Below are 72089 nucleotides of genomic sequence, written 5' to 3' on the forward strand. Positions count from 1 at the left end.
CTTTCAATCTTTCTTTTATTCATTATTTCAGTCTTTCAATCTTTCAGTTTTTCCTTCATTCTTTCTTTCAATCTTCATAACTTTCAATCTTTCTTTCAATCTTTTATTTTTTCAATCTCTCTTTCTTACAATATTTCTTTCAATCTGTCAATTTTTCTTTCATTCTTTCATTTTTTCTTTCAATCGTTCTTTCATTCTTTCTTTCAATCTTTCTTTAAATATTTCAATCTTTCAATCTTTCTTTCAAGCTTTCTTTCAATCTTTCAATCTTTCTTTCATTATTTCTTTCAATATTTCAATCTTTCAATCTTTATTTCATTCCTTCTTTCAATCTTTCTGTCTTTCAATATTTCTTTCAAACTTTCAATCTTTCTTTCAATCTTTCAATCTTTCAATCTTTCTTTCAATTTTTCTTTCAATCTTTCAATCTTTCTTTCATTCTTTCTTTCAATCTTTCAATCTTTCTTTCAATATTTCTTTCAACCTTTCTTTCTTTCAATCTTTCTTTCTTTCAATCTTTCTATCAATCTTTCAATCTTTCAATCTTTCTTTAAATCTTTTATTCATTCTTTCTTTCAGTCTTTCAATCTTTCTTTAAATCTTTCTTTCAATCTTTCTTTCAATCTTTCAATTTTTCTTTTTTCAATCTTTTTTTCAATCTTTCTTTCATTCTTTCTTTCAATCTTTCTTTCAATTTTTCAATCTTTCAATATTTCTTTCAATCTTTCAATCTGTCTTTCATTCTTTCTTTCAATGTTTCAATCTTTCAATCTTTGTTTCATTCTTTCTTTCAATCTTTCTTACTTTCAATTTTTCTATCTTTCAATATTTCTTCCAATCGTTCAATCTTTCTTTCATTATTTCTTTCAATCTTTCTTTTGTTATTTCTTTCAATCTTTCTTTCTTTCAATCTTTCTTTCCATCTTTCTTTCAATCTTTCGTTCATTCTTTCTTTCAATCTTTCTTTTTTCAATCTTTCTTGCAATCTTTCTTTCAATTGTTTAATCTTTCAATCTTTCTTTCATTCTTTCTTTCAATATTTCTTTCAATCTTTCTTTAATTCTTTCATTCTTTCTTTCAAACTTTCAATCTTTCTTTCATTCTTACTTTCATTCTTTCTTACTTTCAATTTTTCTATCTTTCAATATTGGTTCCAATCGTTCAATCTTTCTTTCATTATTTCTTTCAATCTTTCTTTCTTTCAATCTTTCTTTCCAACTTTCTTTCAATCTTTCTTTCATTCTTTCTTTCAATATTTCTTTTTTCAATCTTTCTTCCAATCTTTCTTTCAATTGTTTAATCTTTCATTCCTTCTTTCATTCATTCATTCTTTCTTTCAATCGTTCTTTCATTCTTTCTTTCAATCTTTCAATCTTTCTTTAAATATTTCTTTCGATCTTTAATACTTTCAATCTTTTTTCAAACATTCAATCTTTCTTTCAATATTTCAATCTTTCAATCTTTCTTTCATTCTTTCATTCTTTCTTTCAACCTTTCAATCTTTCTTTCATTCTTTTTTTTAGTCTTTCAATCTTTCTTTAAATCTTTCGTTCATTCTTTCTTTCAATCTTTCTTTTTTCAATCTTTCTTGCAATCTTTCTTTCAATTGTTTAATCTTTCAATCTTTCTTTCATTCTTTCTTTCAATATTTCTTTCAATCTTTCTTTAATTCTTTCATTCTTTCTTTCAAACTTTCAATCTTTCTTTCATTCTTACTTTCATTCTTTCTTACTTTCAATTTTTCTATCTTTCAATATTGGTTCCAATCGTTCAATCTTTCTTTCATTATTTCTTTCAATCTTTCTTTCTTTCAATCTTTCTTTCCAACTTTCTTTCAATCTTTCTTTCATTCTTTCTTTCAATATTTCTTTTTTCAATCTTTCTTCCAATCTTTCTTTCAATTGTTTAATCTTTCATTCCTTCTTTCATTCATTCATTCTTTCTTTCAATCGTTCTTTCATTCTTTCTTTCAATATTTCTTTCAATCTTTCTTTAATTCTTTCATTCTTTCTTTCGCACTTTCAATCTTTCTTTCATTCTTTCTTTCAGTCTTTCAATCTTTCTTTCATTCTTTCTTTCAATCTTTCAATCTTTCAATCTAGCTTTCATTCTATCTTTCAATCTTTCAATCTTTCTTTCAATATTTTTTTCAGTCTTTCAATCTTTCTTTAATTCTTTCTTTCAATCTTTCAATCTTTCAATCTTTCTTTCATTCTATCTTTCAATCTTTCAATCTTTCTTTCAATTGTTTAATCTTTCAATCTTTCTTTCATTCTTTCTTTCAATATTTCTTTCAATCTTTCTTTCATTCTTTCTTTCAATATTTCTTTCAATCTTTCTTTAATTCTTTCATTCTTTCTTTCGCACTTTCAATCTTTCTTTCATTCTTTCTTTCAGTCTTTCAATCTTTATTTCATTCTTTCTTTCAATCTTTCAATCTTTCAATCTTTCTTTCATTCTGTCTTTCAATCTTTCAATCTTTCTTTCAATATTTTTTTCAGTCTTTCAATCTTTCTTTCATTCTTTCTTTCAATCTTTCAATCTTTCAATCTTTCTTTCATTCTATCTTTCAATCTTTCAATCTTTCTTTCAATATTTTTTTCAGTCTTTAATACTTTCAATCTTTTTTTCTTTTAATCTTTCTTTCAATCTTTCACTCATTCTTTCCTTCAGTCTTTCAGTCTTTCTTTCAATTTTTCTTTCAATCTTTCTTTCAAACTTTCAATCTTACTTTCAATCTTTCTTTCAATCGTTCTTATATTCTTACTTTCAATCTTTCATTCTTTCTTTCAATCTTTCAATCATTCTTTCTTTCATTCTTTCTTTCATTCTTTCAACCTTTCTTAAAATCTTTCTTTCAATCTTTCTTTCAAGCTTTCTTTCATTCATTCTTTCAGTCTTTCAAACATTCAATTTTTCCTTCATTCCTTCTTTTAATCTTTATTACTTTCATTCTTTCTTTCAATCTTTCATTCTTTCTTTCAATATTTCTTTCAATCTTTCTTTAATTCTTTCATTCTTTCTTTCGCACTTTCAATCTTTCTTTCATTCTTTCTTTCAGTCTTTCAATCTTTCTTTCATTCTTTCTTTCAATCTTTCAATCTTTCAATCTAGCTTTCATTCTATCTTTCAATCTTTCAATCTTTCTTTCAATATTTTTTTCAGTCTTTTAATCTTTCTTTAATTCTTTCTTTCAATCTTTCAATCTTTCAATCTTTCTTTCATTCTATCTTTCAATCTTTCAATCTTTCTTTCAATATTTTTTTCAGTCTTTAATACTTTCAATCTTTTTTTCTTTTAATCTTTCTTTCAATCTTTCACTCATTCTTTCCTTCAGTCTTTCAATCTTTCTTTCAATTTTTCTTTCAATCTTTCTTTCAAACTTTCAATCTTACTTTCAATCTTTCTTTCAATCGTTCTTATATTCTTTCTTTCAATCTTTCATTCTTTCTTTCAATCTTTCAATCATTCTTTCTTTCATTCTTTCTTTCAGTCTTTCAACCTTTCTTAAAATCTTTCTTTCAATATTTCTTTCAAGCTTTCTTTCATTCATTCTTTCAGTCTTTCAAACATTCAATTTTTCCTTCATTCCTTCTTTCAATCTTTATTACTTTCAATCTTTCTTTCAATCTTTCAATCTTTCTTTCATTCTTTCATTCTTTCTTTCAATCGTTCTTTCAATCTTTCCTTCGATCTTTCAATCTTTTTTTCATACTTTCATTCTTTCTTCCAATCTTTCTTTCAATCTTTCAATCTTTCTTTCATTCTTTCATTCTTTCTTTCAACCTTTCAATCTTTCTTTCATTCTTTTTATTAGTCTTTCAATCTTTCTTTAAATCTTTCTTTCAATCTTTCTTTACAACTTTCAATCTTTCAATCTTTCTTTCATTCTATCTTTCAACCTTTCTTTCAATCTTTCTTTCTTTAAATATTTTGATCTCTCAAACATTCTTTCTTTTTATCAGTCTTTTTTTGTTTCTTTCATTCATTCTTTCAATTTTTCTTACTTTCAATCTTTCTTTTTTTCATTATTTCTTTCAATCTTTTAATCTGACATTCATTCTTTCATTCTTTCTTTCAATCTTTCATTCTTTCTTTCAATCTTTCAATCTTTCAATCTCTCTTTTAATCTTTCTTTCATTTTTTCTTTCAGTCTTTCAATCTTTCTTTCAATCTTTCTTTCAATCTTTCTTTTTTTCAATCTTTTTTTCAATCTTTCTTTCAATCTTTCTTTCAATCTTTCTTTTTTTCAATCTTTTTTTCAATCTTTCTTTCATTCTTTCTTTCAATCTTTCAATCTTTCTTTCAATATTTCTTTCAATCTTTCTTTCTTTCAATCTGTCTTTCAATCTTTCTTTCAATCTTTCTTTTTCTCAATCTTTCTTTCATTCTTTTTTTTCATTCTTACTTTTAGTCTTTCAATCTTTCTTTAAATCTTTCATTCTTTATATCTTTCTTTCTTTCAATCTTTCTTTCAATCTTTCTTTCAATCTTTCAATCTTTCAATCTTTCTTTAAATCTTTCTTTCAATCTTTCTTTCAATCTTTCAATCTTTCAATTTTTCTTTCATTCTTTCTTTCAATCTTTCTTACTTTCATTCTCTCTTTCTTTCAATATTTCTTTCAAGCTTTCAATCTTTCTTTCATTCTTTCATTCTTTCTTTCAATCGTTCTTTCATTCTTTCTTTCAATCTTTCATTCTTTCTTTCAGTCTTTCAACCTTTCTTAAAATCTTTCTTTCAATCTTTCTTTCAAGCTTTCAATCTTTCTTTCCATCTTTCTTTCAATCGTTCTTACAATCGTTCTTACTTTCAATCTTTCTTTCTTTCAATATATCTTTCAATCTTTCTTTCTTACTTTCATTCTTTCTTACAATCTTTCTTTCATTCAATCTTTCAATCTATCTTTCAATATTTCTTTCTTCTAAGTTTTTCATTTTTTCTTTCAATCTTTCAATCTTTCTTTTATTCATTATTTCAGTCTTTCAATCTTTCAGTTTTTCCTTCATTCTTTCTTTCAATCTTCATAACTTTCAATCTTTCTTTCAATCTTTTATTTTTTCAATCTCTCTTTCTTACAATATTTCTTTCAATCTGTCAATTTTTCTTTCATTCTTTCATTTTTTCTTTCAATCGTTCTTTCATTCTTTCTTTCAATCTTTCTTTAAATATTTCAATCTTTCAATCTTTCTTTCAAGCTTTCTTTCAATCTTTCAATCTTTCTTTCATTATTTCTTTCAATATTTCAATCTTTCAATCTTTATTTCATTCCTTCTTTCAATCTTTCTGTCTTTCAATATTTCTTTCAAACTTTCAATCTTTCTTTCAATCTTTCAATCTTTCAATCTTTCTTTCAATTTTTCTTTCAATCTTTCAATCTTTCTTTCATTCTTTCTTTCAATCTTTCAATCTTTCTTTCAATATTTCTTTCAACCTTTCTTTCTTTCAATCTTTCTTTCTTTCAATCTTTCTATCAATCTTTCAATCTTTCAATCTTTCTTTAAATCTTTTATTCATTCTTTCTTTCAGTCTTTCAATCTTTCTTTAAATCTTTCTTTCAATCTTTCTTTCAATCTTTCAATTTTTCTTTTTTCAATCTTTTTTTCAATCTTTCTTTCATTCTTTCTTTCAATCTTTCTTTCAATATTTCAATCTTTCAATCTTTCTTTCAATCTTTCAATCTGTCTTTCATTCTTTCTTTCAATGTTTCAATCTTTCAATCTTTCTTTCATTCTTTCTTTCAATCTTTCAATCTTTGTTTCATTCTTTCTTTCAATCTTTCTTACTTTCAATTTTTCTATCCTTCAATATTTCTTCCAATCGTTCAATCTTTCTTTCATTATTTCTTTCAATCTTTCTTTTGTTATTTCTTTCAATCTTTCTTTCTTTCAATCTTTCTTTCCATCTTTCTTTCAATCTTTCGTTCATTCTTTCTTTCAATCTTTCTTTTTTCAATCTTTCTTGCAATCTTTCTTTCAATTGTTTAATCTTTCAATCTTTCTTTCATTCTTTCTTTCAATATTTCTTTCAATCTGTCTTTAATTCTTTCATTCTTTCTTTCAAACTTTCATTCTTTCTTTCAATCTTTCAATCTTTCAATCTCTCTTTTAATCTTTCTTTCATTTTTTCTTTCAGTCTTTCAATCTTTCTTTCAATCTTTCTTTCAATCTTTCTTTTTTTCAATCTTTTTTTCAATCTTTCTTTCATTCTTTCTTTCAATCTTTCAATCTTTCTTTCAATATTTCTTTCAATCTTTCTTTCTTTCAATCTGTCTTTCAATCTTTCTTTCAATCTTTCTTTTTCTCAATCTTTCTTTCATTCTTTTTTTTCATTCTTACTTTTAGTCTTTCAATCTTTCTTTAAATCTTTCATTCTTTATATCTTTCTTTCTTTCAATCTTTCTTTCAATCTTTCTTTCAATCTTTCAATCTTTCAATCTTTCTTTAAATCTTTCTTTCAATCTTTCTTTCAATCTTTCAATCTTTCAATTTTTCTTTCATTCTTTCTTTCAATCTTTCTTACTTTCATTCTCTCTTTCTTTCAATATTTCTTTCAAGCTTTCAATCTTTCTTTCATTCTTTCATTCTTTCTTTCAATCGTTCTTTCATTCTTTCTTTCAATCTTTCATTCTTTCTTTCAGTCTTTCAACCTTTCTTAAAATCTTTCTTTCAATCTTTCTTTCAAGCTTTCAATCTTTCTTTCCATCTTTCTTTCAATCGTTCTTACAATCGTTCTTACTTTCAATCTTTCTTTCTTTCAATATATCTTTCAATCTTTCTTTCTTACTTTCATTCTTTCTTACAATCTTTCTTTCATTCAATCTTTCAATCTATCTTTCAATATTTCTTTCTTCTAAGTTTTTCATTTTTTCTTTCAATCTTTCAATCTTTCTTTTATTCATTATTTCAGTCTTTCAATCTTTCAGTTTTTCCTTCATTCTTTCTTTCAATCTTCATAACTTTCAATCTTTCTTTCAATCTTTTATTTTTTCAATCTCTCTTTCTTACAATATTTCTTTCAATCTGTCAATTTTTCTTTCATTCTTTCATTTTTTCTTTCAATCGTTCTTTCATTCTTTCTTTCAATCTTTCTTTAAATATTTCAATCTTTCAATCTTTCTTTCAAGCTTTCTTTCAATCTTTCAATCTTTCTTTCATTATTTCTTTCAATATTTCAATCTTTCAATCTTTATTTCATTCCTTCTTTCAATCTTTCTGTCTTTCAATATTTCTTTCAAACTTTCAATCTTTCTTTCAATCTTTCAATCTTTCAATCTTTCTTTCAATTTTTCTTTCAATCTTTCAATCTTTCTTTCATTCTTTCTTTCAATCTTTCAATCTTTCTTTCAATATTTCTTTCAACCTTTCTTTCTTTCAATCTTTCTTTCTTTCAATCTTTCTATCAATCTTTCAATCTTTCAATCTTTCTTTAAATCTTTTATTCATTCTTTCTTTCAGTCTTTCAATCTTTCTTTAAATCTTTCTTTCAATCTTTCTTTCAATCTTTCAATTTTTCTTTTTTCAATCTTTTTTTCAATCTTTCTTTCATTCTTTCTTTCAATCTTTCTTTCAATATTTCAATCTTTCAATCTTTCTTTCAATCTTTCAATCTGTCTTTCATTATTTCTTTCAATGTTTCAATCTTTCAATCTTTCTTTCATTCTTTCTTTCAATCTTTCAATCTTTGTTTCATTCTTTCTTTCAATCTTTCTTACTTTCAATTTTTCTATCCTTCAATATTTCTTCCAATCGTTCAATCTTTCTTTCATTATTTCTTTCAATCTTTCTTTTGTTATTTCTTTCAATCTTTCTTTCTTTCAATCTTTCTTTCCATCTTTCTTTCAATCTTTCGTTCATTCTTTCTTTCAATCTTTCTTTTTTCAATCTTTCTTGCAATCTTTCTTTCAATTGTTTAATCTTTCAATCTTTCTTTCATTCTTTCTTTCAATATTTCTTTCAATCTGTCTTTAATTCTTTCATTCTTTCTTTCAAACTTTCAATCTTTCTTTCATTCTTACTTTCATTCTTTCTTACTTTCAATTTTTCTATCTTTCAATATTGGTTCCAATCGTTCAATCTTTCTTTCATTATTTCTTTCAATCTTTCTTTCTTTCAATCTTTCTTTCCAACTTTCTTTCAATCTTTCTTTCATTCTTTCTTTCAATATTTCTTTTTTCAATCTTTCTTCCAATCTTTCTTTCAATTGTTTAATCTTTCATTCCTTCTTTCATTCATTCATTCTTTCTTTCAATCGTTCTTTCATTCTTTCTTTCAATCTTTCAATCTTTCTTTAAATATTTCTTTCGATCTTTAATACTTTCAATCTTTTTTCAAACATTCAATCTTTCTTTCAATATTTCAATCTTTCAATCTTTCTTTCATTCTTTCATTCTTTCTTTCAACCTTTCAATCTTTCTTTCATTCTTTTTTTTAGTCTTTCAATCTTTCTTTAAATCTTTCTTTCAATCTTTCTTTACAACTTTCAATCTTTCAATCTTTCTTTCATTCTATCTTTCAACCTTTCTTTCAATCTTTCTTTAATTCTTTAATTCAGTCTTAAAATCTTTCTTTCAATCTTTCTTTCTTTAAATATTTTGATCTCTCAAACATTCTTTCTTTTTATCAGTCTTTTTTTGTTTCTTTCATTCATTCTTTCAATTTTTCTTACTTTCAATCTTTATTTTTTTCAATATTTCTTTCAATCTTTCAATCTTTCATTCATTCTTTCATTCTTTCTTTCAATCTTTCATTCAATCTTTCTTTCAATCTTTCTTTCTTTTTTCAATCTTTCTTTCAATCTTTTTTTCATTCTTACTTTTAGTCTTTCAATCTTTCTTTAAATCTTTTTTTCTTTAAATCTTTCTTTCTTCAATCTTTCTTTCAATCTTTCTTTCAATCTTTCAATCATTCAATCTTTCTTTAATTCTTTCTTTCAATCTTTCAATCTTTCAATTTTTCTTTCCATCTTTCTTACTTTCATTCTCTCTTTCTTTCAATATTTCTTTCAATCTTTCAATCTTTCTTTCATTCTTTCATTCTTTCTTTCAATCGTTCTTTCATTCTTTTGTTTCAATCTTTCATTCTTTCTTTCAATCTTTCAATCTTTCAATCTTTCTTTCATTCTTTTTTTTCATTCTTACTTTTAGTCTTTCAATCTTTCTTTAAATCTTTCATTCTTTAAATCTTTCTTTCTTTCAATCATTCTTTTTTCAATCTTTCTTTCAATCTTTCAATCTTTCGATCTTTCAATCTTTCTTTAATTATTTTATTCATTCTTTCTTTCAGTCTTTCAATCTTTCTTTAAATCTTTCTTTAAATCTTTCTTTCAATCTTTCAATCTTTCAATTTTTCTTTCATTCTTTCTTTCAATCTTTTTTACTTTCAATCTTTCTTTCAATCTTTCTTACTTTCATTCTCTCTTTCTTTCAATATTCTTTCAATCTTTCAATCTTTCTTTAATTCTTTCATTCTTTCTTTCGCACTTTCAATCTTTCTTTCATTCTTTCTTTCAGTCTTTCAATCTTTCTTTCATTCTTTCTTTCAATCTTTCAATCTTTCAATCTTTCTTTCATTCTATCTTTCAATCTTTCAATCTTTCTTTCAATATTTTTTTCAGTCTTTCAATCTTTCTTTCATTCTATCTTTCAATCTTTCAATCTTTCTTTCCATCTTTCTTTCAATCTTTCTTTCATTCTTTCTTTCAATCTTTCTTTTTTCAATCTTTCTTGCAATCTTTCTTTCAATTGTTTAATCTTTCAATCTTTCTTTCATTCTTTCTTTTAATCTTTCAATCTTTCTTTCATTATTTCTTTCAATCTTTCTGTCTTTCAATATTTCTTTCAATCTTTCTTTTTTCAATCTTTCTTTCTTCTTTCAATCTTTCTTTCAATCTTTTTTTCAATCTTTCTTTCATTCTTTCTTTCAATCTTTCAATCTTTCTTTCATTCTTTCTTTCAATCTTTCAATCTTTCTTTCAATCTTTCTTTCAATCTTTCTTTTTTTCAATCTTTTTTTCAATCTTTCTTTCATTCTTTCTTTCAATCTTTCAATCTTTCTTTCAATATTTCTTTCAATCTTTCTTTCTTTCAATCTGTCTTTCAATCTCTCTTTCAATCTTTCTTTTTCTCAATCTTTCTTTCATTCTTTTTTTTCATTCTTACTTTTAGTCTTTCAGTCTTTCTTTAAATCTTTCATTCTTTATATCTTTCTTTCTTTCAATCTTTCTTTCAATCTTTCTTTCAATCTTTCAATCTTTCAATCTTTCTTTAAATCTTTCTTTCAATCTTTCTTTCAATCTTTCAATCTTTCAATTTTTCTTTCATTCTTTCTTTCAATCTTTCTTACTTTCATTCTCTCTTTCTTTCAATATTTCTTTCAAGCTTTCAATCTTTCTTTCATTCTTTCATTCTTTCTTTCAATCGTTCTTTCATTCTTTCTTTCAATCTTTCATTCTTTCTTTCAGTCTTTCAACCTTTCTTAAAATCTTTCTTTCAATCTTTCTTTCAAGCTTTCAATCTTTCTTTCCATCTTTCTTTCAATCGTTCTTACAATCGTTCTTACTTTCAATCTTTCTTTCTTTCAATATATCTTTCAATCTTTCTTTCTTACTTTCATTCTTTCTTACAATCTTTCTTTCATTCTTTCTTTCAATCTTTCTTTCATTCAATCTTTCAATCTATCTTTCAATATTTCTTTCTTCTAAGTTTTTCATTTTTTCTTTCAATCTTTCAATCTTTCTTTTATTCATTATTTCAGTCTTTCAATCTTTCAGTTTTTCCTTCATTCTTTCTTTCAATCTTCATAACTTTCAATCTTTCTTTCAATCTTTTATTTTTTCAATCTCTCTTTCTTACAATATTTTTTTCAATCTGTCAATTTTTCTTTCATTCTTTCATTTTTTCTTTCAATCGTTCTTTCATTCTTTCTTTCAATCTTTCTTTAAATATTTCAATCTTTCAATCTTTCTTTCAAGCTTTCTTTCAATCTTTCAATCTTTCTTTCATTATTTCTTTCAATATTTCAATCTTTCAATCTTTATTTCATTCCTTCTTTCAATCTTTCTGTCTTTCAATATTTCTTTCAAACTTTCAATCTTTCTTTCAATCTTTCAATCTTTCAATCTTTCTTTCAATTTTTCTTTCAATCTTTCAATCTTTCTTTCATTCTTTCTTTCAATCTTTCAATCTTTCTTTCAATATTTCTTTCAACCTTTCTTTCTTTCAATCTTTCTTTCTTTCAATCTTTCTATCAATCTTTCAATCTTTCAATCTTTCTTTAAATCTTTTATTCATTCTTTCTTTCAGTCTTTCAATCTTTCTTTAAATCTTTCTTTCAATCTTTCTTTCAATCTTTCAATTTTTCTTTTTTCAATCTTTTTTTCAATCTTTCTTTCATTCTTTCTTTCAATCTTTCTTTCAATTTTTCAATCTTTCAATCTTTCTTTCAATCTTTCAATCTGTCTTTCATTCTTTCTTTCAATGTTTCAATCTTTCAATCTTTGTTTCATTCTTTCTTTCAATCTTTCTTACTTTCAATTTTTCTATCTTTCAATATTTCTTCCAATCGTTCAATCTTTCTTTCATTATTTCTTTCAATCTTTCTTTTGTTATTTCTTTCAATCTTTCTTTCTTTCAATCTTTCTTTCCATCTTTCTTTCAATCTTTCGTTCATTCTTTCTTTCAATCTTTCTTTTTTCAATCTTTCTTGCAATCTTTCTTTCAATTGTTTAATCTTTCAATCTTTCTTTCATTCTTTCTTTCAATATTTCTTTCAATCTTTCTTTAATTCTTTCATTCTTTCTTTCAAACTTTCAATCTTTCTTTCATTCTTACTTTCATTCTTTCTTACTTTCAATTTTTCTATCTTTCAATATTGGTTCCAATCGTTCAATCTTTCTTTCATTATTTCTTTCAATCTTTCTTTCTTTCAATCTTTCTTTCCAACTTTCTTTCAATCTTTCTTTCATTCTTTCTTTCAATATTTCTTTTTTCAATCTTTCTTGCAATCTTTCTTTCAATTGTTTAATCTTTCATTCCTTCTTTCATTCATTCATTCTTTCTTTCAATCGTTCTTTCATTCTTTCTTTCAATCTTTCAATCTTTCTTTAAATATTTCTTTCGATCTTTAATACTTTCAATCTTTTTTCAAACATTCAATCTTTCTTTCAATATTTCAATCTTTCAATCTTTCTTTCATTCTTTCATTCTTTCTTTCAACCTTTCAATCTTTCTTTCATTCTTTTTTTTAGTCTTTCAATCTTTCTTTAAATCTTTCGTTCATTCTTTCTTTCAATCTTTCTTTTTTCAATCTTTCTTGCAATCTTTCTTTCAATTGTTTAATCTTTCAATCTTTCTTTCATTCTTTCTTTCAATATTTCTTTCAATCTTTCTTTAATTCTTTCATTCTTTCTTTCAAACTTTCAATCTTTCTTTCATTCTTACTTTCATTCTTTCTTACTTTCAATTTTTCTATCTTTCAATATTGGTTCCAATCGTTCAATCTTTCTTTCATTATTTCTTTCAATCTTTCTTTCTTTCAATCTTTCTTTCCAACTTTCTTTCAATCTTTCTTTCATTCTTTCTTTCAATATTTCTTTTTTCAATCTTTCTTCCAATCTTTCTTTCAATTGTTTAATCTTTCATTCCTTCTTTCATTCATTCATTCTTTCTTTCAATCGTTCTTTCATTCTTTCTTTCAATATTTCTTTCAATCTTTCTTTAATTCTTTCATTCTTTCTTTCGCACTTTCAATCTTTCTTTCATTCTTTCTTTCAGTCTTTCAATCTTTCTTTCATTCTTTCTTTCAATCTTTCAATCTTTCAATCTAGCTTTCATTCTATCTTTCAATCTTTCAATCTTTCTTTCAATATTTTTTTCAGTCTTTCAATCTTTCTTTAATTCTTTCTTTCAATCTTTCAATCTTTCAATCTTTCTTTCATTCTATCTTTCAATCTTTCAATCTTTCTTTCAATTGTTTAATCTTTCAATCTTTCTTTCATTCTTTCTTTCAATATTTCTTTCAATCTTTCTTTCATTCTTTCTTTCAATATTTCTTTCAATCTTTCTTTAATTCTTTCATTCTTTCTTTCGCACTTTCAATCTTTCTTTCATTCTTTCTTTCAGTCTTTCAATCTTTATTTCATTCTTTCTTTCAATCTTTCAATCTTTCAATCTTTCTTTCATTCTGTCTTTCAATCTTTCAATCTTTCTTTCAATATTTTTTTCAGTCTTTCAATCTTTCTTTCATTCTTTCTTTCAATCTTTCAATCTTTCAATCTTTCTTTCATTCTATCTTTCAATCTTTCAATCTTTCTTTCAATATTTTTTTCAGTCTTTAATACTTTCAATCTTTTTTTCTTTTAATCTTTCTTTCAATCTTTCACTCATTCTTTCCTTCAGTCTTTCAGTCTTTCTTTCAATTTTTCTTTCAATCTTTCTTTCAAACTTTCAATCTTACTTTCAATCTTTCTTTCAATCGTTCTTATATTCTTACTTTCAATCTTTCATTCTTTCTTTCAATCTTTCAATCATTCTTTCTTTCATTCTTTCTTTCATTCTTTCAACCTTTCTTAAAATCTTTCTTTCAATCTTTCTTTCAAGCTTTCTTTCATTCATTCTTTCAGTCTTTCAAACATTCAATTTTTCCTTCATTCCTTCTTTTAATCTTTATTACTTTCATTCTTTCTTTCAATCTTTCATTCTTTCTTTCAATATTTCTTTCAATCTTTCTTTAATTCTTTCATTCTTTCTTTCGCACTTTCAATCTTTCTTTCATTCTTTCTTTCAGTCTTTCAATCTTTCTTTCATTCTTTCTTTCAATCTTTCAATCTTTCAATCTAGCTTTCATTCTATCTTTCAATCTTTCAATCTTTCTTTCAATATTTTTTTCAGTCTTTCAATCTTTCTTTAATTCTTTCTTTCAATCTTTCAATCTTTCAATCTTTCTTTCATTCTATCTTTCAATCTTTCAATCTTTCTTTCAATATTTTTTTCAGTCTTTAATACTTTCAATCTTTTTTTCTTTTAATCTTTCTTTCAATCTTTCACTCATTCTTTCCTTCAGTCTTTCAATCTTTCTTTCAATTTTTCTTTCAATCTTTCTTTCAAACTTTCAATCTTACTTTCAATCTTTCTTTCAATCGTTCTTATATTCTTTCTTTCAATCTTTCATTCTTTCTTTCAATCTTTCAATCATTCTTTCTTTCATTCTTTCTTTCAGTCTTTCAACCTTTCTTAAAATCTTTCTTTCAATATTTCTTTCAAGCTTTCTTTCATTCATTCTTTCAGTCTTTCAAACATTCAATTTTTCCTTCATTCCTTCTTTCAATCTTTATTACTTTCAATCTTTCTTTCAATCTTTCAATCTTTCTTTCATTCTTTCATTCTTTCTTTCAATCGTTCTTTCAATCTTTCCTTCGATCTTTCAATCTTTTTTTCATACTTTCATTCTTTCTTCCAATCTTTCTTTCAATCTTTTAATCTTTCTTTTATTCTTTCATTCTTTCTTTCAACCTTTCAATCTTTCTTTCATTCTTTTTATTAGTCTTTCAATCTTTCTTTAAATCTTTCTTTCAATCTTTCTTTCAAGCTTTCAATCTTTCTTTCCATCTTTCTTTCAATCGTTCTTACAATCGTTCTTACTTTCAATCTTTCTTTCTTTCAATATATCTTTCAATCTTTCTTTCTTACTTTCATTCTTTCTTACAATCTTTCTTTCATTCTTTCTTTCAATCTTTCTTTCATTCAATCTTTCAATCTATCTTTCAATATTTCTTTCTTCTAAGTTTTTCATTTTTTCTTTCAATCTTTCAATCTTTCTTTTATTCATTATTTCAGTCTTTCAATCTTTCAGTTTTTCCTTCATTCTTTCTTTCAATCTTCATAACTTTCAATCTTTCTTTCAATCTTTTATTTTTTCAATCTCTCTTTCTTACAATATTTCTTTCAATCTGTCAATTTTTCTTTCATTCTTTCATTTTTTCTTTCAATCGTTCTTTCATTCTTTCTTTCAATCTTTCTTTAAATATTTCAATCTTTCAATCTTTCTTTCAAGCTTTCTTTCAATCTTTCAATCTTTCTTTCATTATTTCTTTCAATATTTCAATCTTTCAATCTTTATTTCATTCCTTCTTTCAATCTTTCTGTCTTTCAATATTTCTTTCAAACTTTCAATCTTTCTTTCAATCTTTCAATCTTTCAATCTTTCTTTCAATTTTTCTTTCAATCTTTCAATCTTTCTTTCATTCTTTCTTTCAATCTTTCAATCTTTCTTTCAATATTTCTTTCAACCTTTCTTTCTTTCAATCTTTCTTTCTTTCAATCTTTCTATCAATCTTTCAATCTTTCAATCTTTCTTTAAATCTTTTATTCATTCTTTCTTTCAGTCTTTCAATCTTTCTTTAAATCTTTCTTTCAATCTTTCTTTCAATCTTTCAATTTTTCTTTTTTCAATCTTTTTTTCAATCTTTCTTTCATTCTTTCTTTCAATCTTTCTTTCAATTTTTCAATCTTTCAATCTTTCTTTCAATCTTTCAATCTGTCTTTCATTCTTTCTTTCAATGTTTCAATCTTTCAATCTTTGTTTCATTCTTTCTTTCAATCTTTCTTACTTTCAATTTTTCTATCTTTCAATATTTCTTCCAATCGTTCAATCTTTCTTTCATTATTTCTTTCAATCTTTCTTTTGTTATTTCTTTCAATCTTTCTTTCTTTCAATCTTTCTTTCCATCTTTCTTTCAATCTTTCGTTCATTCTTTCTTTCAATCTTTCTTTTTTCAATCTTTCTTGCAATCTTTCTTTCAATTGTTTAATCTTTCAATCTTTCTTTCATTCTTTCTTTCAATATTTCTTTCAATCTTTCTTTAATTCTTTCATTCTTTCTTTCAAACTTTCAATCTTTCTTTCATTCTTACTTTCATTCTTTCTTACTTTCAATTTTTCTATCTTTCAATATTGGTTCCAATCGTTCAATCTTTCTTTCATTATTTCTTTCAATCTTTCTTTCTTTCAATCTTTCTTTCCAACTTTCTTTCAATCTTTCTTTCATTCTTTCTTTCAATATTTCTTTTTTCAATCTTTCTTCCAATCTTTCTTTCAATTGTTTAATCTTTCATTCCTTCTTTCATTCATTCATTCTTTCTTTCAATCGTTCTTTCATTCTTTCTTTCAATCTTTCAATCTTTCTTTAAATATTTCTTTCGATCTTTAATACTTTCAATCTTTTTTCAAACATTCAATCTTTCTTTCAATATTTCAATCTTTCAATCTTTCTTTCATTCTTTCATTCTTTCTTTCAACCTTTCAATCTTTCTTTCATTCTTTTTTTTAGTCTTTCAATCTTTCTTTAAATCTTTCGTTCATTCTTTCTTTCAATCTTTCTTTTTTCAATCTTTCTTGCAATCTTTCTTTCAATTGTTTAATCTTTCAATCTTTCTTTCATTCTTTCTTTCAATATTTCTTTCAATCTTTCTTTAATTCTTTCATTCTTTCTTTCAAACTTTCAATCTTTCTTTCATTCTTACTTTCATTCTTTCTTACTTTCAATTTTTCTATCTTTCAATATTGGTTCCAATCGTTCAATCTTTCTTTCATTATTTCTTTCAATCTTTCTTTCTTTCAATCTTTCTTTCCAACTTTCTTTCAATCTTTCTTTCATTCTTTCTTTCAATATTTCTTTTTTCAATCTTTCTTCCAATCTTTCTTTCAATTGTTTAATCTTTCATTCCTTCTTTCATTCATTCATTCTTTCTTTCAATCGTTCTTTCATTCTTTCTTTCAATATTTCTTTCAATCTTTCTTTAATTCTTTCATTCTTTCTTTCGCACTTTCAATCTTTCTTTCATTCTTTCTTTCAGTCTTTCAATCTTTCTTTCATTCTTTCTTTCAATCTTTCAATCTTTCAATCTAGCTTTCATTCTATCTTTCAATCTTTCAATCTTTCTTTCAATATTTTTTTCAGTCTTTCAATCTTTCTTTAATTCTTTCTTTCAATCTTTCAATCTTTCAATCTTTCTTTCATTCTATCTTTCAATCTTTCAATCTTTCTTTCAATTGTTTAATCTTTCAATCTTTCTTTCATTCTTTCTTTCAATATTTCTTTCAATCTTTCTTTCATTCTTTCTTTCAATATTTCTTTCAATCTTTCTTTAATTCTTTCATTCTTTCTTTCGCACTTTCAATCTTTCTTTCATTCTTTCTTTCAGTCTTTCAATCTTTATTTCATTCTTTCTTTCAATCTTTCAATCTTTCAATCTTTCTTTCATTCTGTCTTTCAATCTTTCAATCTTTCTTTCAATATTTTTTTCAGTCTTTCAATCTTTCTTTCATTCTTTCTTTCAATCTTTCAATCTTTCAATCTTTCTTTCATTCTATCTTTCAATCTTTCAATCTTTCTTTCAATATTTTTTTCAGTCTTTAATACTTTCAATCTTTTTTTCTTTTAATCTTTCTTTCAATCTTTCACTCATTCTTTCCTTCAGTCTTTCAGTCTTTCTTTCAATTTTTCTTTCAATCTTTCTTTCAAACTTTCAATCTTACTTTCAATCTTTCTTTCAATCGTTCTTATATTCTTACTTTCAATCTTTCATTCTTTCTTTCAATCTTTCAATCATTCTTTCTTTCATTCTTTCTTTCATTCTTTCAACCTTTCTTAAAATCTTTCTTTCAATCTTTCTTTCAAGCTTTCTTTCATTCATTCTTTCAGTCTTTCAAACATTCAATTTTTCCTTCATTCCTTCTTTTAATCTTTATTACTTTCATTCTTTCTTTCAATCTTTCATTCTTTCTTTCAATATTTCTTTCAATCTTTCTTTAATTCTTTCATTCTTTCTTTCGCACTTTCAATCTTTCTTTCATTCTTTCTTTCAGTCTTTCAATCTTTCTTTCATTCTTTCTTTCAATCTTTCAATCTTTCAATCTAGCTTTCATTCTATCTTTCAATCTTTCAATCTTTCTTTCAATATTTTTTTCAGTCTTTTAATCTTTCTTTAATTCTTTCTTTCAATCTTTCAATCTTTCAATCTTTCTTTCATTCTATCTTTCAATCTTTCAATCTTTCTTTCAATATTTTTTTCAGTCTTTAATACTTTCAATCTTTTTTTCTTTTAATCTTTCTTTCAATCTTTCACTCATTCTTTCCTTCAGTCTTTCAATCTTTCTTTCAATTTTTCTTTCAATCTTTCTTTCAAACTTTCAATCTTACTTTCAATCTTTCTTTCAATCGTTCTTATATTCTTTCTTTCAATCTTTCATTCTTTCTTTCAATCTTTCAATCATTCTTTCTTTCATTCTTTCTTTCAGTCTTTCAACCTTTCTTAAAATCTTTCTTTCAATATTTCTTTCAAGCTTTCTTTCATTCATTCTTTCAGTCTTTCAAACATTCAATTTTTCCTTCATTCCTTCTTTCAATCTTTATTACTTTCAATCTTTCTTTCAATCTTTCAATCTTTCTTTCATTCTTTCATTCTTTCTTTCAATCGTTCTTTCAATCTTTCCTTCGATCTTTCAATCTTTTTTTCATACTTTCATTCTTTCTTCCAATCTTTCTTTCAATCTTTCAATCTTTCTTTCATTCTTTCATTCTTTCTTTCAACCTTTCAATCTTTCTTTCATTCTTTTTATTAGTCTTTCAATCTTTCTTTAAATCTTTCTTTCAATCTTTCTTTACAACTTTCAATCTTTCAATCTTTCTTTCATTCTATCTTTCAACCTTTCTTTCAATCTTTCTTTCTTTAAATATTTTGATCTCTCAAACATTCTTTCTTTTTATCAGTCTTTTTTTGTTTCTTTCATTCATTCTTTCAATTTTTCTTACTTTCAATCTTTCTTTTTTTCATTATTTCTTTCAATCTTTTAATCTTTCATTCATTCTTTCATTCTTTCTTTCAATCTTTCATTCTTTCTTTCAATCTTTCAATCTTTCAATCTCTCTTTTAATCTTTCTTTCATTTTTTCTTTCAGTCTTTCAATCTTTCTTTCAATCTTTCTTTCAATCTTTCTTTTTTTCAATCTTTTTTTCAATCTTTCTTTCATTCTTTCTTTCAATCTTTCAATCTTTCTTTCAATATTTCTTTCAATCTTTCTTTCTTTCAATCTGTCTTTCAATCTTTCTTTCAATCTTTCTTTTTCTCAATCTTTCTTTCATTCTTTTTTTTCATTCTTACTTTTAGTCTTTCAATCTTTCTTTAAATCTTTCATTCTTTATATCTTTCTTTCTTTCAATCTTTCTTTCAATCTTTCTTTCAATCTTTCAATCTTTCAATCTTTCTTTAAATCTTTCTTTCAATCTTTCTTTCAATCTTTCAATCTTTCAATTTTTCTTTCATTCTTTCTTTCAATCTTTCTTACTTTCATTCTCTCTTTCTTTCAATATTTCTTTCAAGCTTTCAATCTTTCTTTCATTCTTTCATTCTTTCTTTCAATCGTTCTTTCATTCTTTCTTTCAATCTTTCATTCTTTCTTTCAGTCTTTCAACCTTTCTTAAAATCTTTCTTTCAATCTTTCTTTCAAGCTTTCAATCTTTCTTTCCATCTTTCTTTCAATCGTTCTTACAATCGTTCTTACTTTCAATCTTTCTTTCTTTCAATATATCTTTCAATCTTTCTTTCTTACTTTCATTCTTTCTTACAATCTTTCTTTCATTCAATCTTTCAATCTATCTTTCAATATTTCTTTCTTCTAAGTTTTTCATTTTTTCTTTCAATCTTTCAATCTTTCTTTTATTCATTATTTCAGTCTTTCAATCTTTCAGTTTTTCCTTCATTCTTTCTTTCAATCTTCATAACTTTCAATCTTTCTTTCAATCTTTTATTTTTTCAATCTCTCTTTCTTACAATATTTCTTTCAATCTGTCAATTTTTCTTTCATTCTTTCATTTTTTCTTTCAATCGTTCTTTCATTCTTTCTTTCAATCTTTCTTTAAATATTTCAATCTTTCAATCTTTCTTTCAAGCTTTCTTTCAATCTTTCAATCTTTCTTTCATTATTTCTTTCAATATTTCAATCTTTCAATCTTTATTTCATTCCTTCTTTCAATCTTTCTGTCTTTCAATATTTCTTTCAAACTTTCAATCTTTCTTTCAATCTTTCAATCTTTCAATCTTTCTTTCAATTTTTCTTTCAATCTTTCAATCTTTCTTTCATTCTTTCTTTCAATCTTTCAATCTTTCTTTCAATATTTCTTTCAACCTTTCTTTCTTTCAATCTTTCTTTCTTTCAATCTTTCTATCAATCTTTCAATCTTTCAATCTTTCTTTAAATCTTTTATTCATTCTTTCTTTCAGTCTTTCAATCTTTCTTTAAATCTTTCTTTCAATCTTTCTTTCAATCTTTCAATTTTTCTTTTTTCAATCTTTTTTTCAATCTTTCTTTCATTCTTTCTTTCAATCTTTCTTTCAATATTTCAATCTTTCAATCTTTCTTTCAATCTTTCAATCTGTCTTTCATTCTTTCTTTCAATGTTTCAATCTTTCAATCTTTCTTTCATTCTTTCTTTCAATCTTTCAATCTTTGTTTCATTCTTTCTTTCAATCTTTCTTACTTTCAATTTTTCTATCCTTCAATATTTCTTCCAATCGTTCAATCTTTCTTTCATTATTTCTTTCAATCTTTCTTTTGTTATTTCTTTCAATCTTTCTTTCTTTCAATCTTTCTTTCCATCTTTCTTTCAATCTTTCGTTCATTCTTTCTTTCAATCTTTCTTTTTTCAATCTTTCTTGCAATCTTTCTTTCAATTGTTTAATCTTTCAATCTTTCTTTCATTCTTTCTTTCAATATTTCTTTCAATCTGTCTTTAATTCTTTCATTCTTTCTTTCAAACTTTCAATCTTTCTTTCATTCTTACTTTCATTCTTTCTTACTTTCAATTTTTCTATCTTTCAATATTGGTTCCAATCGTTCAATCTTTCTTTCATTATTTCTTTCAATCTTTCTTTCTTTCAATCTTTCTTTCCAACTTTCTTTCAATCTTTCTTTCATTCTTTCTTTCAATATTTCTTTTTTCAATCTTTCTTCCAATCTTTCTTTCAATTGTTTAATCTTTCATTCCTTCTTTCATTCATTCATTCTTTCTTTCAATCGTTCTTTCATTCTTTCTTTCAATCTTTCAATCTTTCTTTAAATATTTCTTTCGATCTTTAATACTTTCAATCTTTTTTCAAACATTCAATCTTTCTTTCAATATTTCAATCTTTCAATCTTTCTTTCATTCTTTCATTCTTTCTTTCAACCTTTCAATCTTTCTTTCATTCTTTTTTTTAGTCTTTCAATCTTTCTTTAAATCTTTCTTTCAATCTTTCTTTACAACTTTCAATCTTTCAATCTTTCTTTCATTCTATCTTTCAACCTTTCTTTCAATCTTTCTTTAATTCTTTAATTCAGTCTTAAAATCTTTCTTTCAATCTTTCTTTCTTTAAATATTTTGATCTCTCAAACATTCTTTCTTTTTATCAGTCTTTTTTTGTTTCTTTCATTCATTCTTTCAATTTTTCTTACTTTCAATCTTTATTTTTTTCAATATTTCTTTCAATCTTTCAATCTTTCATTCATTCTTTCATTCTTTCTTTCAATCTTTCATTCAATCTTTCTTTCAATCTTTCTTTCTTTTTTCAATCTTTCTTTCAATCTTTTTTTCATTCTTACTTTTAGTCTTTCAATCTTTCTTTAAATCTTTTTTTCTTTAAATCTTTCTTTCTTCAATCTTTCTTTCAATCTTTCTTTCAATCTTTCAATCATTCAATCTTTCTTTAATTCTTTCTTTCAATCTTTCAATCTTTCAATTTTTCTTTCCATCTTTCTTACTTTCATTCTCTCTTTCTTTCAATATTTCTTTCAATCTTTCAATCTTTCTTTCATTCTTTCATTCTTTCTTTCAATCGTTCTTTCATTCTTTTGTTTCAATCTTTCATTCTTTCTTTCAATCTTTCAATCTTTCAATCTTTCTTTCATTCTTTTTTTTCATTCTTACTTTTAGTCTTTCAATCTTTCTTTAAATCTTTCATTCTTTAAATCTTTCTTTCTTTCAATCATTCTTTTTTCAATCTTTCTTTCAATCTTTCAATCTTTCGATCTTTCAATCTTTCTTTAATTATTTTATTCATTCTTTCTTTCAGTCTTTCAATCTTTCTTTACATCTTTCTTTAAATCTTTCTTTCAATCTTTCAATCTTTCAATTTTTCTTTCATTCTTTCTTTCAATCTTTTTTACTTTCAATCTTTCTTTCAATCTTTCTTACTTTCATTCTCTCTTTCTTTCAATATTCTTTCAATCTTTCAATCTTTCTTTAATTCTTTCATTCTTTCTTTCGCACTTTCAATCTTTCTTTCATTCTTTCTTTCAGTCTTTCAATCTTTCTTTCATTCTTTCTTTCAATCTTTCAATCTTTCAATCTTTCTTTCATTCTATCTTTCAATCTTTCAATCTTTCTTTCAATATTTTTTTCAGTCTTTCAATCTTTCTTTCATTCTTTCTTTCAATCTTTCAATCTTTCAATCTTTCTTTCATTCTATCTTTCAATCTTTCAATCTTTCTTTCAATATTTTTTTCAGTCTTTAATACTTTCAATCTTTTTTTCTTTTAATCTTTCTTTCAATCTTTCACTCATTCTTTCCTTCAGTCTTTCAATCTTTCTTTCAATTTTTCTTTCAATCTTTCTTTCAAACTTTCAATTTTACTTTCAATCTTTCTTTCAATCGTTCTTATATTCTTTCTTTCAATCTTTCATTCTTTCTTTCAATCTTTCTTTCTTTCAATCTTTCTTTCCATCTTTCTTTCAATCTTTCTTTCATTCTTTCTTTCAAACTTTCAATCTTTCAATCTTCAATCTTTCAATCTATCTTTCAGTCTTTCAATCTCTCTTTCAAACTTTCAATCTTTCTTTCAATCTTTCAGTCGTTCAATCTTTCTTTCAATCTTTCTTTCAATCTTTCTTTCTTTCAATCTTTCTTTCAATCTTTCTTTCATTCTTTCCTTCAGTCTTTCAATCTTTCTTTCTTTCAATCTTTCTTTCAATCTTTCTTTCATTCTTTCCTTCAGTCTTTCAATCTTTCTTTCAATCTTTCTTTCATTCTATCTTTCAACCTTTCTTTCAATCTTTCTTTAATTCTTTAATTCAGTCTTAAAATCTTTCTTTCAATCTTTCTTTCTTTAAATATTTTGATCTCTCAAACATTCTTTCTTTTTATCAGTCTTTTTTTGTTTCTTTCATTCATTCTTTCAATTTTTCTTACTTTCAATCTTTATTTTTTTCAATATTTCTTTCAATCTTTCAATCTTTCATTCATTCTTTCATTCTTTCTTTCAATCTTTCATTCAATCTTTCTTTCAATCTTTCTTTCTTTTTTCAATCTTTCTTTCAATCTTTTTTTCATTCTTACTTTTAGTCTTTCAATCTTTCTTTAAATCTTTTTTTCTTTAAATCTTTCTTTCTTCAATCTTTCTTTCAATCTTTCTTTCAATCTTTCAATCATTCAATCTTTCTTTAATTCTTTCTTTCAATCTTTCAATCTTTCAATTTTTCTTTCCATCTTTCTTACTTTCATTCTCTCTTTCTTTCAATATTTCTTTCAATCTTTCAATCTTTCTTTCATTCTTTCATTCTTTCTTTCAATCGTTCTTTCATTCTTTTGTTTCAATCTTTCATTCTTTCTTTCAATCTTTCAATCTTTCAATCTTTCTTTCATTCTTTTTTTTCATTCTTACTTTTAGTCTTTCAATCTTTCTTTAAATCTTTCATTCTTTAAATCTTTCTTTCTTTCAATCATTCTTTTTTCAATCTTTCTTTCAATCTTTCAATCTTTCGATCTTTCAATCTTTCTTTAATTATTTTATTCATTCTTTCTTTCAGTCTTTCAATCTTTCTTTAAATCTTTCTTTAAATCTTTCTTTCAATCTTTCAATCTTTCAATTTTTCTTTCATTCTTTCTTTCAATCTTTTTTACTTTCAATCTTTCTTTCAATCTTTCTTACTTTCATTCTCTCTTTCTTTCAATATTCTTTCAATCTTTCAATCTTTCTTTAATTCTTTCATTCTTTCTTTCGCACTTTCAATCTTTCTTTCATTCTTTCTTTCAGTCTTTCAATCTTTCTTTCATTCTTTCTTTCAATCTTTCAATCTTTCAATCTTTCTTTCATTCTATCTTTCAATCTTTCAATCTTTCTTTCAATATTTTTTTCAGTCTTTCAATCTTTCTTTCATTCTTTCTTTCAATCTTTCAATCTTTCAATCTTTCTTTCATTCTATCTTTCAATCTTTCAATCTTTCTTTCCATCTTTCTTTCAATCTTTCTTTCATTCTTTCTTTCAATCTTTCTTTTTTCAATCTTTCTTGCAATCTTTCTTTCAATTGTTTAATCTTTCAATCTTTCTTTCATTCTTTCTTTTAATCTTTCAATCTTTCTTTCATTATTTCTTTCAATCTTTCTGTCTTTCAATATTTCTTTCAATCTTTCTTTTTTCAATCTTTCTTTCTTCTTTCAATCTTTCTTTCAATCTTTTTTTCAATCTTTCTTTCATTCTTTCTTTCAATCTTTCAATCTTTCTTTCATTCTTTCTTTCAATCTTTCAATCTTTCTTTCAATCTTTCTTTCAATCTTTCTTTTTTTCAATCTTTTTTTCAATCTTTCTTTCATTCTTTCTTTCAATCTTTCAATCTTTCTTTCAATATTTCTTTCAATCTTTCTTTCTTTCAATCTGTCTTTCAATCTTTCTTTCAATCTTTCTTTTTCTCAATCTTTCTTTCATTCTTTTTTTTCATTCTTACTTTTAGTCTTTCAGTCTTTCTTTAAATCTTTCATTCTTTATATCTTTCTTTCAATCTTTCTTTCAATCTTTCTTTCAATCTTTCAATCTTTCAATCTTTCTTTAAATCTTTCTTTCAATCTTTCTTTCAATCTTTCAATCTTTCAATTTTTCTTTCATTCTTTCTTTCAATCTTTCTTACTTTCATTCTCTCTTTCTTTCAATATTTCTTTCAAGCTTTCAATCTTTCTTTCATTCTTTCATTCTTTCTTTCAATCGTTCTTTCATTCTTTCTTTCAATCTTTCATTCTTTCTTTCAGTCTTTCAACCTTTCTTAAAATCTTTCTTTCAATCTTTCTTTCAAGCTTTCAATCTTTCTTTCCATCTTTCTTTCAATCGTTCTTACAATCGTTCTTACTTTCAATCTTTCTTTCTTTCAATATATCTTTCAATCTTTCTTTCTTACTTTCATTCTTTCTTACAATCTTTCTTTCATTCTTTCTTTCAATCTTTCTTTCATTCAATCTTTCAATCTATCTTTCAATATTTCTTTCTTCTAAGTTTTTCATTTTTTCTTTCAATCTTTCAATCTTTCTTTTATTCATTATTTCAGTCTTTCAATCTTTCAGTTTTTCCTTCATTCTTTCTTTCAATCTTCATAACTTTCAATCTTTCTTTCAATCTTTTATTTTTTCAATCTCTCTTTCTTACAATATTTTTTTCAATCTGTCAATTTTTCTTTCATTCTTTCATTTTTTCTTTCAATCGTTCTTTCATTCTTTCTTTCAATCTTTCTTTAAATATTTCAATCTTTCAATCTTTCTTTCAAGCTTTCTTTCAATCTTTCAATCTTTCTTTCATTATTTCTTTCAATATTTCAATCTTTCAATCTTTATTTCATTCCTTCTTTCAATCTTTCTGTCTTTCAATATTTCTTTCAAACTTTCAATCTTTCTTTCAATCTTTCAATCTTTCAATCTTTCTTTCAATTTTTCTTTCAATCTTTCAATCTTTCTTTCATTCTTTCTTTCAATCTTTCAATCTTTCTTTCAATATTTCTTTCAACCTTTCTTTCTTTCAATCTTTCTTTCTTTCAATCTTTCTATCAATCTTTCAATCTTTCAATCTTTCTTTAAATCTTTTATTCATTCTTTCTTTCAGTCTTTCAATCTTTCTTTAAATCTTTCTTTCAATCTTTCTTTCAATCTTTCAATTTTTCTTTTTTCAATCTTTTTTTCAATCTTTCTTTCATTCTTTCTTTCAATCTTTCTTTCAATTTTTCAATCTTTCAATCTTTCTTTCAATCTTTCAATCTGTCTTTCATTCTTTCTTTCAATGTTTCAATCTTTCAATCTTTGTTTCATTCTTTCTTTCAATCTTTCTTACTTTCAATTTTTCTATCTTTCAATATTTCTTCCAATCGTTCAATCTTTCTTTCATTATTTCTTTCAATCTTTCTTTTGTTATTTCTTTCAATCTTTCTTTCTTTCAATCTTTCTTTCCATCTTTCTTTCAATCTTTCGTTCATTCTTTCTTTCAATCTTTCTTTTTTCAATCTTTCTTGCAATCTTTCTTTCAATTGTTTAATCTTTCAATCTTTCTTTCATTCTTTCTTTCAATATTTCTTTCAATCTTTCTTTAATTCTTTCATTCTTTCTTTCAAACTTTCAATCTTTCTTTCATTCTTACTTTCATTCTTTCTTACTTTCAATTTTTCTATCTTTCAATATTGGTTCCAATCGTTCAATCTTTCTTTCATTATTTCTTTCAATCTTTCTTTCTTTCAATCTTTCTTTCCAACTTTCTTTCAATCTTTCTTTCATTCTTTCTTTCAATATTTCTTTTTTCAATCTTTCTTGCAATCTTTCTTTCAATTGTTTAATCTTTCAATCTTTCTTTCATTCTTTCTTTTAATCTTTCAATCTTTCTTTCATTATTTCTTTCAATCTTTCTGTCTTTCAATATTTCTTTCAATCTTTCTTTTTTCAATCTTTCTTTCTTCTTTCAATCTTTCTTTCAATCTTTTTTTCAATCTTTCTTTCATTCTTTCTTTCAATCTTTCAATCTTTCTTTCATTCTTTCTTTCAATCTTTCAATCTTTCTTTCAATCTTTCTTTTTCTCAATCTTTCTTTCATTCTTTTTTTTCATTCTTACTTTTAGTCTTTCAATCTTTCTTTAAATCTTTCATTCTTTATATCTTTCTTTCTTTCAATCTTTCTTTCAATCTTTCTTTCAATCTTTCAATCTTTCAATCTTTCTTTAAATCTTTCTTTCAATCTTTCTTTCAATCTTTCAATCTTTCAATTTTTCTTTCATTCTTTCTTTCAATCTTTCTTACTTTCATTCTCTCTTTCTTTCAATATTTCTTTCAAGCTTTCAATCTTTCTTTCATTCTTTCATTCTTTCTTTCAATCGTTCTTTCATTCTTTCTTTCAATCTTTCATTCTTTCTTTCAGTCTTTCAACCTTTCTTAAAATCTTTCTTTCAATCTTTCTTTCAAGCTTTCAATCTTTCTTTCCATCTTTCTTTCAATCGTTCTTACAATCGTTCTTACTTTCAATCTTTCTTTCTTTCAATATATCTTTCAATCTTTCTTTCTTACTTTCATTCTTTCTTACAATCTTTCTTTCATTCTTTCTTTCAATCTTTCTTTCATTCAATCTTTCAATCTATCTTTCAATATTTCTTTCTTCTAAGTTTTTCATTTTTTCTTTCAATCTTTCAATCTTTCTTTTATTCATTATTTCAGTCTTTCAATCTTTCAGTTTTTCCTTCATTCTTTCTTTCAATCTTCATAACTTTCAATCTTTCTTTCAATCTTTTATTTTTTCAATCTCTCTTTCTTACAATATTTCTTTCAATCTGTCAATTTTTCTTTCATTCTTTCATTTTTTCTTTCAATCGTTCTTTCATTCTTTCTTTCAATCTTTCTTTAAATATTTCAATCTTTCAATCTTTCTTTCAAGCTTTCTTTCAATCTTTCAATCTTTCTTTCATTATTTCTTTCAATATTTCAATCTTTCAATCTTTATTTCATTCCTTCTTTCAATCTTTCTGTCTTTCAATATTTCTTTCAAACTTTCAATCTTTCTTTCAATCTTTCAATCTTTCAATCTTTCTTTCAATTTTTCTTTCAATCTTTCTTTCAATCTTTCAATCTTTCTTTCAATATTTCTTTCAACCTTTCTTTCTTTCAATCTTTCTTTCTTTCAATCTTTCTATCAATCTTTCAATCTTTCAATCTTTCTTTAAATCTTTTATTCATTCTTTCTTTCAGTCTTTCAATCTTTCTTTAAATCTTTCTTTCAATCTTTCTTTCAATCTTTCAATTTTTCTTTTTTCAATCTTTTTTTCAATCTTTCTTTCATTCTTTCTTTCAATCTTTCTTTCAATTTTTCAATCTTTCAATCTTTCTTTCAATCTTTCAATCTGTCTTTCATTCTTTCTTTCAATGTTTCAATCTTTCAATCTTTGTTTCATTCTTTCTTTCAATCTTTCTTACTTTCAATTTTTCTATCTTTCAATATTTCTTCCAATCGTTCAATCTTTCTTTCATTATTTCTTTCAATCTTTCTTTTGTTATTTCTTTCAATCTTTCTTTCTTTCAATCTTTCTTTCCATCTTTCTTTCAATCTTTCGTTCATTCTTTCTTTCAATCTTTCTTTTTTCAATCTTTCTTGCAATCTTTCTTTCAATTGTTTAATCTTTCAATCTTTCTTTCATTCTTTCTTTCAATATTTCTTTCAATCTTTCTTTAATTCTTTCATTCTTTCTTTCAAACTTTCAATCTTTCTTTCATTCTTACTTTCATTCTTTCTTACTTTCAATTTTTCTATCTTTCAATATTGGTTCCAATCGTTCAATCTTTCTTTCATTATTTCTTTCAATCTTTCTTTCTTTCAATCTTTCTTTCCAACTTTCTTTCAATCTTTCTTTCATTCTTTCTTTCAATATTTCTTTTTTCAATCTTTCTTCCAATCTTTCTTTCAATTGTTTAATCTTTCATTCCTTCTTTCATTCATTGATTCTTTCTTTCAATCGTTCTTTCATTCTTTCTTTCAATCTTTCAATCTTTCTTTAAATATTTCTTTCGATCTTTAATACTTTCAATCTTTTTTCAAACATTCAATCTTTCTTTCAATATTTCAATCTTTCAATCTTTCTTTCATTCTTTCATTCTTTCTTTCAACCTTTCAATCTTTCTTTCATTCTTTTTTTTAGTCTTTCAATCTTTCTTTAAATCTTTCGTTCATTCTTTCTTTCAATCTTTCTTTTTTCAATCTTTCTTGCAATCTTTCTTTCAATTGTTTAATCTTTCAATCTTTCTTTCATTCTTTCTTTCAATATTTCTTTCAATCTTTCTTTAATTCTTTCATTCTTTCTTTCAAACTTTCAATCTTTCTTTCATTCTTACTTTCATTCTTTCTTACTTTCAATTTTTCTATCTTTCAATATTGGTTCCAATCGTTCAATCTTTCTTTCATTATTTCTTTCAATCTTTCTTTCTTTCAATCTTTCTTTCCAACTTTCTTTCAATCTTTCTTTCATTCTTTCTTTCAATATTTCTTTTTTCAATCTTTCTTCCAATCTTTCTTTCAATTGTTTAATCTTTCATTCCTTCTTTCATTCATTCATTCTTTCTTTCAATCGTTCTTTCATTCTTTCTTTCAATATTTCTTTCAATCTTTCTTTAATTCTTTCATTCTTTCTTTCGCACTTTCAATCTTTCTTTCATTCTTTCTTTCAGTCTTTCAATCTTTCTTTCATTCTTTCTTTCAATCTTTCAATCTTTCAATCTAGCTTTCATTCTATCTTTCAATCTTTCAATCTTTCTTTCAATATTTTTTTCAGTCTTTCAATCTTTCTTTAATTCTTTCTTTCAATCTTTCAATCTTTCAATCTTTCTTTCATTCTATCTTTCAATCTTTCAATCTTTCTTTCAATTGTTTAATCTTTCAATCTTTCTTTCATTCTTTCTATCAATATTTCTTTCAATCTTTCTTTCATTCTTTCTTTCAATATTTCTTTCAATCTTTCTTTAATTCTTTCATTCTTTCTTTCGCACTTTCAATCTTTCTTTCATTCTTTCTTTCAGTCTTTCAATCTTTATTTCATTCTTTCTTTCAATCTTTCAATCTTTCAATCTTTCTTTCATTCTGTCTTTCAATCTTTCAATCTTTCTTTCAATATTTTTTTCAGTCTTTCAATCTTTCTTTCATTCTTTCTTTCAATCTTTCAATCTTTCAATCTTTCTTTCATTCTATCTTTCAATCTTTCAATCTTTCTTTCAATATTTTTTTCAGTCTTTAATACTTTCAATCTTTTTTTCTTTTAATCTTTCTTTCAATCTTTCACTCATTCTTTCCTTCAGTCTTTCAGTCTTTCTTTCAATTTTTCTTTCAATCTTTCTTTCAAACTTTCAATCTTACTTTCAATCTTTCTTTCAATCGTTCTTATATTCTTACTTTCAATCTTTCATTCTTTCTTTCAATCTTTCAATCATTCTTTCTTTCATTCTTTCTTTCATTCTTTCAACCTTTCTTAAAATCTTTCTTTCAATCTTTCTTTCAAGCTTTCTTTCATTCATTCTTTCAGTCTTTCAAACATTCAATTTTTCCTTCATTCCTTCTTTTAATCTTTATTACTTTCATTCTTTCTTTCAATCTTTCATTCTTTCTTTCAATATTTCTTTCAATCTTTCTTTAATTCTTTCATTCTTTCTTTCGCACTTTCAATCTTTCTTTCATTCTTTCTTTCAGTCTTTCAATCTTTCTTTCATTCTTTCTTTCAATCTTTCAATCTTTCAATCTAGCTTTCATTCTATCTTTCAATCTTTCAATCTTTCTTTCAATATTTTTTTCAGTCTTTCAATCTTTCTTTAATTCTTTCTTTCAATCTTTCAATCTTTCAATCTTTCTTTCATTCTATCTTTCAATCTTTCAATCTTTCTTTCAATATTTTTTTCAGTCTTTAATACTTTCAATCTTTTTTTCTTTTAATCTTTCTTTCAATCTTTCACTCATTCTTTCCTTCAGTCTTTCAATCTTTCTTTCAATTTTTCTTTCAATCTTTCTTTCAAACTTTCAATCTTACTTTCAATCTTTCTTTCAATCGTTCTTATATTCTTTCTTTCAATCTTTCATTCTTTCTTTCAATCTTTCAATCATTCTTTCTTTCATTCTTTCTTTCAGTCTTTCAACCTTTCTTAAAATCTTTCTTTCAATATTTCTTTCAAGCTTTCTTTCATTCATTCTTTCAGTCTTTCAAACATTCAATTTTTCCTTCATTCCTTCTTTCAATCTTTATTACTTTCAATCTTTCTTTCAATCTTTCAATCTTTCTTTCATTCTTTCATTCTTTCTTTCAATCGTTCTTTCAATCTTTCCTTCGATCTTTCAATCTTTTTTTCATACTTTCATTCTTTCTTCCAATCTTTCTTTCAATCTTTTAATCTTTCTTTTATTCTTTCATTCTTTCTTTCAACCTTTCAATCTTTCTTTCATTCTTTTTATTAGTCTTTCAATCTTTCTTTAAATCTTTCTTTCAATCTTTCTTTCAAGCTTTCAATCTTTCTTTCCATCTTTCTTTCAATCGTTCTTACAATCGTTCTTACTTTCAATCTTTCTTTCTTTCAATATATCTTTCAATCTTTCTTTCTTACTTTCATTCTTTCTTACAATCTTTCTTTCATTCTTTCTTTCAATCTTTCTTTCATTCAATCTTTCAATCTATCTTTCAATATTTCTTTCTTCTAAGTTTTTCATTTTTTCTTTCAATCTTTCAATCTTTCTTTTATTCATTATTTCAGTCTTTCAATCTTTCAGTTTTTCCTTCATTCTTTCTTTCAATCTTCATAACTTTCAATCTTTCTTTCAATCTTTTATTTTTTCAATCTCTCTTTCTTACAATATTTCTTTCAATCTGTCAATTTTTCTTTCATTCTTTCATTTTTTCTTTCAATCGTTCTTTCATTCTTTCTTTCAATCTTTCTTTAAATATTTCAATCTTTCAATCTTTCTTTCAAGCTTTCTTTCAATCTTTCAATCTTTCTTTCATTATTTCTTTCAATATTTCAATCTTTCAATCTTTATTTCATTCCTTCTTTCAATCTTTCTGTCTTTCAATATTTCTTTCAAACTTTCAATCTTTCTTTCAATCTTTCAATCTTTCAATCTTTCTTTCAATTTTTCTTTCAATCTTTCAATCTTTCTTTCATTCTTTCTTTCAATCTTTCAATCTTTCTTTCAATATTTCTTTCAACCTTTCTTTCTTTCAATCTTTCTTTCTTTCAATCTTTCTATCAATCTTTCAATCTTTCAATCTTTCTTTAAATCTTTTATTCATTCTTTCTTTCAGTCTTTCAATCTTTCTTTAAATCTTTCTTTCAATCTTTCTTTCAATCTTTCAATTTTTCTTTTTTCAATCTTTTTTTCAATCTTTCTTTCATTCTTTCTTTCAATCTTTCTTTCAATTTTTCAATCTTTCAATCTTTCTTTCAATCTTTCAATCTGTCTTTCATTCTTTCTTTCAATGTTTCAATCTTTCAATCTTTGTTTCATTCTTTCTTTCAATCTTTCTTACTTTCAATTTTTCTATCTTTCAATATTTCTTCCAATCGTTCAATCTTTCTTTCATTATTTCTTTCAATCTTTCTTTTGTTATTTCTTTCAATCTTTCTTTCTTTCAATCTTTCTTTTTTTCAATCTTTTTTTCAATCTTTGTTTCATTCTTTCTTTCAATCTTTCTTACTTTCAATTTTTCTATCTTTCAATATTTCTTCCAATCGTTCAATCTTTCTTTCATTATTTCTTTCAATCTTTCTTTTGTTATTTCTTTCAATCTTTCTTTCTTTCAATCTTTCTTTTTTTCAATCTTTTTTTCAATCTTTCTTTCATTCTTTCTTTCAATCTTTCAATCTTTCTTTCAATATTTCTTTCAATCTTTCTTTCTTTCAATCTGTCTTTCAATCTTTCTTTCAATCTTTCTTTTTCTCAATCTTTCTTTCATTCTTTTTTTTCATTCTTACTTTTAGTCTTTCAGTCTTTCTTTAAATCTTTCATTCTTTATATCTTTCTTTCTTTCAATCTTTCTTTCAATCTTTCTTTCAATCTTTCAATCTTTCAATCTTTCTTTAAATCTTTCTTTCAATCTTTCTTTCAATCTTTCAATCTTTCAATTTTTCTTTCATTCTTTCTTTCAATCTTTCTTACTTTCATTCTCTCTTTCTTTCAATATTTCTTTCAAGCTTTCAATCTTTCTTTCATTCTTTCATTCTTTCTTTCAATCGTTCTTTCATTCTTTCTTTCAATCTTTCATTCTTTCTTTCAGTCTTTCAACCTTTCTTAAAATCTTTCTTTCAATCTTTCTTTCAAGCTTTCAATCTTTCTTTCCATCTTTCTTTCAATCGTTCTTACAATCGTTCTTACTTTCAATCTTTCTTTCTTTCAATATATCTTTCAATCTTTCTTTCTTACTTTCATTCTTTCTTACAATCTTTCTTTCATTCTTTCTTTCAATCTTTCTTTCATTCAATCTTTCAATCTATCTTTCAATATTTCTTTCTTCTAAGTTTTTCATTTTTTCTTTCAATCTTTCAATCTTTCTTTTATTCATTATTTCAGTCTTTCAATCTTTCAGTTTTTCCTTCATTCTTTCTTTCAATCTTCATAACTTTCAATCTTTCTTTCAATCTTTTATTTTTTCAATCTCTCTTTCTTACAATATTTTTTTCAATCTGTCAATTTTTCTTTCATTCTTTCATTTTTTCTTTCAATCGTTCTTTCATTCTTTCTTTCAATCTTTCTTTAAATATTTCAATCTTTCAATCTTTCTTTCAAGCTTTCTTTCAATCTTTCAATCTTTCTTTCATTATTTCTTTCAATATTTCAATCTTTCAATCTTTATTTCATTCCTTCTTTCAATCTTTCTGTCTTTCAATATTTCTTTCAAACTTTCAATCTTTCTTTCAATCTTTCAATCTTTCAATCTTTCTTTCAATTTTTCTTTCAATCTTTCAATCTTTCTTTCATTCTTTCTTTCAATCTTTCAATCTTTCTTTCAATATTTCTTTCAACCTTTCTTTCTTTCAATCTTTCTTTCTTTCAATCTTTCTATCAATCTTTCAATCTTTCAATCTTTCTTTAAATCTTTTATTCATTCTTTCTTTCAGTCTTTCAATCTTTCTTTAAATCTTTCTTTCAATCTTTCTTTCAATCTTTCAATTTTTCTTTTTTCAATCTTTTTTTCAATCTTTCTTTCATTCTTTCTTTCAATCTTTCTTTCAATTTTTCAATCTTTCAATCTTTCTTTCAATCTTTCAATCTGTCTTTCATTCTTTCTTTCAATGTTTCAATCTTTCAATCTTTCTTTCATTCTTTCTTTCAATCTTTCAATCTTTGTTTCATTCTTTCTTTCAATCTTTCTTACTTTCAATTTTTCTATCTTTCAATATTTCTTCCAATCGTTCAATCTTTCTTTCATTATTTCTTTCAATCTTTCTTTTGTTATTTCTTTCAATCTTTCTTTCTTTCAATCTTTCTTTCCATCTTTCTTTCAATCTTTCGTTCATTCTTTCTTTCAATCTTTCTTTTTTCAATCTTTCTTGCAATCTTTCTTTCAATTGTTTAATCTTTCAATCTTTCTTTCATTCTTTCTTTCAATATTTCTTTCAATCTTTCTTTAATTCTTTCATTCTTTCTTTCAATCTTTCAATCTTTCTTTAATTCTTTCTTTCAATCTTTCTTACTTTCAATTTTTCTATCTTTCAATATTTCTTCCAATCTTTCAATCTTTCTTTTGTTATTCTTTCAATCTTTCTTTCTTTCAATCTTTCAATCCATCTATCTTTCAATCTTTCTTTCATTCTTTCTTTCAATCTTTCAATCATTCAATCTTTCAATCATTCATTCTTTCAATCTTTCTTTCTTTCAATCTTTCTTTCAATCTTTCTTTCATTCTTTCCTTCAGTCTTTCAATCTTTCTTTCAATCTTTCTTTCATTCTTTCTTTCAATCTTTCTTTCAATCTTTCAATCTTTCTTTCAATATTTCTTTCAATCTTTCTTTCTTTGAATCGTTCTTTCAATCTTTCTTTCAAACTTTCAATCTTTATTTCAATCTTTCAATCGTTCAATCTTTCTTTCAATCTTTATTTCAATCTTTCAATCTTTCTTTCATTCTTTCTTTCAATATTTCAATCTTTCTTTCATTCTTTTTTCAATCTTTCAATCTTTCTTTAATTCTTTCTTTCAATCTTTCTTACTTTCAATTTTTCTACCTTTCAATATTTCTTCCAATCTTTCAATCTTTCTTTTGTTATTCTTTCAATCTTTCTTTCTTTCAATCTTTCAATCCATCTATCCTTCAATCTTTCTTTCATTCTTTCTTTCAATCTTTCTTTTTTCAAACTTTCTTGCAAACTTTCTTTCAATTGTTTAATCTTTCAATCTTTCTTTCATTCTTTCTTTCAGTCTTTCAATCTTTTTTTCATTCTTTCTTTCAATATTTCAATCTTTCAATCTTTCTTTCATTCTTTCTTTCAATCTTTCAATCTTTCTTTCATTCTTTCTTTCAATCTTTCCTACTTTCAATTTTTCCATCTTTCAAAATTTCTTCCAATCGTTCAATCTTTCTTTCATTATTTCTTTCAATCTTTCTTTCTTTCAATCTTTCTTTAAATATTTCAATCTTTCAATCTTTCTTTCATTCTTTCTTTCAATCTTTCAATCTTTCTTTCATTCTTTCTTTCAATCTTTCAATCTTTCTTTCAATATTTCTTTCAATCTTTCTTTCTTTCAATCTTTCTTTCCATCTTTCTTTCCATCTTTCTTTCATTCTTTCCTTCAGTCTTTCAATCTGTCTTTCAATCTTTCTTTCAATCTTTCTTTTTTTCAATCTTTTTTTAAATCTTTCTTTCATTCTTTCTTTCAATCTTTCAATCTTTCTTTCAATCTATCTTTCTTTTTTCAATCTTTCTTTCATTCTTTCTATAAATCTTTCTTTCTTTCAATCTTTCTTTCAGTCTTTCAATCTTTCTTTAAATCTATCTTTCAATCTTTCTTTCAATCTTTCAATCTTTCTTTAAATCTTTCTTTCAATCTTTCTTTCAAACATTCAATCTTTCTTTCATTCTTTCTTACAATCTTTTTTTCATTCTTTCTTTCAATCTTTCATTCTTTCTTTCAATATTTCTTTCAATCTTTCTTTAATTCTTTCATTCTTTCTTTCGCACTTTCAATCTTTCTTTCATTCTTTCTTTCAGTCTTTCAATCTTTCTTTCATTCTTTCTTTCAATCTTTCAATCTTTCAATCTAGCTTTCATTCTATCTTTCAATCTTTCAATCTTTCTTTCAATATTTTTTTCAGTCTTTCAATCTTTCTTTAATTCTTTCTTTCAATCTTTCAATCTTTCAATCTTTCTTTCATTCTATCTTTCAATCTTTCAATCTTTCTTTCAATTGTTTAATCTTTCAATCTTTCTTTCATTCTTTCTTTCAATATTTCTTTCAATCTTTCTTTCATTCTTTCTTTCAATATTTCTTTCAATCTTTCTTTCATTCTTTCATTCTTTCTTTCGCACTTTCAATCTTTCTTTCATTCTTTCTTTCAGTCTTTCAATCTTTATTTCATTCTTTCTTTCAATCTTTCAATCTTTCAATCTTTCTTTCATTCTGTCTTTCAATCTTTCAATCTTTCTTTCAATATTTTTTTCAGTCTTTCAATCTTTCTTTCATTCTTTCTTTCAATCTTTCAATCTTTCAATCTTTCTTTCATTCTATCTTTCAATCTTTCAATCTTTCTTTCAATATTTTTTTCAGTCTTTAATACTTTCAATCTTTTTTTCTTTTAATCTTTCTTTCAATCTTTCACTCATTCTTTCCTTCAGTCTTTCAGTCTTTCTTTCAATTTTTCTTTCAATCTTTCTTTCAAACTTTCAATCTTACTTTCAATCTTTCTTTCAATCGTTCTTATATTCTTACTTTCAATCTTTCATTCTTTCTTTCAATCTTTCAATCATTCTTTCTTTCATTCTTTCTTTCATTCTTTCAACCTTTCTTAAAATCTTTCTTTCAATCTTTCTTTCAAGCTTTCTTTCATTCATTCTTTCAGTCTTTCAAACATTCAATTTTTCCTTCATTCCTTCTTTTAATCTTTATTACTTTCATTCTTTCTTTCAATCTTTCATTCTTTCTTTCAATATTTCTTTCAATCTTTCTTTAATTCTTTCATTCTTTCTTTCGCACTTTCAATCTTTCTTTCATTCTTTCTTTCAGTCTTTCAATCTTTCTTTCATTCTTTCTTTCAATCTTTCAATCTTTCAATCTAGCTTTCATTCTATCTTTCAATCTTTCAATCTTTCTTTCAATATTTTTTTCAGTCTTTCAATCTTTCTTTCATTCTTTCTTTCAATCTTTCAATCTTTCAATCTTTCTTTCATTCTATCTTTCAATCTTTCAATCTTTCTTTCAATATTTTTTTCAGTCTTTAATACTTTCAATCTTTTTTTCTTTTAATCTTTCTTTCAATCTTTCACTCATTCTTTCCTTCAGTCTTTCAATCTTTCTTTCAATTTTTCTTTCAATCTTTCTTTCAAACTTTCAATCTTACTTTCAATCTTTCTTTTAATCGTTCTTATATTCTTTCTTTCAATCTTTCATTCTTTCTTTCAATCTTTCAATCATTCTTTCTTTCATTCTTTCTTTCAGTCTTTCAACCTTTCTTAAAATCTTTCTTTCAATATTTCTTTCAAGCTTTCTTTCATTCATTCTTTCAGTCTTTCAAACATTCAATTTTTCCTTCATTCCTTCTTTCAATCTTTATTACTTTCAATCTTTCTTTCAATCTTTCAATCTTTCTTTCATTCTTTCATTCTTTCTTTCAATCGTTCTTTCAATCTTTCCTTCGATCTTTCAATCTTTTTTTCATACTTTCATTCTTTCTTCCAATCTTTCTTTCAATCTTTTAATCTTTCTTTTATTCTTTCATTCTTTCTTTCAACCTTTCAATCTTTCTTTCATTCTTTTTATTAGTCTTTCAATCTTTCTTTAAATCTTTCTTTCAATCTTTCTTTACAACTTTCAATCTTTCAATCTTTCTTTCATTCTATCTTTCAACCTTTCTTTCAATCTTTCTTTCTTTAAATATTTTGATCTCTCAAACATTCTTTCTTTTTATCAGTCTTTTTTTGTTTCTTTCATTCATTCTTTCAATTTTTCTTACTTTCAATCTTTCTTTTTTTCATTATTTCTTTCAATCTTTTAATCTTTCATTCATTCTTTCATTCTTTCTTTCAATCTTTCATTCTTTCTTTCAATCTTTCAATCTTTCAATCTCTCTTTTAATCTTTCTTTCATTTTTTCTTTCAGTCTTTCAATCTTTCTTTCAATCTTTCTTTCAATCTTTCTTTCAAACTTTCATTCTTTCTTTCAATCTTTCTTTCAATCTTTCTTTCTTTTTTCAATCTTTCTTTCAATCTTTTTTTTCATTCTTACTTTTAGTCTTTCAATCTTTCTTTAAATCTTTTTTTCTTTAAATCTTTCTTTCTTCAATCTTTCTTTCAATTTTTCTTTCAATCTTTCAATCATTCAATCTTTCTTTAATTCTTTCTTTCAATCTTTCAATCTTTCAATTTTTCTTTCCATCTTTCTTACTTTCATTCTCTCTTTCTTTCAATATTTCTTTCAATCTTTCAATCTTTCTTTCATTCTTTCTTTCAATCGTTCTTTCATTCTTTCTTTCAATCTTTCATTCTTTCTTTCAATCTTTCAATCTTTCAATCTTTCTTTCATTCTTTTTTTTCATTCTTACTTTTAGTCTTTCAATCTTTCTTTAAATCTTTCATTCTTTAAATCTTTCTTTCTTTTAATCATTCTTTTTTCAATCTTTCTTTCAATCTTTCAATCTTTCGATCTTTCAATCTTTCTTTAATTCTTTTATTCATTCTTTCTTTCAGTCTTTCAATCTTTCTTTAAATCTTTCTTTAAATCTTTCTTTCAATCTTTCAATCTTTCAATTTTTCTTTCATTCTTTCTTTCAATCTTTTTTACTTTCAATCTTTCTTTCAATCTTTCTTACTTTCATTCTCTCTTTCTTTCAATATTCTTTCAATCTTTCAATCTTTCTTTCATTCTTTCATTCTTTCTTTCAATCGTTCTTTTATTCTTTCTTTCAATCTTTCATTCTTTCTTTCAATCGTTCAATCTTTCAATCTTTCTTTCATTCTTTCTTTCAATCTTTCGTTTCAAGCTTTCTTTCAATCGTTCTCACTTTCAATCTTCTTTCTTTCTTTCAGTATTTCTTTCAATCTTTCAATCTTTCTTTCATTCTTTCTTTCAATCTTTCAATCTTTCAATTTTTCATTCAATCTTTCTTACTTTCATTCTCTCCTTCTTTCAATATTTCTTTCAGTCTTTCAATCTATCTTTCATTCTTTCATTCTTTCTTTCAATCTTTCATTCTTTCTTTCAATCTTTCAATCTTTCAATCTTGCTTTCATTCTTTTTTTTCATTCTTACTTTTAGTCTTTCAATCTTTCTTTAAATCTTTCATTCTTTAAATCTTTCTTTCTTTCAATCATTCTTTTTACAATCTTTCTTTCAATCTTTCAATCTTTCAATCTTTCAATCTTTCTTTAATTCTTTTATTCATTCTTTCTTCCAGTCTTTCAATCTTTCTTTAAATCTTTCTTTAAATCTTTCTTTCAATCTTTCAATCTTTCAATTTTTCTTTCATTCTTTCTTTCAATCTTTTTTACTTTCAATCTTTCTTTCAATCTTTCTTACTTTCATTCTCTCTTTCTTTCAATATTCTTTCAATCTTTCAATCTTTCTTTCATTCTTTCATTCTTTCTTTCAATCGTTATTTTATTCTTTCTTTCAATCTTTCATTCTTTATTTCAATCTTTCAATCATTCAATCTTTCTTTCATTCCTTCTTTCAATCTTTCAATCTTTCAATCTCTCTTTTAATCTTTCTTTCATTTTTTCTTTCAGTCTTTCAATCTTTCTTTCAATCTTTCTTTCAATCTTTCTTTCAAACTTTCATTCTTTCTTTCAATCTTTCTTTCAATCTTTCTTTCAATCTTTCTTTCTTTTTTCAATCTTTCTTTCAATCTTTTTTTTCATTCTTACTTTTAGTCTTTCAATCTTTCTTTAAATCTTTTTTTCTTTAAATCTTTATTTCTTTCAATCTTTCTTTGTTTTTTTCAGTCTTTCTTTCATTTTTTCTTTCAATATTTCATTCTTTCTTACAATCTTTCTTTCATTCTTTCTTTCAATCTTTCTTTCTTTCAATCTTTCAATCTGTCTTTCAATATTTCTTTCAATCTTTCTTTAAGTTTTTCATTTTTTCTTTCAATCTTTCAATCTTTCTTTCATTCATCCTTTCAGTCTTTCAATCTTTCAGTTTTTCCTTCATTCTTTCTTTCAATCTTCATAACTTTCAATCTTTCTTTCAATCTTTTAATCTTTCAATCTCTCTTTCTTTCAATATTTCTTTCAATCTTTCAATAATTCTTTCATTCTTTCATTCTTTCTTTCAATCGTTATTTCATTCTTTCTTTCAATCTTTCAATCTTTCTTTAAATATTTCTTTCGATCTTTAATACTTTCAATCTTTCTTTCAAACATTCAATCTTTCTTTCAATCTTTCAATCTTTCAATCTTTCTATCATTCTTTCATTTTTTCTTTCAATCGTTCTTTCATTCTTTCTTTCAATCTTTCATTCTTTCTTTCAGTCTTTCAACCTTTCTTTAAATCCTTCTTTCATTCTTTCTTTCAAGCTTTCAGTCTTTCTTTCAATCTTTCTTTCAATCGTTCTTACTTTCAATCTTTCTTTCTTTCAATATTTCTTTCAATCTTTCAATATTTCTTTCTTACTTTCATTCTTTCTTACAATCTTTCTTTCATTCTTTCTTTCAATCTTTCTTTCAATATTTCTTACAATCTTTCTTTAATTCTTTCATTTTTTCTTTCAATCTTTCAATTATTCCTCCATTCTTTCTTTCAATCTTTATTACTTTCAATCTTTCTTTCAATCTTTTAATCCTTCAATCCCTCTTTCTTTCAATATTTCTTTCAATCTTTCATTCTTTCTTTCAGTCTTTCAATCTTTCTATAAATCTTTCTTTCAATCGATCTTACTTTCAATCTTTCTTTCTTTCAGTATTTCTTTCATTCTTTCATTCTTTCTTTCAATCTTTCATTCTTTCTTTCAATATTTCTTTCAATCTTTCTTTAATTCTTTCATTCTTTCTTTCAAACTTTCAATCTTTCTTTCATTCTTACTTTCAGTCTTTCAATTTTCGTTAAATCTTTCTTTCAATCTTTCTTTCAATCTTTCAATCTTTCAATCTTTCAATTTTTCTTTTATTCTTTCTTTCAATCTTTATTTATTTCAATCTTTCTTTCAATCTTTCTTATTTTCAAATTCTCTTTCTTTCAATATTTCTTTAAATCTTTCAATCTTTCTTTCAATCTTTCATTCTTTCTTTCAGTCTTTCAACCTTTCCTTAAATCTTTCTTTCAATATTTCATTCTTACTTCAAATCTTTCTTTCATTCTTTATTTCAATCTACATTTCTTTCAATCATTCAATCTTTCTTTCAATACCGAACCATTGTCTCATCAAAGGTGAATGGTTCAGAATGCTGCAGTACATAATATGATGATTAATATGATGAACTATTATGTGCTCCATAAGTGTTTCTCACAGAGTTTTAGGCCCATCTAACATGTATTTTTCGAGTTATGATCATTTTCAGACAGTCATTACTCTGTGTGACAGTGTCAGACAGTTTAAATACTATGATGAACAAGTATGTGCTGCTAAAGTGTTGCTTGTCAAACAGTTTTAGTCCCATACAACATGTATTTGTCGAGTTATGATCATTTTCATCATAGTGTGCACATGTGGGAAAAAACAAATTTTCAACCGATTTAAACGTCGAAAAGGCGAATAGGTTAAACGCTTCAGTCATTACTCTGTGTGACAGTGTCAGACAGTTTGAATACTATGACTAACTAGTCTGTGCTGCTAAAGTGTTGTTTGTCAAACAGTTTTAGTCCCATATAACATGTATTTGTGGAGTTAAGATCATTTTCAGAACTTTTGATGGTTTGCTGTCTAGCTGAATTAGAGAAACACCGAACCATTGTCTCTTCAGCGGTGAATGATTCAGAATGCTGCAGTACAGCATAGAAATTTAATTAATATGATGAACTAGTCTGTGCTGCTAAAGTGTTGCTTGTCAAACAGTTTTAGTCCCATACAACATGTATTTGTCGAGTTATGAGCATTTTCAGAACATTGAACGGTTTGCTGTCTAGCTGTGTTAGAGAAACACCGAACCATTGTCTCTTCATAAGTGAATGATTCAGAATGCTGCAGTACAGCATAGAAATTTAATTAAAATGATGAACTATTATGTGCTTCTTAAGTGTTTCTCACGGATTACTACGCCCATCTAACATGTATTTGTGGAGTTATGATCATTTTCAGAACTTTTGACGGTTTGCTGTCTAGCTGAATTAGAGAAACACCGAACCATTGTCTCTTCAGCGGTGAATGATTCAGAATGCTGCAGTACAGCATAGAAATGTAATTAATATGATGAACTATTATGTCCTTCTTAAGTGTTTCTCACAGAGTTCTAGGCCCATCTAATATGTATTTGTTGAGTTATGATCATTTTCATCATAGTGTGCACATGTGGGAAAAAATGCGTTTTCAGCCGATTTAAACGTCGAAAAGGCGATTTGGTTTAAAGCTTCAGTCATTACTCTGTGTGACAGTGTCAGACAGTTTAAATACAATGAATAACTAGTATGTGCTGCTAAAGTGTTGTATGTCAAACAGTTTTAGGCCCATTTAAAATGTATTTGTCGAGGTTTGATCATTTTGATCATAGTGTGCACATGTGGGAAAATACGCATTTTCAGCCGATTTAAACGTCGAAAAGGCGAATTGGTTAAACACTTCAGTCATTACTCTGTGTGACAGTGCCAGACAGTTTAAATACAATAGTGAACTAGTATATGCTGCTAAAGTGTTGTTTGTCAAACAGTTTTAGGCCCAAATAAAATGTATTTGTCGAGTTATGATCATTTTCATCATAGTGTGCACATGTGGGAAAAAACGCATTTTCAGCCGATTTAAACGTCGAAAAGGCGATTTGGTTATAAGCTACAGTCATTACTCTGTGTGACAGTGACAGACAGTTTAAATACAATGATGAACTAGTATATGCTGCTAAAGTGTTGTTGGTCAAACAGTTTTAGGCCCATATAAAATGTATTTTTCGAGTTATGATCATTTTCAGAACTTTGGACGATTTGCGGTCTAGCTGAATTAGAGAAACACCGAACCTTTGTCTCTTTATAGGTGAATGATTCAGAATGCTGCCGTACACCATTGAAATCTAATATGAGGAACTATTATGTGCTTCTTAAGTGTTTCTCACAGACCTCTAGGCCCATCTAACATGTATTTGAGGAGTTGTGATCACGTCAGAACTTTGGACGGTTTGCTGTCTAGCTGAATTAGAGAAACACTGAACCATTGTCTCATCAAAGGTGAATGGTTCAGAATGCTGCAGTACAGCATAGAAATTTGATTAATATGATGAACTATTATGTGGTCCATAAGTGTTTCTCACAGAGTTTTAAGCCCATCTAACATGAATTTTTCGAGTTATGATAATTTTCAGAACTTTGGACGGTTTGCTGTCTAACTGAATTAGAGAAACACCGACCCATTGTCTCTTCAGAGGTGAATGATTCAGAATGCTGCAGTACAGCATAGAAATTAAATTAATATGATGAACTATTATGTGCTTCTTAAATGTTTCTCACAGATTTCTATGCCCATCTAACATGTATTTGTGGAGTTATGATCATTTTCAGAACTTTTGACGGTTTGCTGTCTAGCTGAATTAGAGAAACACCGAACCATTGTCTCTTCAGAGGTGAATGATTCAGAATGCTGCAGTACAGCATAGAAATTTAATTAATATGATTTACCATTATGTGCTTCTTAAGTGTTTCTCACAGACTTCTAGGCCCATCTAACATGTATTTGTGGAGTTATGATCATTTTCATCATAGTGTGCACATGTGGGAAAAAATGCATTTTCAGCCGATTTAAACGTCGAAAAGGCGAATTGGTTAAAAGCTACAGTCATTTCTCTGTGTGACAGTGACAGATAGGAATTATGTAGTTTTTGGGATGTTTTTTGGTGTTGTATATTTTGACGTTCTTCGACCTAGTATTATGTAGTTTTTGGGATATTTTCTGGCTTTGTATTTTTTGACGTTTTTCGACATAGTAATAAATTGTTTTTGGGATATTTCTCAGGGTTGTATATTTTGACGTTTTAGGGACATATTTTGGCGTTGTACATTTTGACGTTTTTCGACATAGTATTATGTAGTTTTTGGGATATTTTTTGGTGTTGTATATTTTGACTTTTTTCGACGTAACAAGTATGTCGTTCTTGGGATTTTTATCTGGGTTGTATATTTTGACGTCTTTGGACATATTTTGGCGTTGTATATTTTGACTTTTTTCGACGTAACAAGTATGTCGTTTTTGGAATATTTATCTGGGTTGTATACTTTGAAGTATTTGTGACATTTTTCGGCGTTGTATATTTTGACATTTTTCGACATAGTATTCTCTAGTTTTTGGGATATTTTTTGGAGTTGTATATTTTGACTTTTTTCGACATAGTATAATATGTAGTTTTTGGGATATTTTTCGGCGTTTTATATTTTGACGTTTTTCGACATGGTATTATGTCATTTTTGGGATATTTTTTGGCGTTGTATATATAGACGTTTTTCGACATAGTGTAATAGGTCGTTTTTGGGATATTTTTTGGCCTTGTATATTTTGACTTTTTTTCGACTTTTTTTGGATGTCGTTTTTGGCTTTTTTATCTGAGTTGTATATTTTGAAGTATTTGTGATATTTTTCAGCGTTGTATATTTTTACGTTTTTTGACATAGTATTATGTAGTTTTTGGGATATTTATCTGGGTTGTATATTTTGACGTTTTTCGATATAGTATTATGTCGATTTTGGGATATTTTTTGGCGTTGTATGTTTTGACTTTTTTCTACTTTTTCCGTATGTCGTTTTTAGGATATTTATCTGGGTTGTAAATTTTGAAGTATTTGTGATATTTTTCGGCATGGTATATTTTTTTACGTTTTTTGACATAGTATTATGTAGTTTTTGGGATATTTTTTGGTGTTGTGTATGTTGACTTTTTTCGACATAGTATATTATGTCCTTTTTTGGGATATTTATCTGGGTTGTATATTTTGACGTTTTTGGACATATTTTGGCGCTGTATATTTTGGCTTTTTTCGACATAGTTTAGTATGTCATTTTTGGAATATTTATCTGGGTTGTATATTTTTACGTTATTGTGATATTTTTCGACGTGGTATATTTTGACGTTTTTCGACATAGTATTATGCAGTTTTTGGGATATTTTTTGGCGTTGTATATTTTGACGTTTTTCGACATGATAATAAATCGTTTTTGGGATTTTTATCTGGGTTGTATATTTTGACGTTTTTGGGACATTTTTTGGCGCTGTATATTTTGACTTTTTTTGACAAATATAGTATGTCGTTTTTGGGATATTTTTCGGCGTTGTATATTTTGACCTTTTTCGGCATAGTATTATGTCATTTTTGGGATATTTATCTGGGTTGTAAAGTTTGACGTTTTTGGGACATATTTTGGCGTTGTATATTTTGACTTTTTTCGACATAGTATAATATGTAGTTTTTGGGATATTTTTCGGCATTTTATATTTTGATGTTTTTCGACATGGTATTATGTCATTTTTGGGATATTTTTTGGCGTTGTATATATAGAAGTTTTTTGACATAGTGTCGTACTTTGGGATACATATGACATACTGGTCGTTTTTGGGATATTTTTTGTTCTTGTATATTTCGACTTTTTTCGACTTTTTTTGGATGTCATTTTTGGATTATTTATCTGAGTTGTATATTTTGAAGTATTTGTGATATTTTTCAGCGTTGTATATTTTGACGTTTTTCGACATAGTATTATGTAGTTTTTGGGATATTTATCTGGGTTGTATATTTTGACGTTTTTCGATATAGTATTATGTTGTTTTTGGGATATTTTTTGGCGTTGTATATTTTGACGTTTTTCGGCATAGTATTATGTCATTTTTGGGATATTTATCTGGGTTGTAAAGTTTGACGTTTTTGGGACATATTTTGGCGTTGTATATTTTGGCTTTTTTCGACAAAGTTTAGTAAGTCATTTTTGGAATATTTATCTGGGTTGTATATTTTGAAGTTTTTGTGATATTTTCGACGTGGTATATTTTGACGTTTTTCGACATAGTATTATGTAGTTTTTGGGATAATTTTTGGCGCTGTATATTTTGACGTTTTTCGACATAGTAATATATCGTTTTTGGGATTTTTATCTGGGTTGTATATTTTGACGTTTTTGGGACATTTTTTGGCGCTGTATATTTTGACTTTTTTCGACATAGTATATTATGTCGTTTTTTGGGATATTTATCTGGGTTGTATATTTTTACGTTATTGTGATATTTTTCGACGTGGTATATTTTGATGTTTTTCGACATAGTATTATGTAGTTTTTGGGATATTTTTTGGTGTTGTATATTTTGACTTTTTTTGACATAGTATAGTATGTCGTTTTTGGGATATTTTTCGGCGTTGTATATTTTGACGTTTTTCGGCATAGTATCATGTCATTTTTGGAATATTTATCTGGGTTGTAAATTTTGAAGTATTTGTGATATTTTTCGGCGTTGTATATTTTGACGTTTTTCGACAGAGTATTATGTAGTTTTTGGGATATTTTTTGGTGTTGTATATTTTGACGTTCTTCGACATAGTATTATGTAGTTTTTGGGATATTTTTTGGCGTTGTATTTTTTGACGTTTTTCGACATAGTAATATATTGTTTTTGGGATATTTATCTGGGTTGTATATTTTGACGTTTTTGGGACATATTTTGGCGTTGTATATTTTGACGTTTTTCGACATAGTATTATGTAGTTTTTGGGATATTTTTTGGTGTTGTATATTTTGCCTTTTTTCGAAGTAACAAGTATGTCGTTCTTGGGATATTTATCTGGGTTGTATATTTTGACGTCTTTGGACATATTTTGGCATTGTATATTTTGACTTTTTTCGACGTAACAAGTATGTCGTTTTTGGAATATTTATCTGGGTTGTATATTTTTACGTTATTGTGATATTTTTCGACGTGGTATATTTTGACGTTTTTCAACATAGTATTATGTCGTTTTTGGGAAATTTTTTCGTGTTGTATATTTGGACGTTTTTTGACATAGTATTATGTCGTTTTTGGGATATTTCTCTGGGTTGTATATTTTGACGTTTTTGGGACATATTTGGCGTTGTATATTTTGACTTTTTTCGACATAGTATAATGTAGTTTCTGGGATATTTTTTGGCGTTGTATATTTTGACGTTTTGCGACATAGTAATATATCGTTTTTGGGATTTTTTTCTGGGTTGTATATTTTGACGTTTTTGGGACATTTTTTGGTGTTGTATATGTTGACTTTTTTCGACATCGTATATTATGTCGTTTTTTGGGATATTTATCTGGGTTGTATATTTTTACGTTATTGTGATATTTTTCGACGTGGTATATTTTGATGTTTTTCGACATAGTATTATGTAGTTTTTGGGATATTTTTTGGCGTTGTATATTTTGACGTTTTTCGACATAGTTTTATATCGTTTTTGGGATATTACCTGGGTTGTATATTTTGACGTTTTTGGGACATTTTTTGGCGTTGTGTATTTTGACGTTTTTCGACATTTTCCGTAAGTCGTTTTTGGGATATTTATCTGGGTTGTAAATTTTGAAGTATTTGTGATATTTTTCGGCGTTGTATATTTTGAAGTTTTTCGACTCGACAAATACATGTTGTATGGGACTAAAACTGTTTGACAAACAACACTTTAGCAGCATATACTAGTTCACCATTGTATTTAAACTGTCTGACACTGTCACACAGAGTAATGACGGAAGCGTTTAACCAATTCCCCTTTTCGACGTTTAAATCGGCTGAAAATGCGTTTTTTCCCACATGTGCACACAATGATGAAAATGATCCTAACTCCACAAATACATGTGAGATGGGCATAGAAATCTGAGAGAAAAACATAGGAAGCACATAATAGTTCATCATATTAATTAAATTTCTATGCTGTACTGCAGCATTCTCAATCATTCACCTCTGAAGAGACAATGGTTCGGTGTTTCTCTAATTAAGCTAGACAGCAAACCGTCACAAGTTCTGAAAATGATCATAACTCCAGAAATACATGTTAGATGGGCATAGAAATCTGAGAGAAAAACTTAGGAAGCACATAATAGTTCATCATATTAATTAAATTTCAATGCTGTACTGCAGCATTCTGAATCATTCACCTCTGAAGAGACAATGGTTCGGTGTTTCTCTAATTCAGCTAGACAGCAAACCGTCACAAGTTCTGAAATTAATCATAACTCCAGAAATACATGTTAGATGGGCATAGAAATCTGAGAGAAAAACTTAGGAAGCACATAATAGTTCATCATATTAATAAAATTTCTATGCTGTACTGCAGCATTCCGAACCACTGTCACACAGAGTAATGACTGAAGCGTTTAAGCAATTCCCCTTTTCGACGTTTAAATCGGCTGAAAATGCGTTTTTTCCCACATGTGCACATAATGATGAAAATGATCATATCTCGACAAATACATGTTAGATGGGCCTAAAACTGGTTGACAAACAACACTTTAGCAGCATATACTAGTTCACCATTGTATTTAAACTGTCTGACACTGTCACACAGAGTAATGACTGAAGCGTTTAACCAATTCCCCTTTTCGACGTTTAAATCGGCTGAAAATGCGTTTTTTCCCACATGTGCACACAATGATGAAAATGATCATAACTCCACAAATACATGTTAGATGGGGATAGAAATCTGAGAGAAAAACTTAGGAAGCACATAATAGTTCATCATATTAATAAATTTTCTATGCTGTACTGCAGCATTCTGAATCATTCACCTCTGAAGAGACAATGGTTCGGTGTTTCTCTAATTCAGCTAGACATCAAACCGTCCAATGTTCTGAAAATGCTCATACCTCGACAAATACATGTTGTATGGGCCTAAAACTGTTTGACAAACAACGCTTTAGCAGCATATACTAGTTCACCATTGTATTTAAACTGTCTGACACTGTCACACAGAGTAATGACTGAAGCGTTTAACCAATTCCCCTTTTCGACGTTTAAATCGGCTGAAAATGCGTTTTTTCCCACATGTGCACACAATGATGAAAATGATCATAACTCCACAAATACATGTTAGATGGGCCTAGAAATCTGTGAGAAACACTTAAGAAGCACATAATAGTTCATCATATTAATAAAATTTCTATGCTGTACTGCAGCATTCTGAATCATTCACCTCTGAAGAGACAATGGTTCGGTGTTTCTCTAATTCAGCTAGACAGCAAACCGTCCAATGTTCTGAAAATGCTCATACCTCGACAAATACATGTTGTATGGGCCTAAAACTGTTTGACAAACAACGCTTTAGCACCATATACTAGTTCACCATTGTATTTAAACTGTCTGACACTGTCACACAGAGTAATGACTGAAGCGTTTAACCAATTCCCCTTTTCGACGTTTAAATCGGCTGAAAATGCGTTTTTTCCCACATGTGCACACAATGATGAAAATGATCATAACTCCACAAATACATGTTAGATGGGCCTAGAAATCTGTGAGAAACACTTAAGAAGCACATAATAGTTCATCATATTAATAAAATTTCTATGCTGTACTGCAGCATTCTGAATCATTCACCTCTGAAGAGACAATGGTTCGGTGTTTCTCTAATTCAGCTAGACAGCAAACCGTCCAATGTTCTGAAAATGCTCATACCTCGACAAATACATGTTGTATGGGCCTTAAACTGTTTGACAAACAACGCTTTAGCAGCATATACTAGTTCACCATTGTATTTAAACTGTCTGACACTGTCACACAGAGTAATGACTGAAGCGTTTAACCAATTCCCCTTTTCGACGTTTAAATCGGCTGAAAATGCGTTTTTTCACACATGTGCACACAATGATGAAAATGATCATAACTCCACAAATACATGTTAGATGGGCCTAAAACTGTTTGACAAACAACACTTTAGCAGCATATACTAGTTCACCATTGTATTTAAACTGTCTGACACTGTCACAGAGAGTAATGACTGAAGCGTTTAACCAATTCCCCTTTTCGACGTTTAAATCGGCTGAAAATGCGTTTTTTCCCACATGTGCACACTATGATGAAAATGATCATAACTCCACAAATACATGTTAGATGGGCCTAGAAATCTGTGAGAAACACTTAAGAAGCACATAATAGTTCATCATATTAATTAAATTTCTATGCTGTACTGCAGCATTCTGAATCATTCACCTCTGAAGAGACAATGGTTCGGTGTTTCTCAAATTCAGCTAGACAGCAAACCGTCACAAGTTCTGAAAATGATCATAACCCCAGAAATACATGTTAGATGGGCATAGAAATCTGAGAGAAAAACTTAGGAAGCACATAATAGTTCATCATATTAATACAATTTCAATGCTTTACTGCAGCATTCTGAATCATTCACCTCTGAAGAGACAATGGTTCGGTGTTTCTCTAATTCAGCTAGACAGCAAACCGTCCAATGTTCTGAAAATGCTCATACCTCGACAAATACATGTTGTATGGGCCTAAAACTGTTTGACAAACAACGCTTTAGCAGCATATACTAGTTCACCATTGTATTTAAACTGTCTGACACTGTCACACAGAGTAATGACTGAAGCGTTTAACCAATTCCCCTTTTCGACGTTTAAATCGGCTGAAAATGCGTTTTTTCCCACATGTGCACACTATGATGAAAATGATCCTAACTCCACAAATACATGTTAGATGGGCATAGAAATCTGAGAGAAAAACTTAGGAAGCACATAATAGTTCATCATATTAATAAATTTTCTATGCTGTACTGCAGCATTCTGAATCATTCACCTCTGAAGAGACAATGGTTCGGTGTTTCTCTAATTCAGCTAGACAGCAAACCGTCCAATGTTCTGAAAATGCTCATACCTCGACAAATACATGTTGTATGGGCCTAAAACTGTTTGACAAACAACGCTTTAGCAGCATATACTAGTTCACCATTGCATTTTAACTGTCTGACACTGTCACACAGAGTAATGACTGAAGCGTTTAACCAATTCCCCTTTTCGACGTTTAAATCGGCTGAAAATGCGTTTTTTCCCACATGTGCACATAATGATGAAAATGATCCTAACTCGACAAATACATGTTAGATGGGCCTAAAACTGTTTGACAAACAACACTTTAGCAGCATATACTAGTTCACCATTGTATTTAAACTGTCTGACACTGTCACACAGAGTAATGACTGAAGCGTTTAACCAATTCCCCTTTTCAACGTTTAAATCGGCTGAAAATGCGTTTTTTCCCACATGTGCACACTATGATGAAAATGATCCTAACTCCACAAATACATGTTAGATGGGCATAGAAATCTGAGAGAAAAACTTAGGAAGCACATAATAGTTCATCATATTAATAAAATTTCTATGCTCTACTACAGCATTCTGAATCATTCCCTCTGAATAGACAATGGTTCGGTGTTTCTCTAATTCAGCTAGACAGCAAACCGTCCAATGTTCTGAAAATGCAAATACCTCGATAAATACATGTTGTATGGGCCTAAAACTGGTTGACAAACAACGCTTTAGCAGCATATACTAGTTCACCATTGTATTTAAACTGTCTGACACTGTCACACAGAGTTATGACTGAAGCGTTTAAGCAATTCCCCTTTTCGATTTTTAAATCGGCTGAAAATGCGTTTTTCCCACACGTACAAATAATGATGAAAATGATCATAACTCGACAAATACATGTTAGATGGGCCTAAAACTGGTTGACAAACAACACTTTAGCAGCATATACTAGTTCACCATTGTATTTAAACTGTCTGACACTGTCACACAGAGTAATGACTGAAGCGTTTAACCAATTCCCCTTTTCGACGTTTAAATCGGCTGAAAATGCGTTTTTTCCCACATGTGCACACAATGATGAAAATGATCATAACTCCACAAATACATGTTAGATGGGCCTAGAAATCTCTGAGAAACACTTAAGAAGCACATCATAGTTCATCATATTAATTAAATTTCTATGCTGTACTGCAGCATTCTGAATCATTCACCTCTGAAGAGACAATGGTTCGGTGTTTCTCTAATTCAGCTAGACAGCAAACCGTCAAAAGTTCTGAAAATGATCATAACTCCACAAATACATGTTAGATGGGCATAGAAATCTGAGAGAAACACTTAGGAAGCACATAATAGTTCATCATATTAATTAAATTTCAATGCTGTACTGCAGCATTCTGAATCATTCCCTCTGAATAGACAATGGTTCGGTGTTTCTCTAATTCAGCTAGACAGCAAACCGTCCAATGTTCTGAAAATGCAAATACCTCGATAAATACATGTTGTATGGGCCTAAAACTGGTTGACAAACAACGCTTTAGCAGCATATACTAGTTCACCATTGTATTTAAACTGTCTGACACTGTCACACAGAGTTATGACTGAAGCGTTTAAGCAATTCCCCTTTTCGATTTTTAAATCGGCTGAAAATGCGTTTTTCCCACACGTACAAATAATGATGAAAATGATCATAACTCGACAAATACATGTTAGATGGGCCTAAAACTGTTTGACAAACAACACTTTAGCAGCATAAACTAGTTCACCATTGTATTTAAACTGTCTGACACTGTCACACAGAGTAATGACTGAAGCGTTTAACCAATTCCCCTTTTCGACGTTTAAATTGGCTGAAAATGCATTTTTTCCCACATGTGCACACAATGATGAAAATAATCATAACTCGACAAATACATTGTACATGGGCCTAAAACTGTTTGACAAACAACACTTTAGCAGCATATACTAGTTCACCATTGTATTTAAACTGTCTGACACTGTCACACAGAGTAATGACTGAAGCGTTTAACCAATTCCCCTTTTCGACGTTTAAATCGGCTGAAAATGCGTTTTTTCCCACATGTGCACACAATGATGAAAATGATCATAACTCCACAAATACATGTTAGATGGGCCTAGAAATCTCTGAGAAACACTTAAGAAGCACATCATAGTTCATCATATTAATTAAATTTCTATGCTGTACTGCAGCATTCTGAATCATTCACCTCTGAAGAGACAATGGTTCGGTGTTTCTCTAATTCAGCTAGACAGCAAACCGTCAAAAGTTCTGAAAATGATCATAACTCCACAAATACATGTTAGATGGGCATAGAAATCTGAGAGAAACACTTAGGAAGCACATAATAGTTCATCATATTAATTAAATTTCAATGCTGTACTGCAGCATTCTGAATCATTCACCTCTGAAGAGACAATGGTTCGGTGTTTCTCTAATTCAGCTAGACAGCAAACCGTCCAATGTTCTGAAAATGCTCATACCTCGACAAATACATGTTGTATGGGCCTAAAACTGTTTGACAAACAACGCTTTAGCAGCATATACTAGTTCACCATTGCATTTAAACTGTCTGACACTGTCACACAGAGTAATGACTGAAGCGTTTAACCAATTCCCCTTTTCGACGTTTAAATCGGCTGAAAATGCGTTTTTTCCCACATGTGCACATAATGATGAAAATGATCCTAACTCGACAAATACATGTTAGATGGGCCTAAAACTGTTTGACAAACAACACTTTAGCAGCATATACTAGTTCACCATTGTATTTAAACTGTCTGACACTGTCACACAGAGTAATGACTGAAGCGTTTAACCAATTCCCCTTTTCGACGTTTAAATCGGCTGAAAATGCGTTTTTTCCCACATGTGCACACTATGATGAAAATGATCCTAACTCCACAAATACATGTTAGATGGGCATAGAAATCTGAGAGAAAAACTTAGGAAGCACATAATAGTTCATCATATTAATGCAATTTCTATGCTCTACTACAGCATTCTGAATCATTCCCTCTGAATAGACAATGGTTCGGTGTTTCTCTAATTCAGCTAGACAGCAAACCGTCCAATGTTCTGAAAATGCAAATACCTCGATAAATACATGTTGTATGGGCCTAAAACTGGTTGACAAACAACGCTTTAGCAGCATATACTAGTTCACCATTGTATTTAAACTGTCTGACACTGTCACACAGAGTTATGACTGAAGCGTTTAAGCAATTCCCCTTTTCGATTTTTAAATCGGCTGAAAATGCGTTTTTCCCACACGTACAAATAATGATGAAAATGATCATAACTCGACAAATACATGTTAGATGGGCCTAAAAATGTTTGACAAACAACACTTTAGCAGCATATACTAGTTCACCATTGTATTTAAACTGTCTGACACTGTCACACAGAGTAATGACTGAAGCGTTTAACCAATTCCCCTTTTCGACGTTTAAATCGGCTGAAAATGCGTTTTTTCCCACATGTGCACACAATGATGAAAATGATCATAACTCCACAAATACATGTTAGATGGGCCTAGAAATCTCTGAGAAACACTTAAGAAGCACATCATAGTTCATCATATTAATTAAATTTCTATGCTGTACTGCAGCATTCTGAATCATTCACCTCTGAAGAGACAATGGTTCGGTGTTTCTCTAATTCAGCTAGACAGCAAACCGTCAAAAGTTCTGAAAATGATCATAACTCCACAAATACATGTTAGATGGGCATAGAAATCTGAGAGAAACACTTAGGAAGCACATAATAGTTCATCATATTAATTAAATTTCAATGCTGTACTGCAGCATTCTGAATCATTCACCTCTGAAGAGACAATGGTTCGGTGTTTCTCTAATTCAGCTAGACAGCAAACCGTCCAATGTTCTGAAAATGCTCATACCTCGACAAATACATGTTGTATGGGCCTAAAACTGTTTGACAAACAACGCTTTAGCAGCATATACTAGTTCACCATTGTATTTAAACTGTCTGACACTGTCACACAGAGTAATGACTGAAGCGTTTAACCAATTCTCCTTTTCGACGTTTAAATCGGCTGAAAATGCGTTTTTTCCCACATGTGCACATAATGATGAAAATGATCATAACTCGACAAATACATGTTAGATGGGCCGAAAACTGTTTGACAAACAACACTTTAGCAGCATATACTAGTTCACCATTGTATTTAAACTGTCTGACACTGTCACACAGAGTAATGACTGAAGCGTTTAACCAATTCCCCTTTTCGACGTTTAAATCGGCTGAAAATGCGTTTTTTCCCACATGTGCACACAATGATGAAAATGATCATAACTCCACAAATACATGTTAGATGGGCCTAGAAATCCGTGAGAAACACTTAAGAAGCACATAATAGTTCATCATATTAATAAAATTTCTATGCTGTACTGCAGCATTCTGAATCATTCACCTCTGAAGAGACAATGGTTCGGTGTTTTTCTAAATCAGCTAGACAGCAAACCGTCCAATGTTCTGAAAATGCTCATACCTCGTCAAATACATGTTGTATGGGCCTAAAACTGTTTGACAAACAACGCTTTAGCAGCATATACTAGTTCACCATTGTATTTAAACTGTCTGACACTGTCACACAGAGAAATGACTGAAGCGTTTAAGCAATTCCCCTTTTCGACGTTTAAATCGGCTGAAAATGCGTTTTTTCCCACATGTACACATAATGATGAAAATGATCATAACTCGACAAATACATGTTAGATGGGCCTAAAACTGGTTGACAAACAACACTTTAGCAGCATATACTAGTTCACCAATGTATTTAAACTGTCTGACACTGTCACACAGAGTAATGACTGAAGCGTTTAACCAATTCCCCTTTTCGACGTTTAAATCGGCTGAAAATGCGTTTTTTCCCACATGTGCACACAATGATGAAAATGATCATAACTCGACAAATACATTTTACATGGGCCTAAAACTGGTTGACAAACAACACTTTAGCAGCATATACTAGTTCACCATTGTATTTAAACTGTCTGACACTGTCACACAGAGTAATGACTGAAGCGTTTAACCAATTCCCCTTTTCGACGTTTAAATCGGCTGAAAATGCGTTTTTTCCCACATGTGCACACTATGATGAAAATGATCATAACTCCACAAATACATGTTAGATGGGCCTAGAAATCTGTGAGAAACACTTAAGAAGCACATAATAGTTCATCATATTAATTAAATTTCTATGCTGTACTGCAGCATTCTGAATCATTCACCTCTGAAGAGACAATGGTTCGGTGTTTCTCAAATTCAGCTAGACAGCAAACCGTCACAAGTTCTGAAAATGATCATAACCCCAGAAATACATGTTAGATGGGCATAGAAATCTGAGAGAAAAACTTAGGAAGCACATAATAGTTCATCATATTAATACAATTTCAATGCTTTACTGCAGCATTCTGAATCATTCACCTCTGAAGAGACAATGGTTCGGTGTTTCTCTAATTCAGCTAGACAGCAAACCGTCCAATGTTCTGAAAATGCTCATACCTCGACAAATACATGTTGTTTGGGCCTAAAACTGTTTGACAAACAACGCTTTAGCAGCATATACTAGTTCACCATTGTATTTAAACTGTCTGACACTGTCACACAGAGTTATGACTGAAGCGTTTAACCAATTCCCCTTTTCGACGTTTAAATCGGCTGAAAATGCATTTTTTCCCACATGTGCACACAATGATGAAAATGATCATAACTCGACAAATACATTTTACATGGGCCTAAAACTGTTTGACAAACAACACTTTAGCAGCATATACTAGTTCACCATTGTATTTAAACTGTCTGACACTGTCACACAGAGTAATGACTGAAGCGTTTAACCAATTCCCCTTTTCGACGTTTAAATCGGCTGAAAATGCGTTTTTTCCCACATGTGCACACTATGATGAAAATGATCCTAACTCCACAAATACATGTTAGATGGGCATAGAAATCTGTTAGAAAAACTTAGGAAGCACATAATAGTTCATCATATTAATAAATGTTCTATGCTGTACTGCAGCATTCTGAATCATTCACCTCTGAAGAGACAATGGTTCGGTGTTTCTCTAATTCAGCTAGACAGCAAACCGTCAAAAGTTCTGAAAATGATCATAACTCCACAAATACATGTTAGATGGGCATAGAAATCTGAGAGAAACACTTAGGAAGCACATAATAGTTCATCATATTAATAAAATTTCAATGCTGTACTGCAGCATTCTGAATCATTCACCTCTGAAGAGACAATGGTTCGGTGTTTCTCTAATTCAGCTAGACAGCAAACCGTCCAATGTTCTGAAAATGCTCATACCTCGACAAATACATGTTGTATGGGCCTAAAACTGTTTGACAAACAACGCTTTAGCAGCATATACTAGTTCACCATTGTATTTAAACTGTCTGACACTGTCACACAGAGTAATGACTGAAGCGTTTAACCAATTCCCCTTTTCGACGTTTAAATCGGCTGAAAATGCGTTTTTTCCCACATGTGCACACTATGATGAAAATGATCCTAACTCCACAAATACATGTTAGATGGGCATAGAAATCTGAGAGAAAAACTTAGGAAGCACATAATAGTTCATCATATTAATGCAATTTCTATGCTCTACTACAGCATTCTGAATCATTCCCTCTGAATAGACAATGGTTCGGTGTTTCTCTAATTCAGCTAGACAGCAAACCGTCCAATGTTCTGAAAATGCAAATACCTCGATAAATACATGTTGTATGGGCCTAAAACTGGTTGACAAACAACGCTTTAGCAGCATATACTAGTTCACCATTGTATTTAAACTGTCTGACACTGTCACACAGAGTTATGACTGAAGCGTTTAAGCAATTCCCCTTTTCGATTTTTAAATCGGCTGAAAATGCGTTTTTCCCACACGTACAAATAATGATGAAAATGATCATAACTCGACAAATACATGTTAGATGGGCCTAAAAATGTTTGACAAACAACACTTTAGCAGCATATACTAGTTCACCATTGTATTTAAACTGTCTGACACTGTCACACAGAGTAATGACTGAAGCGTTTAACCAATTCCCCTTTTCGACGTTTAAATCGGCTGAAAATGCGTTTTTTCCCACATGTGCACACAATGATGAAAATGATCATAACTCCACAAATACATGTTAGATGGGCCTAGAAATCTCTGAGAAACACTTAAGAAGCACATCATAGTTCATCATATTAATTAAATTTCTATGCTGTACTGCAGCATTCTGAATCATTCACCTCTGAAGAGACAATGGTTCGGTGTTTCTCTAATTCAGCTAGACAGCAAACCGTCAAAAGTTCTGAAAATGATCATAACTCCACAAATACATGTTAGATGGGCATAGAAATCTGAGAGAAACACTTAGGAAGCACATAATAGTTCATCATATTAATTAAATTTCAATGCTGTACTGCAGCATTCTGAATCATTCACCTCTGAAGAGACAATGGTTCGGTGTTTCTCTAATTCAGCTAGACAGCAAACCGTCCAATGTTCTGAAAATGCTCATACCTCGACAAATACATGTTGTATGGGCCTAAAACTGTTTGACAAACAACGCTTTAGCAGCATATACTAGTTCACCATTGTATTTAAACTGTCTGACACTGTCACACAGAGTAATGACTGAAGCGTTTAACCAATTCTCCTTTTCGACGTTTAAATCGGCTGAAAATGCGTTTTTTCCCACATGTGCACATAATGATGAAAATGATCATAACTCGACAAATACATGTTAGATGGGCCGAAAACTGTTTGACAAACAACACTTTAGCAGCATATACTAGTTCACCATTGTATTTAAACTGTCTGACACTGTCACACAGAGTAATGACTGAAGCGTTTAACCAATTCCCCTTTTCGACGTTTAAATCGGCTGAAAATGCGTTTTTTCCCACATGTGCACACAATGATGAAAATGATCATAACTCCACAAATACATGTTAGATGGGCCTAGAAATCCGTGAGAAACACTTAAGAAGCACATAATAGTTCATCATATTAATAAAATTTCTATGCTGTACTGCAGCATTCTGAATCATTCACCTCTGAAGAGACAATGGTTCGGTGTTTTTCTAAATCAGCTAGACAGCAAACCGTCCAATGTTCTGAAAATGCTCATACCTCGTCAAATACATGTTGTATGGGCCTAAAACTGTTTGACAAACAACGCTTTAGCAGCATATACTAGTTCACCATTGTATTTAAACTGTCTGACACTGTCACACAGAGAAATGACTGAAGCGTTTAAGCAATTCCCCTTTTCGACGTTTAAATCGGCTGAAAATGCGTTTTTTCCCACATGTACACATAATGATGAAAATGATCATAACTCGACAAATACATGTTAGATGGGCCTAAAACTGGTTGACAAACAACACTTTAGCAGCATATACTAGTTCACCAATGTATTTAAACTGTCTGACACTGTCACACAGAGTAATGACTGAAGCGTTTAACCAATTCCCCTTTTCGACGTTTAAATCGGCTGAAAATGCGTTTTTTCCCACATGTGCACACAATGATGAAAATGATCATAACTCGACAAATACATTTTACATGGGCCTAAAACTGGTTGACAAACAACACTTTAGCAGCATATACTAGTTCACCATTGTATTTAAACTGTCTGACACTGTCACACAGAGTAATGACTGAAGCGTTTAACCAATTCCCCTTTTCGACGTTTAAATCGGCTGAAAATGCGTTTTTTCCCACATGTGCACACTATGATGAAAATGATCATAACTCCACAAATACATGTTAGATGGGCCTAGAAATCTGTGAGAAACACTTAAGAAGCACATAATAGTTCATCATATTAATTAAATTTCTATGCTGTACTGCAGCATTCTGAATCATTCACCTCTGAAGAGACAATGGTTCGGTGTTTCTCAAATTCAGCTAGACAGCAAACCGTCACAAGTTCTGAAAATGATCATAACCCCAGAAATACATGTTAGATGGGCATAGAAATCTGAGAGAAAAACTTAGGAAGCACATAATAGTTCATCATATTAATACAATTTCAATGCTTTACTGCAGCATTCTGAATCATTCACCTCTGAAGAGACAATGGTTCGGTGTTTCTCTAATTCAGCTAGACAGCAAACCGTCCAATGTTCTGAAAATGCTCATACCTCGACAAATACATGTTGTTTGGGCCTAAAACTGTTTGACAAACAACGCTTTAGCAGCATATACTAGTTCACCATTGTATTTAAACTGTCTGACACTGTCACACAGAGTTATGACTGAAGCGTTTAACCAATTCCCCTTTTCGACGTTTAAATCGGCTGAAAATGCATTTTTTCCCACATGTGCACACAATGATGAAAATGATCATAACTCGACAAATACATTTTACATGGGCCTAAAACTGTTTGACAAACAACACTTTAGCAGCATATACTAGTTCACCATTGTATTTAAACTGTCTGACACTGTCACACAGAGTAATGACTGAAGCGTTTAACCAATTCCCCTTTTCGACGTTTAAATCGGCTGAAAATGCGTTTTTTCCCACATGTGCACACTATGATGAAAATGATCCTAACTCCACAAATACATGTTAGATGGGCATAGAAATCTGTTAGAAAAACTTAGGAAGCACATAATAGTTCATCATATTAATAAATGTTCTATGCTGTACTGCAGCATTCTGAATCATTCACCTCTGAAGAGACAATGGTTCGGTGTTTCTCTAATTCAGCTAGACAGCAAACCGTCAAAAGTTCTGAAAATGATCATAACTCCACAAATACATGTTAGATGGGCATAGAAATCTGAGAGAAACACTTAGGAAGCACATAATAGTTCATCATATTAATAAAATTTCAATGCTGTACTGCAGCATTCTGAATCATTCACCTCTGAAGAGACAATGGTTCGGTGTTTCTCTAATTCAGCTAGACAGCAAACCGTCCAATGTTCTGAAAATGCTCATACCTCGACAAATACATGTTGTATGGGCCTAAAACTGTTTGACAAACAACGCTTTAGCAGCATATACTAGTTCACCATTGTATTTAAACTGTCTGACACTGTCACACAGAGTAATGACTGAAGCGTTTAACCAATTCACCTTTTCGACGTTTAAATCGGCTGAAAATGCGTTTTTTCCCACATGTGCACATAATGATGAAAATGATCATAACTCGACAAATACATGTTAGATGGGCCGAAAACTGTTTGACAAACAACACTTTAGCAGCATATACTAGTTCACCATTGTATTTAAACTGTCTGACACTGTCACACAGAGTAATGACTGAAGCGTTTAACCAATTCCCCTTTTCGACGTTTAAATCGGCTGAAAATGCGTTTTTTCCCACATGTGCACACAATGATGAAAATGATCATAACTCCACAAATACATGTTAGATGGGCCTAGAAATCCGTGAGAAACACTTAAGAAGCACATAATAGTTCATCATATTAATAAAATTTCTATGCTGTACTGCAGCATTCTGAATCATTCACCTCTGAAGAGACAATGGTTCGGTGTTTTTCTAAATCAGCTAGACAGCAAACCGTCCAATGTTCTGAAAATGCTCATACCTCGTCAAATACATGTTGTATGGGCCTAAAACTGTTTGACAAACAACGCTTTAGCAGCATATACTAGTTCACCATTGTATTTAAACTGTCTGACACTGTCACACAGAGAAATGACTGAAGCGTTTAAGCAATTCCCCTTTTCGACGTTTAAATCGGCTGAAAATGCGTTTTTTCCCACATGTACACATAATGATGAAAATGATCATAACTCGACAAATACATGTTAGATGGGCCTAAAACTGGTTGACAAACAACACTTTAGCAGCATATACTAGTTCACCAATGTATTTAAACTGTCTGACACTGTCACACAGAGTAATGACTGAAGCGTTTAACCAATTCCCCTTTTCGACGTTTAAATCGGCTGAAAATGCGTTTTTTCCCACATGTGCACACAATGATGAAAATGATCATAACTCGACAAATACATTTTACATGGGCCTAAAACTGGTTGACAAACAACACTTTAGCAGCATATACTAGTTCACCATTGTATTTAAACTGTCTGACACTGTCACACAGAGTAATGACTGAAGCGTTTAACCAATTCCCCTTTTCGACGTTTAAATCGGCTGAAAATGCGTTTTTTCCCACATGTGCACACTATGATGAAAATGATCATAACTCCACAAATACATGTTAGATGGGCCTAGAAATCTGTGAGAAACACTTAAGAAGCACATAATAGTTCATCATATTAATTAAATTTCTATGCTGTACTGCAGCATTCTGAATCATTCACCTCTGAAGAGACAATGGTTCGGTGTTTCTCAAATTCAGCTAGACAGCAAACCGTCACAAGTTCTGAAAATGATCATAACCCCAGAAATACATGTTAGATGGGCATAGAAATCTGAGAGAAAAACTTAGGAAGCACATAATAGTTCATCATATTAATACAATTTCAATGCTTTACTGCAGCATTCTGAATCATTCACCTCTGAAGAGACAATGGTTCGGTGTTTCTCTAATTCAGCTAGACAGCAAACCGTCCAATGTTCTGAAAATGCTCATACCTCGACAAATACATGTTGTTTGGGCCTAAAACTGTTTGACAAACAACGCTTTAGCAGCATATACTAGTTCACCATTGTATTTAAACTGTCTGACACTGTCACACAGAGTTATGACTGAAGCGTTTAACCAATTCCCCTTTTCGACGTTTAAATCGGCTGAAAATGCATTTTTTCCCACATGTGCACACAATGATGAAAATGATCATAACTCGACAAATACATTTTACATGGGCCTAAAACTGTTTGACAAACAACACTTTAGCAGCATATACTAGTTCACCATTGTATTTAAACTGTCTGACACTGTCACACAGAGTAATGACTGAAGCGTTTAACCAATTCCCCTTTTCGACGTTTAAATCGGCTGAAAATGCGTTTTTTCCCACATGTGCACACTATGATGAAAATGATCCTAACTCCACAAATACATGTTAGATGGGCATAGAAATCTGTTAGAAAAACTTAGGAAGCACATAATAGTTCATCATATTAATAAATGTTCTATGCTGTACTGCAGCATTCTGAATCATTCACCTCTGAAGAGACAATGGTTCGGTGTTTCTCTAATTCAGCTAGACAGCAAACCGTCAAAAGTTCTGAAAATGATCATAACTCCACAAATACATGTTAGATGGGCATAGAAATCTGAGAGAAAAACTTAGGAAGCACATAATAGTTCATCATATTAATAAAATTTCAATGCTGTACTGCAGCATTCTGAATCATTCACCTCTGAAGAGACAATGGTTCGGTGTTTCTCTAATTCAGCTAGACAGCAAACCGTCCAATGTTCTGAAAATGCTCATACCTCGACAAATACATGTTGTATGGGCCTAAAACTGTTTGACAAACAACGCTTTAGCAGCATATACTAGTTCACCATTGTATTTAAACTGTCTGACACTGTCACACAGAGTAATGACTGAAGCGTTTAACCAATTCCCCTTTTCGACGTTTAAATCGGCTGAAAATGCGTTTTTTCCCACATGTGCACATAATGATGAAAATGATCATAACTCGACAAATACATGTTAGATGGGCCGAAAACTGTTTGACAAACAACACTTTAGCAGCATATACTAGTTCACCATTGTATTTAAACTGTCTGACACTGTCACACAGAGTAATGACTGAAGCGTTTAACCAATTCCCCTTTTCGACGTTTAAATCGGCTGAAAATGCGTTTTTTCCCACATGTGCACACAATGATGAAAATGATCATAACTCCACAAATACATGTTAGATGGGCCTAGAAATCCGTGAGAAACACTTAAGAAGCACATAATAGTTCATCATATTAATAAAATTTCTATGCTGTACTGCAGCATTCTGAATCATTCACCTCTGAAGAGACAATGGTTCGGTGTTTTTCTAAATCAGCTAGACAGCAAACCGTCCAATGTTCTGAAAATGCTCATACCTCGTCAAATACATGTTGTATGGGCCTAAAACTGTTTGACAAACAACGCTTTAGCAGCATATACTAGTTCACCATTGTATTTAAACTGTCTGACACTGTCACACAGAGAAATGACTGAAGCGTTTAAGCAATTCCCCTTTTCGACGTTTAAATCGGCTGAAAATGCGTTTTTTCCCACATGTACACATAATGATGAAAATGATCATAACTCGACAAATACATGTTAGATGGGCCTAAAACTGGTTGACAAACAACACTTTAGCAGCATATACTAGTTCACCAATGTATTTAAACTGTCTGACACTGTCACACAGAGTAATGACTGAAGCGTTTAACCAATTCCCCTTTTCGACGTTTAAATCGGCTGAAAATGCGTTTTTTCCCACATGTGCACACAATGATGAAAATGATCATAACTCGACAAATACATTTTACATGGGCCTAAAACTGGTTGACAAACAACACTTTAGCAGCATATACTAGTTCACCATTGTATTTAAACTGTCTGACACTGTCACACAGAGTAATGACTGAAGCGTTTAACCAATTCCCCTTTTCGACGTTTAAATCGGCTGAAAATGCGTTTTTTCCCACATGTGCACACTATGATGAAAATGATCATAACTCCACAAATACATGTTAGATGGGCCTAGAAATCTGTGAGAAACACTTAAGAAGCACATAATAGTTCATCATATTAATTAAATTTCTATGCTGTACTGCAGCATTCTGAATCATTCACCTCTGAAGAGACAATGGTTCGGTGTTTCTCAAATTCAGCTAGACAGCAAACCGTCACAAGTTCTGAAAATGATCATAACCCCAGAAATACATGTTAGATGGGCATAGAAATCTGAGAGAAAAACTTAGGAAGCACATAATAGTTCATCATATTAATACAATTTCAATGCTTTACTGCAGCATTCTGAATCATTCACCTCTGAAGAGACAATGGTTCGGTGTTTCTCTAATTCAGCTAGACAGCAAACCGTCCAATGTTCTGAAAATGCTCATACCTCGACAAATACATGTTGTTTGGGCCTAAAACTGTTTGACAAACAACGCTTTAGCAGCATATACTAGTTCACCATTGTATTTAAACTGTCTGACACTGTCACACAGAGTTATGACTGAAGCGTTTAACCAATTCCCCTTTTCGACGTTTAAATCGGCTGAAAATGCATTTTTTCCCACATGTGCACACAATGATGAAAATGATCATAACTCGACAAATACATTTTACATGGGCCTAAAACTGTTTGACAAACAACACTTTAGCAGCATATACTAGTTCACCATTGTATTTAAACTGTCTGACACTGTCACACAGAGTAATGACTGAAGCGTTTAACCAATTCCCCTTTTCGACGTTTAAATCGGCTGAAAATGCGTTTTTTCCCACATGTGCACACTATGATGAAAATGATCCTAACTCCACAAATACATGTTAGATGGGCATAGAAATCTGTTAGAAAAACTTAGGAAGCACATAATAGTTCATCATATTAATAAATGTTCTATGCTGTACTGCAGCATTCTGAATCATTCACCTCTGAAGAGACAATGGTTCGGTGTTTCTCTAATTCAGCTAGACAGCAAACCGTCAAAAGTTCTGAAAATGATCATAACTCCACAAATACATGTTAGATGGGCATAGAAATCTGAGAGAAACACTTAGGAAGCACATAATAGTTCATCATATTAATAAAATTTCAATGCTGTACTGCAGCATTCTGAATCATTCACCTCTGAAGAGACAATGGTTCGGTGTTTCTCTAATTCAGCTAGACAGCAAACCGTCCAATGTTCTGAAAATGCTCATACCTCGACAAATACATGTTGTATGGGCCTAAAACTGTTTGACAAACAACGCTTTAGCAGCATATACTAGTTCACCATTGTATTTAAACTGTCTGACACTGTCACACAGAGTAATGACTGAAGCGTTTAACCAATTCACCTTTTCGACGTTTAAATCGGCTGAAAATGCGTTTTTTCCCACATGTGCACATAATGATGAAAATGATCATAACTCGACAAATACATGTTAGATGGGCCGAAAACTGTTTGACAAACAACACTTTAGCAGCATATACTAGTTCACCATTGTATTTAAACTGTCTGACACTGTCACACAGAGTAATGACTGAAGCGTTTAACCAATTCCCCTTTTCGACGTTTAAATCGGCTGAAAATGCGTTTTTTCCCACATGTGCACACAATGATGAAAATGATCATAACTCCACAAATACATGTTAGATGGGCCTAGAAATCCGTGAGAAACACTTAAGAAGCACATAATAGTTCATCATATTAATAAAATTTCTATGCTGTACTGCAGCATTCTGAATCATTCACCTCTGAAGAGACAATGGTTCGGTGTTTTTCTAAATCAGCTAGACAGCAAACCGTCCAATGTTCTGAAAATGCTCATACCTCGTCAAATACATGTTGTATGGGCCTAAAACTGTTTGACAAACAACGCTTTAGCAGCATATACTAGTTCACCATTGTATTTAAACTGTCTGACACTGTCACACAGAGAAATGACTGAAGCGTTTAAGCAATTCCCCTTTTCGACGTTTAAATCGGCTGAAAATGCGTTTTTTCCCACATGTACACATAATGATGAAAATGATCATAACTCGACAAATACATGTTAGATGGGCCTAAAACTGGTTGACAAACAACACTTTAGCAGCATATACTAGTTCACCAATGTATTTAAACTGTCTGACACTGTCACACAGAGTAATGACTGAAGCGTTTAACCAATTCCCCTTTTCGACGTTTAAATCGGCTGAAAATGCGTTTTTTCCCACATGTGCACACAATGATGAAAATGATCATAACTCGACAAATACATTTTACATGGGCCTAAAACTGGTTGACAAACAACACTTTAGCAGCATATACTAGTTCACCATTGTATTTAAACTGTCTGACACTGTCACACAGAGTAATGACTGAAGCGTTTAACCAATTCCCCTTTTCGACGTTTAAATCGGCTGAAAATGCGTTTTTTCCCACATGTGCCCACTATGATGAAAATGATCATAACTCCACAAATACATGTTAGATGGGCCTAGAAATCTGTGAGAAACACTTAAGAAGCACATAATAGTTCATCATATTAATTAAATTTCTATGCTGTACTGCAGCATTCTGAATCATTCACCTCTGAAGAGACAATGGTTCGGTGTTTCTCAAATTCAGCTAGACAGCAAACCGTCACAAGTTCTGAAAATGATCATAACCCCAGAAATACATGTTAGATGGGCATAGAAATCTGAGAGAAAAACTTAGGAAGCACATAATAGTTCATCATATTAATACAATTTCAATGCTTTACTGCAGCATTCTGAATCATTCACCTCTGAAGAGACAATGGTTCGGTGTTTCTCTAATTCAGCTAGACAGCAAACCGTCCAATGTTCTGAAAATGCTCATACCTCGACAAATACATGTTGTTTGGGCCTAAAACTGTTTGACAAACAACGCTTTAGCAGCATATACTAGTTCACCATTGTATTTAAACTGTCTGACACTGTCACACAGAGTTATGACTGAAGCGTTTAACCAATTCCCCTTTTCGACGTTTAAATCGGCTGAAAATGCATTTTTTCCCACATGTGCACACAATGATGAAAATGATCATAACTCGACAAATACATTTTACATGGGCCTAAAACTGTTTGACAAACAACACTTTAGCAGCATATACTAGTTCACCATTGTATTTAAACTGTCTGACACTGTCACACAGAGTAATGACTGAAGCGTTTAACCAATTCCCCTTTTCGACGTTTAAATCGGCTGAAAATGCGTTTTTTCCCACATGTGCACACTATGATGAAAATGATCCTAACTCCACAAATACATGTTAGATGGGCATAGAAATCTGTTAGAAAAACTTAGGAAGCACATAATAGTTCATCATATTAATAAATTTTCTATGCTGTACTGCAGCATTCTGAATCATTCACCTCTGAAGAGACAATGGTTCGGTGTTTCTCTAATTCAGCTAGACAGCAAACCGTCCAATGTTCTGAAAATGCTCATACCTCGACAAATACATGTTGTATAGGCCTAAAACTGTTTGACAAACAACGCTTTAGCAGCATATACTAGTTCACCATTGTATTTAAACTGTCTGACACTGTCACACAGAGTAATGACTGAAGCGTTTAAGCAATTCCCCTTTTCGACGTTTAAATCGGCTGAAAATGCGTTTTTTCCCACATGTACACATAATGATGAAAATGATCATAACTCGACAAATACATGTTAGATGGGCCTAAAACTGGTTGACAAACAACACTTTAGCAGCATATACTAGTTCACCAATGTATTTAAACTGTCTGACACTGTCACACAGAGTAATGACTGAAGCGTTTAACCAATTCCCCTTTTCGACGTTTAAATCGGCTGAAAATGCGTTTTTTCCCACATGTGCACACAATGATGAAAATGATCATAACTCGACAAATACATTTTACATGGGCCTAAAACTGGTTGACAAACAACACTTTAGCAGCATATACTAGTTCACCATTGTATTTAAACTGTCTGACACTGTCACACAGAGTAATGACTGAAGCGTTTAACCAATTCCCCTTTTCGACGTTTAAATCGGCTGAAAATGCGTTTTTTCCCACATGTGCACACTATGATGAAAATGATCATAACTCCACAAATACATGTTAGATGGGCCTAGAAATCTGTGAGAAACACTTAAGAAGCACATAATAGTTCATCATATTAATTAAATTTCTATGCTGTACTGCAGCATTCTGAATCATTCACCTCTGAAGAGACAATGGTTCGGTGTTTCTCAAATTCAGCTAGACAGCAAACCGTCACAAGTTCTGAAAATGATCATAACCCCAGAAATACATGTTAGATGGGCATAGAAATCTGAGAGAAAAACTTAGGAAGCACATAATAGTTCATCATATTAATACAATTTCAATGCTTTACTGCAGCATTCTGAATCATTCACCTCTGAAGTGACAATGGTTCGGTGTTTCTCTAATTCAGCTAGACAGCAAACCGTCCAATGTTCTGAAAATGCTCATACCTCGACAAATACATGTTGTTTGGGCCTAAAACTGTTTGACAAACAACGCTTTAGCAGCATATACTAGTTCACCATTGTATTTAAACTGTCTGACACTGTCACACAGAGTTATGACTGAAGCGTTTAACCAATTGCCCTTTTCGACGTTTAAATCGGCTGAAAATGCATTTTTTCCCACATGTGCACACAATGATGAAAATGATCATAACTCGACAAATACATTTTACATGGGCCTAAAACTGTTTGACAAACAACACTTTAGCAGCATATACTAGTTCACCATTGTATTTAAACTGTCTGACACTGTCACACAGAGTAATGACTGAAGCGTTTAACCAATTCCCCTTTTCGACGTTTAAATCGGCTGAAAATGCGTTTTTTCCCACATGTGCACACTATGATGAAAATGATCCTAACTCCACAAATACATGTTAGATGGGCATAGAAATCTGTTAGAAAAACTTAGGAAGCACATAATAGTTCATCATATTAATAAATTTTCTATGCTGTACTGCAGCATTCTGAATCATTCACCTCTGAAGAGACAATGGTTCGGTGTTTCTCTAATTCAGCTAGACAGCAAACCGTCCAATGTTCTGAAAATGCTCATACCTCGACAAATACATGTTGTATAGGCCTAAAACTGTTTGACAAACAACGCTTTAGCAGCATATACTAGTTCACCATTGTATTTAAACTGTCTGACACTGTCACACAGAGTAATGACTGAAGCGTTTAAGCAATTCCCCTTTTCGACGTTTAAATCGGCTGAAAATGCGTTTTTTCCCACATGTACACATAATGATGAAAATGATCATAACTCGACAAATACATGTTAGATGGGCCTAAAACTGGTTGACAAACAACACTTTAGCAGCATATACTAGTTCACCAATGTATTTAAACTGTCTGACACTGTCACACAGAGTAATGACTGAAGCGTTTAACCAATTCCCCTTTTCGACGTTTAAATCGGCTGAAAATGCGTTTTTTCCCACATGTGCACACAATGATGAAAATGATCATAACTCCACAAATACATGTTAGATGGGCCTAGAAATCTGTGGGAAACACTTAAGAAGCACATAATAGTTCATCTTATTAATAAAATTTCTATGCTGTACTGCAGCATTCTGAATCATTCACCTCTGAAGAGACAATGGTTCGGTGTTTCTCTAATTCAGCTAGACAGCAAACCGTCCAATGTTCTGAAAATGCTCATACCTCGTCAAATACATGTTGTATGGGCCTAAAACTGTTTGACAAACAACGCTTTAGCAGCATATACTAGTTCACCATTGTATTTAAACTGTCTGACACTGTCACACAGAGAAATGACTGAAGCGTTTAAGCAATTCCCCTTTTCGACGTTTAAAACGGCTGAAAATGCGTTTTTTCCCACATGTACACATAATGATGAAAATGATCATAACTCGACAAATACATGTTAGATGGGCCTAAAACTGGTTGACAAACAACACTTTAGCAGCATATACTAGTTCACCAATGTATTTAAACTGTCTGACACTGTCACACAGAGTAATGACTGAAGCGTTTAACCAATTCCCCTTTTCGACGTTTAAATCGGCTGAAAATGCGTTTTTTCCCACATGTGCACACAATGATGAAAATGATCATAACTCGACAAATACATGTTAGATGGGCCTAGAAATCTGCGAGAAACACTTAAGAAGCACATAATAGTTCATCATATTAATTAAATTTCTATGCTGTACTGCAGCATTCTGAATCATTCACCTCTGAAGAGACAATGGTTCGGTGTTTCTCTAATACAGTTAGACAGCAAACCGTCACAAGTTCTGAAAATGATCATAACTCCAGAAATACATGTTAGATGGGCATAGAAATCTGAGAGAAAAACTTAGGAAGCACATAATAGTTCATCATATTCATAAAATTTCTATGCTGTACTGCAGCATTCTGAATCATTCACCTCTGAAGAGACAATGGTTCGGTGTTTCTCTAATTCAGCTAGACAGCAAACCGTCCAATGTTCTGAAAATGCTCATACCTCGACAAATACATGTTGTGTGGGCCTAAAACTGTTTGACAAACAACGCTTTAGCAGCATATACTAGTTCACCATTGTATTTAAACTGTCTGACACTGTCACACAGAGTAATGACTGAAGCGTTTAAGCAATTCCCCTTTTCGACGTTTAAATCGGCTGAAAATGCGTTTTTTCCCACATGTACACATAATGATGAAAATGATCATAACTCGACAAATACATGTTAGATGGGCCTAAAACTGGTTGACAAACAACACTTTAGCAGCATATACTAGTTCACCATTGTATTTAAACTGTCTGACACTGTCACACAGAGTAATGACTGAAGCGTTTAACCAATTCCCCTTTTCGACGTTTAAATCGGCTGAAAATGTGTTTTTTCCCACATGTACACATAATGATGAAAATGATCATAACTCGACAAATACATGTTAGATGGGCCTAAAACTGGTTGACAAACAACACTTTAGCAGCATATACTAGTTCACCATTGTATTTAAACTGTCTGACACTGTCACACAGAGTAATGACTGAAGCGTTTAACCAATTCCCCTTTTCGACGTTTAAATCGGCTGAAAATGCGTTTTTTCCCACATGTGCACACAATGATGAGAATGATCATAACTCCACAAATACATGTTAGATGGGCCTAGAAATCTGTGAGAAACACTTAAGAAGCACATAATAGTTCATCATATTAATTACATTTCTATGCTGTACTGCAGCATTCTGAATCATTCACCTCTGAAGAGACAATGGTTCGGTGTTTCTCTAATTCAGTTAGACAGCAAACCGTCACAAGTTCTGAAAATGATCATACCTCGACAAATACATGTTGTATGGGCCTAAAACTGTTTGACAAACAACGCTTCAGCAGCATATACTAGTTCACCATTGTATTTAAACTGTCTGACACTGTCACACAGAGTAATGACTGAAGCGTTCAAGCAATTCCCCTTTTCGACGTTTAAATCGGCTGAAAATGCGTTTTTTCCCACATGTACACATAATGATGAAAATGATCATAACTCGATAAATACATGTAAGATGG

This window comes from Zeus faber (assembly GCF_960531495.2).
Source record: "Zeus faber genome assembly, chromosome: 7".
In the NCBI taxonomy this organism is placed as follows: Eukaryota; Metazoa; Chordata; class Actinopteri; order Zeiformes; family Zeidae; genus Zeus; species Zeus faber.